Source organism: Ananas comosus, linkage group 19, assembly GCF_001540865.1.
Source record: "Ananas comosus cultivar F153 linkage group 19, ASM154086v1, whole genome shotgun sequence".
Classification (NCBI taxonomy): domain Eukaryota; kingdom Viridiplantae; phylum Streptophyta; class Magnoliopsida; order Poales; family Bromeliaceae; genus Ananas; species Ananas comosus.
Genome location: NC_033639.1, coordinates 8,068,884 through 8,140,154, shown reverse-complemented (window position 1 = coordinate 8,140,154; position 71,271 = coordinate 8,068,884). Strand labels below are relative to the sequence as shown.

Below are 71,271 nucleotides of genomic sequence, written 5' to 3'. Positions count from 1 at the left end.
TGACCAAATTACCCTCACCAAGACTCCATAATTACGTTTCCTACCTACCCGCTCCTCTTCTTTTCCTCGCTCCATTCATTGCACACCGCTCCGTCATCTCATCTTCGGATCTCACCGTTATTATTTTTTGGGCCCTATTATTTTTCGTTTTAAAATTTGTAATTATTATTATTTTAATCGAGAGTATTATCTCGAGTTGACTACTTTCGCACCGGGGGTATTTTCGTAATTACGCCGCGAGAGGCCCTACCCCTTTCTCCCTTCGGTGGTGGGGCTTTCCCCGCATCCCGCGAGCCCGATTTCTCCTCGCCCCCGAATTTCCGAAAATACCCCTCGATCGGTCCGCGCAGCGTGGAATTCAATAGGGGTGTTTTCGTCATTTCAGCTTTCTTTATCACCCGGTGCGGTTTCGCGTGAGCTTGAGCGGGTGGATGGGGCGAGCGAGGGGGGNTGGGAGTGTCTCCCTGGGCCCAACCATCAAATAATTAAAAATAAAAAATAAAAAAATTTAACTACGAGTTTTGGTATTTCCACGCTGGAATTTATTTATTACTCGGCGCTGAGTTTCTCCACCGCACGGTCAAACCGTGCGTGGAAATTACAAAAAGCGGGGTGAAAATAACAATAACAATATATTATATTATATTATTTTATATATATATATATATATATATATATATATATTAAAAAAATAATTTTTAATGATAAATAAGGGGGTTGGGGGTCTTGGGTGGTACTTTTCGCGTTAGGTCGGCGTTTGGTTCGCGGTCGTAAAATCCCCATCTCTTTATCCGATACCGGGAGGGAGTGGAAGCGAATCGCGGAATCGACCGTCCACGTGGCGAGCCGTGGTTGGCCGGAGTGGTCAGTAATCTGCCCTTTCTGCGTGTGCGATCTCGTCGCCGTATGTAAGTTCCAGCCAATGGGCGGCTGCCACGCAGGGAGTCGAGGGACGAAAGGAGTCCGCATACATTGAATTGTACGGGTACGTGGCACCGGCTCACGCGGTCCCGCAATGATGATGATGCAGCATATATTTCCGTAGTGTTGGGTTTTTTTTTTTTTACTTTTTTTTTTTTTCTGAAATACACTTTATAATAATAATAAGCGTCATAATTATCTCGGATCCAACTTGAACGGCCCTGATTGGGCCAGGTAGGGTTGGCGACACGTGGCGATCGCTGACGCGCTTTGTACGCGTGCGCTTGTGTTTCAGGTGGGGATGATCGGGCGGCAGCCGTTGATTCGAAGATTCCAGACGCCGCCGGCGAAAAACCCGCGGCCGGGGAAGAAGAAGGTGAGCTTCTCTCTCTCTATCTCTTTCTCTCTTCAACCCTCTCCGAGAGGATAAATTTGTCTGGATGCGGTGCACCACGTCAGCCGTAGACCGCCGTGTTCTTCAAATCCTCTGTTGATGCTGCTCTCTTTTGAATCCCGAGTTTTGGAACTTTTCTTCTTAAATGATGGATGCTACTTTTGCGGTCGACGACTGGTGCGATTGAACCGGGTCCACCAGGCAACCTATCTTCTCCCTCCCTATTAAAATCCCATTTGCCCAAGTTTTTTGCAAAATTATTGCCTGGACCTGGTCCACCACTGCTGCGAGAGAGTAGCCACGTAAAATTTTGTGAAATGGGTCTTAAAATTAGAAGGTATTGGAATTTTTAGGAGAAACTATCAAATTTCGACTCTGTTTTTCAGATATCATACTATAAAACAGATCACTTATTTTTCATATATAAGAATTTGGATTTTGTGAAATTTTTAATTTTTGGACATTCATTTATTATTATTTTATTTAAAGCAGCTAAAGCTGAGGCTGGGACGTGTTCTCTTTTTAAGGCTGGTTTAGTAAAAGTGCAAAATTGCAGCTGTTTCCTGGTTTGGGGAAAGAAGGCTCGGTACACGTATCACGTGGATTACCTGGTCCAGTTAATAATTTGCAGGTTTAAAAAAAGCACGGAGACCCCTCTACTGTATTCGAATCTGTAATTAGCCACCGCCACCTATATTTTTACCCAAATAAATCTTGGATCTTACCAACTAGTTAGAAATATCTACTTGAGCGCTAAAATTACATAAATTTTTTTAAAATTTAATTCACTACAAAATTTAAATTTAAAATTAAAAAATAAAAATTATATAAAAAAATTTTTTTATAAGAGAAAATAAAGTTTGAGGGAGATTTATTTTGGAATACGGTTTGTATGCCATTTCCTACCTAACTTGTATGGGACTGCTGCAGCACGGCAGCATCAGAGCTGAGCAAACAGATGCTCTGACCCGCTCGGAAAAAGAAGCGGTTTTAAATGGTCCAAAAAGGGCAACTCTGAGGCCGTCCGGGACTAATATCTCGTGGACCCTGTCCACCACGTTATCCGTGGACCGTAATGCATCCACCCTCCCTCCACTTTTTTTTTTTAAAAAAAAAAAGCTAAGTGGTCTGCGGTCCACCGCTCCCGCGGTGGACAGGTTCCAGGCAAATGAAGTTACGGTTGGTGGACGCATTTATTTGTTATTGTGTGTGCGTCTATTCGTGGTTTAGTTAAAATGTATTTATTTTACCCTTTTCCTTGTTACTAAAGCTGGTGTTTTCCGTCTCTTTTTTGTACCCCTTCCTCTCCACTATAATTAGTATTATGGGATTAATTAACGGTAGTATGTACTTACGTGGTGAGCAGGCGCTCCCCGATCTGCAGAAGGAGGTGAGATCTCTGGTCGAAGAGAACGAGATGCTTCGGAAGGTAAAAAAGCTCGTTGTTCATTTTGGTTTCAGTTGATCGGTGTTTATTGTGATTTTTAATCATGTTTAATACCCTCCTTTTTAACGAAACAGGAGGCTGAGGATTTGCACAGAGCCTGCGCCGCAGCGTCGGCAGAGAACCGTACGCTACAGGTGACCCCCCTCTCCCTCATCCATACCCAGTAATTTGCATTTTGCTCGGTCGCATGTATTTTTATAAATTTTAGTCAGTATATTTTATATAATTTATATAATTATAAATTTTTTAAAATAAGTAATTTAGTATAAGTTTTATGTCCGAAGAGTTGCCAAATTATTTAAATCAGCCAAATTAAAAGTTTGGGTGGTCGTATCAAAATAGTCTGTGATTCGGATAAGTTTTATATATATTTTAACCTTGTAAATAACTCGTTAGTTGCATGTAGTTGAGAAGTGTATTTTTAAAATTTTATTATTTTGTATATGCGGTAGTGGAGCTAACTCTAATGTAGAAAAAAATATATTTTTTTTATTAAAAAAGTGATTAAGGAGAGGTAATTTTTTTTTTTATTTAAAATTATTCTCTCAAGTTACTGCAGTTGGACCCACGGCCAGTTTGGGTGTAATTCTAGCTGCTGTACTTAAATTTCTATACATATTAAATTTGAATACGTATATAGTTATAAATATAGTGCAGTTATTACAACATGCAATCAAACAGTTCTTGAAGAACTCTTCAATAAGGCGGGCAGATGCGAACCGTCCGATTATACTTAATTTTGAGATTCGCATAAATTGCAACCAGATAGTTTACACCCATCCTCCGTGATGGAGAGCTCTTTAGTAAAATTTTCCTCTTGCTTGAACCCCATAGTGGATGGGTGAAAAATTTGTCGCGCTACAGCACTAGGGATTGGAGGTTGACCTAACAAAATCTCGATCGCGACATGTTATCTGCAAATCGGACAACAGAAAGCACGCACGTGTCAGCTTCGTTAGGGCTGATACGTGGGCCCTACACGTGCGGCTATGCGGGCATGTGTGGGGGCTTCTTCCCCCACGATTGTCTTGTTAATTTCTCGGTTGTTGGTTTTGTCTAATTGCAGAGTGGCACCTCCTAGAGCTCTCTATTGAGCCTGCTGAGAATATCCTTCATGCATTATTTGTCACGGAGTTTTTCTCTAGTCTAAGTCCACGTAAACTTGTCGGGTAGTATAGGCCAGCTGCACTTTTGGTCCTCAAAATATGAGGCTAATTTGGATCGACTATCTCTAGCGCAAATAGCCTAGTTATTTTATTTTTCAACTAAATTTATTTCTGAAGAAAAAAATAAACGAAGCGATAGCATACTCTGATTCTATTTGTAACATCACAATTCATGGGTCACTAAGTGGTGAGCTCGTCTGATCCATACAATTTGCCTATTCTATCCTTTGTCATGGTCACGGGTTGATAGGCTGTTTATTTCATGCTTTCAACGACTTCTGTCCTTTGGAAACCCTGTGATGTAGACAGATGGGCTGTGCTCAGGTGTCCGTCGGTATCTTTGCTCTGTTAGAATCTGCATTAACGGTTTCCTTTTGTGTGAAGCAATTAGTTTCATGATCTAAGTTTGTAGATTAAGTAATAATTTTGCACTTTTTTAGAATGTTTCATGTACATATTACTAATACGTATACATAGGTAATTTAGTGATTTCTGATTGGTGATGCATGTAGTCGGAAGTTTTGATAGGTTTGCATAAAAAAACTAATACATCAAAGCCTTATTGGAGAACATCTTGCTCAAACTGTTATTTGTTTTAACGGGCCGTTTGATGTGCTAATATATATATGAGATGTATAGTTTAAATTAGTTTATACTCAAAGCATATTACTAGTCTCTGAAGTATATCCTTCGGAGGACGCAAAGCATTTCCTTGTGGAAGTGGTCCTTTGTGCTTGGCCAGCAGGTGAGCTCACTAATTTTTATTTTATTTTTTTGGCCCTTTTCAATTAGTTAAACACTTAAAACTTTACAAGGGGCCCCTATGAGTTAATTATTGAAAGAGGAGTATCAGATAGAATGGGCGGTCCATAGCTGATTTGGTAATCTAGGTTTGGGCAAAAAATTCTCTACTGGCTTGTGACCAAGAAAAAGTCTTTAAGCTTTGTTTGGATACATAAATGCTTTTTTTGGGCATATATTTTTTTTGATTTACTTAAGAAGTATGTAGTATTGGGTAGATGGGAAGCGTGATTAATGTTTAAAATGAATAGCATTTAAGTACTTTAGTTTATTCTTTTGGAATAAAATAAATCATCTCGTAGGTAAAAGATGGTATCCTATCAGATTAGTTGTCAAAACCTTTGAATGAGTTAAAAACAATACTTCTAAATTTCAATCACACAAGAAAATCATCATACCGAATATATTATTATTAGATATCTTATTTAGACGTCCAAACATGATCTTATTGTAATTGTTGCGTCTTACTAGATGAGGATATCCAGGCAATCACATGCCTTTCTCTTTTCCCTTTTTACTTTTAAAGGAGGTAGGGAAAATCTCGCAAGTTTTAAATTTGCACTACCAAGTTAGCTGCTTGTATCCTACGTTCCTACCTAACCCTTTTGGTTGGTGCGACACTGTTGCAACCAACAGGTTTGACTCCCGAGCGCTTGGTTCTCTTTTTCTTCTTCTATTCTTTTCATCACCCCCTTTCTCTTTTTAGAAGGTGGTCCGTAGATTATCTCTTCTTTTAAGCTAGGTCCAATTTCAAAGTCACCTTACGTATTCTCCTTCTAAGATCATATTGAATTTTACGTTTGATTCTGCCATGCGGAAATTGACCCTCATCTACCTTAATCAATCACGGTACTTTGACCAAGTGTTTCTAAATTGCTGTTAAGTCTTATTTTTTGTAATCTTAAATAATACTTCTAAGCACATATAAGGTAGATATGTTGCAGATATTATTGGTTAGATTAAGTTCGAACATAATATTTTGAATTATTTGTATACTAATTTTCCTGCTTATTCATCATACAAATCACTGAACTCCTCTTCTATCTCCTTGAAATCAATGTATGAATGAATAAACTGCTTGTGCTCAGACTTTTCTTTCTAATGTTTCGCACTCCCCTTTCGGTTTCTCCAGCGACGTTTTATTTGCTAACACGCGCTTGCTTGTTCCATGCAGCTGAGGTTAGACCAGCGGAACACACCTATCAGAAGCGATTCGCCGGCGCCCCGAGCGAAGCAGGAGCCGGATGCTCCGCCCCGCGCTGCTCCGCCCCCTCTCGTACAATGCGACGACGGCGAAGGAGGCGGCTTCAGAATACCTGATCTCAATCTCCCCGCATCCGACGATCTCTAACCGACGCTGCTGCGATCCTTCGCTGACCCTTTTCTGATCCTTACGAAGTAAAAAAAAACAAACGAAATAACCCCAACATCCAAGTGTACATAGAAAAAAGGCGGGCCGCGGAGATCATCAAAGAGCAATGAATGTTGTTGCAGTTGCTGCTGTTGTTTAACGAAAATTAAAAAGAAAACGGAGAAAATCAAGGACGGCTCTGAATCGTTGATATTCTGATTAACGCTTAATTAGTCATTTACTAATAGTTGTATTTGTACATCTTATCCCATGCTCAATTCTTTAACCTGGGCGCATGAATTGTAATTATTTTTTATCGTTGACACGGATTCGTAAGCATGATGTGGGATTGTTATGAATTAAATGAAAAATAGATGAGTGTGTAGGCTGGCTCTATTAATTTCAATTTTATGTACACGAGCGTTTTTTTGTGGATCTAACCCTGTATATGTAAAATTTAAAATGAGTTTTAGTTGTGGGATTTTTTTAAAATATTTTTTGGAAGAAAAAACTACATTCCAAAAGAATTATACATTTTATATCTCATTCATACGTTCATCCAATAAATGAGATGATTTTACCAGTCATATTAAGGGGCAAAAATTTTATGGACACTATGTCCAAAAAAAAAACCAATTTGGGGACGCCCCCTATGGGCGCCGCGTGGCACTGGGGAGAAGCCGGATTTTTTTGGGTGCACATGGTGCATTATTTTTTATTTTAATGTTAACATATATATATATATATATATATATATATATATATATATATATATAGGTATATATATATATATTAGAGAGAGAGAGAGAGTTTTTGCTAGAATACTATCGGTAGCTAAACAAGCCGTTTACTACCGATTTGTATCGATGATAGAGCTTTCCAAATTGCGATCGGCTCGCTTGAACATGATTGATGTACCACTTGAAGTGTTTAGAAATTAAATTTCAAATTTTTCGACATATTTGTCTAATGATCAAAGGGTTTCAAAAATTGGTAATTTTAATGCTCGATAAGAGGCGTTTTCTCGTTTAACGCGCGTAAAGATATCCAACATCAATTGAATTTTTGTTAGAAAATTCTTTAACTATTTAAAATAAGATTTACTCTTGATTTTGATTACAAGACTCCTATCATCATTTTTTAAAGAGTATTCATTTTCAGCCATTCATTTTTCTGTTTCACTTGATGGATAAAAAACAATATCGAAAGTGCCCGTGAAATTTGATTTCTAGATAGTTTAAATGGTTTAGATTATATTTAACGGAGCCGATCGTTAATTTGGAAGCTGTATCATCGAAACACAAATCGGTAGTAAAACGGCTCGATTTACTATCGATAGTATTCTAGCTCAACTCTATATATAATATATATATAAAGTAAGGTTGCTGGTGCTCTTATAGGAGCACGGAGACCTCCGTGCTCCTCGAGCCGTTTTCGAATGATGGAGTTTTCGAATCGACGATCGGCTCCGGTTAGACTTGGAATCTAGAGCATTTGAAGTTTCTAGAAAATAATATTTTTGCGATTTTTTGATATAATTTACCTAGGTGATCGAAAGGATTCAAAAATCCATAATTTTAATGGTTGATATCTGCCGTTTTCAAGTTTAATGGTGTGAAATATTCAATTAGATGAAATTTTGATACAAAATTCTTTATACTATTATGACAAGATCAATATTTCTGATCGAATTTTAGTGCTATATCACCACTTTTTACTAGGATTTTTATTTCAGCCCATTAAAAATTATATGATTTTGAATCATTTCGATTGCTAGATAAATGATATCGAAAAATCGCAAAAATATTTTTTAGGAAACTTTAAATATGGCTAAATCAAGTTTAACGGAGCGATCGTCGACTTCCGGAACTCCATCATCGAAAAACGACTCAAGAGCACAGAGGCTTCCGTGCTCCTAAGAGCACAGCAGCCCTGCCTTAATATTATATATAGTATTATATATATAATATAGAGTCGGGCTCTATTGTATTAATAGCATGAAGACTTTGGTGTACCAATTTTCCACCGTTAGATCTACCCTTTTGATCATTTTCATCGTTAGATCATACTATTCAACCAACACCCACTCAACCTTAGGCGCGCGCACATTCATCCTTAACCCACATTTCTTAATCAATGGCCAAAAACTTGGTTAGCCACCAATAATTTGATGCTATTTAATATCATAGAGCTCTAGTTCTATATATATATATATATATATATACTCGAGGTTATATATTTATATATACTATATATATATATGAACTTATACAGTAGCGATAATGGTAGTAAACGAGCATTTTACTACCGATTTGTTTCGATGATAGAGTTCAAATTGACGATCAGCTCCTGTTAATATGATCTAAACCATTTTAAACTTCTAGAAATCAAATTTCACGCACTTTCGATATTGTTCTTTATCCATCAAGAAAAGAAAAAGAAATGCTGAAAATGAATACTCTTTAAAAATTAATGTTAGGAGTCTTATAATTCCAAAGATCAAGAGCTATAGATCTTGTTTTAAATAGCTTTTAAAAATTTTTATAAAATTCAATTGATTTGGATATCTTTACGCTGTTAACACGAGAAAACGTCTCTTATCGACCATTAAAATACAAATTTTTAAAACCCTTTGCATCATTAGGCAATGATGTCGCAAAGATTTGAAATTGTTTGATTTTCTAAATACTCTCAAGTGCGTATAGATGATGCTTCAACAAGAGTCCGGATCGTCAATTTGAAAGTTCTATCATCTGAAAACAAATCGATAGTAAACGGCTCGTTTACTACCAATAGTATTTCTAGTCATACTCTATATATATATATATATATATTATATATATATGGACATTGTTTTGGTTTTAAATTTATTTTGTATTTTTTAATTATAATTTAATAATATATATTATGATATTTTAAAAATATATGTAAAATAATTTAGAATTTAGGATTTAAAATTATTTTGTATATATTTTTTAAATATCATAAAATATATATCAATTATATTAAATTAAAATTAAACTTAAAATTAAAATTAAAATTTTAAAGTAAAAAAATGGTGCACCGGGTGCACTGAAAAAAAACCCGCTGCTCTCCCAAGAGGCAGAGCAGCGGGGACGGTAGCCCACATGGCTCGGGTGCCACGCGGCACCCATCCAGACAATCCTCAAAAAAAAATTTTGGACATGGTGTCCATAAAATTTTTGTCCCATATTAAGTAACTAGTGAATGGCTTTTACTCATTGAATGCAGTTCTGTTCCTTTTTTTGTGTGTATATGTAGTATTACTCATATTTTTTCGGTAAACAATGTATGGAGAAACCCTCACTTATAGGCGATTTTGGCATGGCTTCCTTACCTTCGACCATACTAATTTAAGTATAAAAAAAAGGCTAAATTACAAAAAATCTCTATGTCAAAATTCGATTTTTTATTTTTTCCCCTGTCATTTAATAAAACCTATACTTTGCTCCCTTATAAAATGAAAAATGTGCACTTCACCCCCTACCGTTAAGGTTCCGTTATAAAATATTTTTTTATACCAAAAATACTCCTCCGCTTTCTTTCATGTTGCTTCGCCTCCCTCTGGCTCGCCACCTCTCCGCCTCCTCGCCCTCCTCCACTGTCCCACCCTCGCCCACATCCTCTTGGCCGTCCTTCGCCACCTCGCCTTCGCCCTCGTTGCCCTTGCCTAGCTCTCCATTAACGCCTATCTCGATTTCTTCCCTACTGTCACCGAAATCAAGGGGTGGCGAGGGTGCAGGAGGAGAAGGGGAGCAGGTGGAGAAGAAAATGGAGAGAAATCGCAGCCGATTGAGGTATGAATCGCAGCCGATCGAGGCGGCGGTTGAGGAAGAGGATGGAGGCGACGAAAATGGTGAGGGGCAAAATGGTTATTTTACACACCGTACCCCCCTGTGAACATTTTTCATTTTACAAGGAGGCAAAATGCAGGTTTTTAAATGACAGGAGAGGAAAGTGAAAAATCAGATTTTGACAAGGGAGTTTTATGTAATTTAGCCTAAAAAAAAAATCATGTTTGGATGCAAGAAAAATCAGCATTTATAGGACTGATAATTTATGTTCAAGCACTTTGAAATTGTAGTTTGAATTATCTAATAAATACTATCCGTTTGGTTCGGGCATAAGTAAGACCTGTCTATTTCAGAGATAAGTATAAGTTCAGGTATAAGCAAGAATTAGATAAATTTTGCGTTTGTATGAAAATTAAGTTGTTTCCGAGAATAAAAAAAATAGCATTTGGATAGATAATATGAAATAAAAAGAATAGTAGGTAGTTATAAATAAAAAATAAAGCTAAATTGCATTGTTACCCTCTTAACTTTTGGCGAAATTTCACTTTACCCCTCGAACTCCTAAAATGGACATCTAACACCCTAAACTCTAATATTTCATTCATATTATCCCTTTTGTCAGTTTTCCGTCAAGCTCCGTTAAACAAATAAAATATTAGAGTTTAGGGTGTTAGATGTCTATTTTAAAAATTTGGGAGATTAAGTGAAACTCGCTAATAGTTCAGGAGGTAGCAGTGCAATTTACCCTGTAGGATTCTTGACTATAAATTATTTTACTATAATATGTTACTTATGGATTGACTATTAACCCTCAAGTTAGTGATCATTCTTGAATTTGAATATATATATATATAGGCTAAATTACAAAAAAATTTTCTGTCAAAATATGATTTTTCACTTTCCTCCTCTGTCATTTAAAAACCTACACTTTGCCCCCTTATAAAATGAAAAATGTACACTTCATCCCTACCGTTAGTGATCTGTTAGGGTTCCGTTATAAAATATTTTTTTAAGCCAAAAATATCCCTCCGCTCTCTTTCCTGATGCTTCGCCTCTTTCCGGCTCGCCGCTTCGCCGCCACCTCGCTGCCTCGCCCTCCCCACTACCTCGCCCTCGCCCTCGCCCACATCCCCTTTGCCCTCCTCCACCGCCTTGCCTTCGCCCTTGTTGCCCTTACCTACCTCTCCATCAGCGCCCACCTCGCTTTCCTCCCTACTGTCGCCAAAATCGATGGGCGGCGAGGGTGTAGGAGGAGAAGGGGAGCAAGTGGAGAAGAAAATGGAAAGAAATCGCGGCCAATCGAGATGTGAATCGTTGCCGATCGAGGCGGCGGTTGAGGAAGATGAGAGATGAGACGAAAATGGTGAGGGGCAAAATGGTCATTTTACACACCGTACCCCACCTGTGAACATTTTTCATTTTACAAGGGGGCAAAGTGTAGGTTTTAAATGACAGGGGGGAGTGAAAAATCGGGTTTTGACAGGGGAGTTTTATGTAATTTAACCTATTTTTTATTCTAAAATAAATTATACCATAATTTATCCTACATTTATTGTAATAAAAAAAAAGCGAAAGAAATGAATTAGAGTGGTTTAAAGATAAGAAAAGAGCGATACTAGCTACCAACGTTGCTCGAACACTCTACTGTCTCAATGTACTCGCTAATATGGTTGATTTACAATAGGTGTCCTCACTCGGATATAGAGATTTTAATTCTTAATTAATTTTCTGTAGTATTCGTTTGTCTATTTTATCTTTAAAAATATTGTTCTAAAATATTTACAATAAAATTACATTGCATAGTTTCGTAGGAAATAAGTGCATTTTCTAGAACAATACTTCTAAAGATAAAAGAGACAAACGAGTACTACAAAAAATTAACTGAGAATTAAAATCTTTATATCCAAGTGAGGACACATATTATAAATCAACCATATTAGCGAGTACACTAGGACAGTAGAGTATTCAAGCATCGTAAGTAGTTTTTTTATCTTTAAGCCACTATAATTTATTTCTTTGGCTTTTATTTTATTATAATAAAATGTATGATAAATTATGATATGATTTATTTTAGAATAAAAATATATATATAAATTCAAAATCAAGTATGATCACTAATTTGAGGGTTAGTAGTCAATCCATAAGTAACCTATCAGAGTAAATTGCACTGTTACCTTCTGAACTTTTGGCGAGTTTCACTTAACCCCCAAACTCCTAGAATAGACATCTAACACCCTAAACTCTAATATTTCATTTGTTTTACTCCTTCCGTCAATTTTCAGTTAATGTAGCTTGACGGAAAACTGACAAAAGTGGTAACATGACTGAAATATTAGAGTTTAATGTGTTAGATATCCATTTTAGGAGTTCGAAAGGTAAAGTGAAACTTCACCAAAAGCTCAGGGGTAACAATAAAATTTACACTAAAAAATAATGATATTGCTCTTTATATTATATTTAAATTTAAAATTTTAAATTTTATATCTAAAATTTTTAAATTTAAATNTTCTAAATTTTAAATTTAAGATTAAATCTAAATTTAAAATATAAAATATTATATTATAAATTTGAAAAAATTAAAATATCAATTTAAAATTTAAATTTACAATTACAAACTGTAAATTTTTAAAATTTAAAATTTAAAATTTAATTTAAATTTTAAATTTTAAATTTAAATTTTAAAAATTAAATGGGGTTCTACCCCTATTCCCCAAGGGGTGGGAACAACTATCCCACCCCTTAATGGGTTATCTTGGATAGCCCGTTAAGGGGTGGGATTGTTGTCCCACCTGCTTTTTTTTATCCCATATTCTTTTCATGTGTTTGAAACTGCAACAGTTGAAACTATGCTCAAACTGGTGACAATCCCAACTACAACAATTAGAGAGAATAAAATTTAATAAAAAAGATTTATTTCCTTAATTATTCTTTAAACAAAAAATATCTTCTTAATTTACATTGAAAGTAATCTCACCACCACAGTATTAAATGATACAATTTTTTAAATACACTATTCAATTATGGGCATGTTTAGTTGCTGGAAAGTGAGTGAAGTAAAAAAAAAAGTCACTTTTACAAATACAAAAATGACTTTACAGTTCGATTGTTTGATTGGCTATAAAGTAAAAAATTAAAACTACAATTTTGTTATTTTAATTATTAAATTATATATAAAGAGGTGAAAATACAAACAGATGACTTATACTCTCAATTTAAATTAAAATTTTAAATGCAAATTTATATTTAGAATTCAATATTATATTTTAAAATTTAAATTTAAACTTAAATCTGAGTTGAATTTATAATTAAAATTTAAGAGATAAATTTAATTTACAATTTGAATTTAAAATTTAAGTTATAACTTATAACTGGAATTAAATTTTAAAATAAAAGTTCAACACAAAAATTAGAACGTTTATTCAAATTTGAATTTATAATTTGAATTTATAATTTGAATCATATATTAATGTACTCTTTGATCATAAATTCTGAATTCAAATATGAATTCACAATTTGAATTAATATTTCAGTTTAAATTAAAATTTGAGTTTAAATCTCAATTCGAATTGAACATTTGAATTCAAATTCAAACTGAAACCCATTTTTGAAATTAAATGTAAATAACAAATTTAAATTTGAATTTGAATTTGAAGTTGAAAATTTAAATTTTAAATTCAAATTTCAGCCAATAATTTGAATTTATATTTGGAATAATTTGAATTCAAATTTCAAATTGAAGTTCTTAACTTAAAATTATTTGATTAAAATTTAAATTGAAATTCTAGAATTCAAACTGAAATAAAAATAAAATTTAAAAATTAAAATTTGAAAATAAAGTCGTAAATTTAAATTTAAAATTTTATTTTTAATTTTTATTTACAAATAATTTACAAGTAAAATTCAGAGTGTGATCATAATTTTAATTTAAATTTAATGTAAAATTGAACTTTAAAAATAAATGTAAATATTAAATTCAGACGAAATATAACCTCTTAATTAAGCTCTCATTTTCGGTAATTTTCGAATTTTTTGTGCTGAAGTCAAAAAAAGTGAGATTTAGTTATAATTCACTTTATCGGTCTATTTTCGTAAAGTGACTTTTTTTTTTTCACTTTCGCAAATCAAACAGTCGATAAAACGTCACTTACTAAAAATACCACTTTTCATACTGAGGTGTACAAGATACATCTCACCTATCCATAATAAAATATTATTCACCAGTCACATCACATGATGTGACTGGTGAAAATATTCCCATCCATAGATGGGTGGGACGTAAATGGTACATCCCGATCCAAGTGTATTACCAGCATTGTTCAAATTAAAAACTAGTGGTTATTATTTCATTAAAATGACTTCTAAGATCCAGTCAACTTCTAAACCAAACAAACGACCTCATACAAGAAAATCTTATTTTTATTTTTCTTTTAATACAAAAAATGGATTTGCATATTATAAAAAGGATAAATTATACTTTTTATCTCAAACTGCGGGACTTGAGACATTGATTTCTAAAACTTTAATCCATTATAATTTCTAACTCAATATTAATGTATTGCTAATTTAACTAAATTTTTTGACTCAATATTAATGTATTACTAATTTAACTAATTTTCTAACTCAAATCTCTCTTACAATCAAGTCCCTAAACCTAAATTTTTTGACTCAATATTATTGTATTGCTAATTTAAAAGTAATGAAAATTATGACGTGCTATCACTTCTGCAGTAGCAATTTATTAATATTTTATTAAAAAATTTAATTTATAAGATTTAATTATAATAATTCAAAAAAAAATATAGTGTCACGGCCCCATAGTTTGAGGACAAATACTGTGAGAATTATCCTTATAAAAATTTTAAATTTTTCAATAAGTAGTTACGGTCTAGCACAGTTGAATGGGACTTTGATCACTGATTTTCCACGTTAAGTCAAAGATGATTTAACCCCAACCTTTTAGAAAAAGAAAAAGAAAAAGAAAAAGCATGAATCTAGCTTTGGAGGGTTAATTAAAAAAAATTAAAAAAAAACTAAATTGCGCGTTTGATGTTCGTGCTATAAGACATGTGACAATTTAACTCTCAAACTTTAATTTATTATAATTTTTTAACTCAAACTTTTAGAATTATTGCAATCGAGTATTACAATCTAATTTAATTAATTAAATATAGATGAATCGATGATATTAGAGTGATGTAACATTCTAATTATTAGCGCAATATCAATCACAATACTGTTATATCATATCTAAATTGATGATTAATTAATAGTTAAGCAACTAAATTGAGTTATAAGATTTAATTACAATAATTCAAAAAGTTCGAGTCTTACAACGAATTAAAATTTTAAGTATTGAAATTTTACATGTATCATAGTTTGAGAACTAAATGTAAAATTTATCGAAAAAAAAGAAAAAATGCTGATTCCACAAGCTCTTATGAAAGAAAAAGTCTAAAATATAATAGTCACATAGACGACGTGATCTCTTCAACCAATCAATCATATTTGCCCTGTAAGATTCATCAATTTCATCATAATTTTAATAAAAATATATGTTTATTATATTTTTATCTCAAAGGAAGAGATGTGATGTATCTATTATATAATAGATTTTTTCTTTATAGAGATGTACATCTTACACTCTCAAATTTAAGAGTTCATAGAATTTTTATTAAACTTTATTGAAAAAAAAATGGCATTAAAGTAAAAAAAAATAAAAGCTACACAAAAGTTACGGGTGTAAACTTTACAGCTATACTATATAAATTTATGACTAGAGTGTAAGATGTAAAGGGTTAATTTCATACAGATTTCTATAAATACAGTGAATTATAAATATATCGCTATAAAATTTAATTTTTATATATTGTTTCTGCAAAGTCCTGATATTTCTAAATATGTCTCTACCGTTAGTATCCGTTAGGGAAAAATTAATTAACCATATATAAAATACTTAATTCTAGTTAGTTAATGACATGAATTGATATTTTTATCCCTCTTTAATTAATAGTTGAAAATTTTGGAGGGACATATTTGTGATGGCAAAAATATCATTTTATTGATAAAATAAATAGTATTTTAGCGGTAACAAATCAGAGAGATATATTTGAAATATTAGGATTTTTGCAGGAATAATATATGAAAGTTGAATTTTGTAGATATGTATTTGCAATTCACTATATTTGTAGGAATCTTTATGAAATTAATCCAAAAATAAAATAAATAGTATTTTAACAGTAACAAACTAGATGAATATATTTGAAAATATTAAGACTTTTGCAAGAATAATATATGAAAGTTGAATTTTGTAGATATATAGTTATAATTTAGTATGTTTTTAGAACATATATATAAAATTAACCCAAAAAAACTCTCTCTGTAAACAAAATTAAGAATTTAGTTGAAATATTCTAATAGTACATGGACTAGGGATGCAAACGGGGCCGATCTGGGGGCGGGAGCCCCGCCTCGCTTCCCGCCCCGTCTCCCGTCACGGTCTCCCGCCCGGGTTGAAAATAGTTATCGCATAATTCGCTCCGCCTTATAATCCGCCTTTCGCCGGCGCCCCGAATCCGCCCCGCCAAATAGTATTTGTTTTATAAATTATAATATTATTAATATTTTATAAATCTAAATCAACAAAATTTTTAATATTAATTGATAATATTATCAAGTTATATATAATTAATAATATCAACTATAAAAATAAAAAATATCAATCACAACTCGCAATAAAATTCAAAAATTTTAAATACATACATATGAAAAAATTTTAAAGATATACATTCGGGGCAGATTCGGGGCGGATCATGGCGGAGCGGATTCGGGGCGGATTCGAGGCGGATCAAAAATTTTTTCGTTTTCTGTCCCGAATCCGCCACGGATCATAAAAATTATCCCGTTTTCTGCCCCGAACCCGTTTATTTTCTCCCGTTTACTGCCCCAGGGCGGATCGGGGCGGGAGCTCCACCACCCCGGATCCATTTGCATCCCTAACATGGACTAACTAGACAACATTACATGCGATGGAGGGATTTAGGTAGCGGAGTGTGGGGAGCGAACGGCTTCGGACACTTCCGTCCGGCGATATTCGTCGCCTCCCACCCAACCCACCGCGAAGGGTTAAAAAAAGAAAAAAAAAAAAGAAAAAAGAAAAAAAGAAGAGTAAAAGTGCGAAGAGAGAGAGAGAGAGAGAGAGCGCCACCGCCCACCTCTCGCGCTTTCTCTCTCTTAGGGTTTCGCTCGCTCTGCTCTCGCCGATTGAGGTGCGAAATCCCCTGCATCCTACCTCTTATGCTCATCCTTTGTTCTTCGATTGTAGCTTGAATCATGGGTAGACTTTTTGGTTTTGTGTTTTTGTGTTTTTTGGTTTTCTTTTTTTGGGGGGGGGTGGGGGGTTTTTGGTGAAATGTTGGTGGCGGAGATAGAAATTTGGTGTTGTGATGTGAGTTTTGGTGGTGAGGGGCTAGTTTGATGTGAAATTCGTGGAAGAAGCGTGGATAAGATGTTGCTTATTCGGTGTGTGAGCAAAATGGGCAGTTCTTTTGTGGCGCTGCTTCTGCTTTTCGCTGCAGCGGCGGCTTTATTGGGGCATTTGGGAAAGAGCATAATTTGGAGTTTCCGCTGCTGCGGGGAAGCTGAAATGGGATTTGAGCCTCAAAAGCAGAAGCTCAGCACTTTATCGTACAGCACGACACCCTGCAGCGGTCCAGATTTTCTGCAGTAACATTATCGTGGACAACATAGGGGAAGATCGGATGAGATTGAGATTTACATACTGTGAATTTTCCCTGTAGTTTACTAGTTACGGTTTATATCAGTTGGAATGTCAGGGAACTAGGCAATAATAACATGTCGGGAGATTAAGTATGTTAGGAGTTATTGGCGGAGTTACTACAGAAAATACAGAGCTGTTTTTTCTTTTTTCGAACCTCTTTGTTTAGTATAGTTGAGTGTGGGATGTGAAAACATGGCTCTCAATCGTTCTGATTGTAGAAAGATCACAAATCGATTGTGTTAAGTTGTTCGAGAGAGCACCCTAACTGGGAAGAGAGGTTTAAGAATTATGTGGATGGAGAGAATGCATCGACAAGTCAGCCTAAAAGCAACAACTTGTTGTATTGCCAAAATAGAGCCCAATTCCAAGAAATTATAACATAATTGAGCTTTCGTGGGACATAATGGTTACTTTATTGCAATTTACAACCAATCGGCTTGGTCCAAGCCTAGAAGTGATCTAGGTGGAATGAACTTGTTGGGTATTCTGAATTTGTAATCAAAATCAAAATCTAGCACATGTGGTTTAGCTGCATGTTCTGTACTACACTCTGTGTTTGATATAAGTTTAGTCATAGTATGTTGTAACAAACACAGGAATCAATTGCACTTAGTTTTTCTTGTAGCTATCTGTTTGAAAACAAGGAAATAGTTGTATTGATTTTTAGATTGAACTGTTTATTTTCAGTTCAACTGCATTCTTTTGCCGGTGGCGTAGTACTAGTAACATTTTAATTCTCCAACTGATTAACCCTCCTTGAGTATGTTAACTAATAATCTTTCTTATTGTCTTAAGATCTGCTCCTTAAACTTGGTCTTTCTGTTGTAGCTATTTGCCTGTTAAGTTCTCTGGAGGAAGGTTTTTTTAATTTCCTGAATTTTTTGTAGAGTTTGGGCAGAAAATTCTCAGCTACTTTTATGAGGTTGCCCTTCCATTGGGACTAGCCATCTCTTGACATCAAAGTTAGAAAGGAGTGACCTTCCCTTTTCCAATGCCTTATGAAGTTATCAAAACCCAGGTCTTTTCCAAGTTACCAATTAACTACATTTGACAAAGTTTTTGCAAAGCGTGTGATCCTTGATGTTCCTCTGTTGTTAGCTTTACAGCATTGCATTTTACTGAAATATTCTAAACTCTGGCCATCTAAATGTGACAAAAAGTTAGTTGAACTATGTAGTTTAGCCGCATTTCTTAGGTAATTCAGAAATTTTTGTTACTAAAGTAGTCTCCATTGTCTCTGTTGTTTCTATGCCGTGATTCAAAATAATTTACTTGTTCATTGATTTCCATTTAAGTGCTAAAGCATATTTTATTGAGAGAACAGGAAATGTAATGATTGTGGTTCATTTTATTACTTACATGTATGTCGATGTACTTTAGAAGATGTATTTGTATAGTTCACAGGCTTATGCACATGTATGTCTTGAATCTATGCTCTGCTGCCGTGAGAATGGAACTTATATCAAGGCCTTGCGGCTTATTTGTTATTATTTATATATTGCTATAATGTGCTTTAATATTCCATGAAACTTTTGTCCTCATCAGGTAAGATATATGCCTTTTTTCCTGTGCTTGCAGCGACTCCAGATTGGGTTCTAGGTAGTCCTTTTCTCAATTTACTCTGATGTCTGCTATCCCATGTGGAGGTACGTCAGTACCTCAACTGGGAGCACAACCTCGGTCGGTATCCAGACATACACTTCGAGGAACAAAAGCATGCTATTTTAGTAACAATTTGCTGATGCTTCGGAATAGGTAGGAATATCCTTTTTCCAGAGTTGAAATTTTTATTATAATGGTACTTAGGTATAATTAAAGTATGGCTGAATTACACTTTTGGTCCTCAAACTATGAGGTGCGGGACACTGTGGTCTCTAAATTTTAATTTGTTGTAATTTTTGGCTCGAATTTTTTGAATTGTTGCAATGAAATCCCACAACCTAATTTAGTTGATTAAATATTGATATGTCGCTAATGTGAAAGTAATGTAGTAGTGTTATGATTGATGACGCGACAATAATTAAGAAGTCACATCACTTCCACATTAGCGATACGTCAATATGTAGTCAACTAAATTGGATTGTAAGACTTGATTGCAACAATTTACATAGTTCGAGCCAGAAATTGCAACAAATAAAAGTTTGAGGACCAAAGTGTCTTGCGCCTCATAGTTTGAGGACCAAATTATAATTTAGCCTTAAAGTATTTGGAGTTTCATATGAGACTTTTGCTAAGTAATTTTTATTTTCTTGCTAAGTTTTATTTTCTGGGTCACCTAACATTTTTTTTTTTGGTTCTTTTTTTTTTTCTTGAATATGGAAACAATATCCTTCTTTTTTCCTCAACTAGTTTTCTTATCTCACCAAGCTTTCTGGCTTTTCGTGTTGAGACTATATCTATTACTTAATTTATTGATGGGTGATAATTAAGTTTCCTTATGATTGGCTAGAATTTTGGATCAACTTGGAACATCCTATTTATACTCTTAGGATTCGTGTGTTTTCTCTAGGTCACTAAATGACATTCCTTTTACACTAGTTTTTTTGTCTTAAGAAAGCCATCTAGTGACACATTTCAGGCCATTCTTCTGATCCAAAATTAGATTTTTGCCATCATTTTTGCTGTCAAAATTTGCATTATTTTCACCGTAAATCTATGTGCATTAATGCCTCTCATTCGGTAGGATTCACGTAACTTGCGCAAAGGGATATTGTCCTATAAGTCCACTGATTGGTTCTATCTGATGGGTATTGTACATACAACATATTGAAACATTAACTTTGTGCTCTTCTTGCCTTTTCGATGTATTTAATTGTGTGCTACTCTGTCACAAAAATCACTTTCGTGGTTGTCAGAAATTTGGTTGCTAAGGAAATAGAGATTATTAACCGAGATCTTGTTTTCATTGTTTACTTAGTTCTAGGCTCTTTGATAATCTTGAGGCTTTGGATATTTGTAATTTATAAACTAATCTATTTGTGGTTGATTGTCTGTTATGGTCTCTTAGTTGTTAAATGAATACTCAAATAGATTTTTTTTTTGACAAGGGAAGTGTAAATTGGTTGGGAATGTTTGTTGACTTTTCTGTCTTTTATTGTCCTTGCCTGCTGAATTTTCGTCCGGACTGTTACTAAAATAACTATATGTTGACGATTGTGGCACAGTTAGCAATAAGTTTTAGGACTGTAATGAAGAAGCACAAAAATTGGTCATTGCTGCAATTTGCTTTATTAATCACTCAAATAATGGTTTCTTCATCCTCTCTCTCTTTTTATGCTTTTATTGGTTGACAATTTTAATAATGGAATTGTAGTAAGTCATAGAAAAATGAAATTATCATTGTAAATTTGGGAAATTTTGCTTATTCTTCCATTTCAAATCAATATACGAACTGATTTTTTGTATGCCTTTCGGAAACTGCTTTTTGTTACTCTAGTTGTTCTTGCAGTATTCTAAGCAAGGATAGGTTATTGGCTGCGTCCAGTGCAAGTTTCTTTGCTCATTTGCCATCATCTTTTCTACTTAATTGTCGAACTTCTCAAAATATACGGCACCAAAGGGGCTCTAGACTTGTTGTTAGTGCTGAATCTGTAAGTATTTCTTAAGTTATCTGTAATGATTATTGGAATCTATATAAGTTACATAGCTTATCATACAAATGGTGTGCAAATTTGCACATTATTGATGCCTGACTATTGTAATGAAGGGTACGTGTAATCTTTCTTACAGGACTATTACTCCGTACTCGGCGTGTCAAAAAATGCTAGTAAATCAGAAATAAAGAGCGGTGAGTACCATTCACCTGATTTGTTTACATGCCTGTAATTTATATAATCCTCTTTGGCAAGGTATTTCTCATGTTGATTCTGGTCTCTGATTGGCCAATTTGTTTGTGGTTATGTTTTAGGAAGTACTTCGAAGATTTTGGCCTTTAGTTTAAGAGTTTGATTCTTCCATAGGGAGATTTTGGTGCTTGGTCTAATGATTTTGGGTTAGGCTCAGTTGGGCTTTATGGCAAGTTACAGCCATTTCATTTTTATAAGAAGTGCTAATGGTGTGTAATTAACAGGATTATAGTTTGTGGGACTGGCTATTCGATACTTGGGAGTTTAAAAATATGTTAAACGAGTTAATTTATTTTGTATATGCATTTTATCATGTGATACATGCATGCATTTTCCTTTTGCCAGCTTATCGTAAACTTGCGAGGAGTTATCATCCAGATGTGAACAAGTAAGTATGTTACATTATTCCTTATGAGGGTGTACCACATAATACCTCTTATATTGTAAATATGGCGTTCATAGTCAAAAATGGTCCTTTTTTTTTACTTTATTTAATGTGGTTTGCTTTTTTTTCTTTGTGAGCGTTCAAAAATCAAATTCGAAGTGAGACTTTTCTTGGAAAAGGATTTCTTGCTCTCTGTAGTCCAGATTTGGCAAATTAAATAAGATCACTGATAGTCGATAACATTATTCAGTTGACATTATGTTAAGAATATCTCTTGTTTCATGCTAATAGTGTGGTAAGATTGTTGGAAGGGTTAGTGCACTGAGATAAATAAACTTGATTGCTGAACTCGTTATTATTGATGCCTAAACAAGCTGACACTCGGGAAGTATTATAAAGTTTTAAATTTTTGTTTTATGTATAACAATAGGGGCCTAGGTCTAGAGTATATCCATTTAACCGTGGTGTCAGTGCCTTCTAGTTTTGTCCTTGTAGTTTTACTCGACTGAGTTGAAGGTCTAAATGGTGCACAGTAATTCAAACATCTAGTGAAGTAATCATGACCATACACCAATGGGCAATTAGCATGCATACTCCTCTTTTAATTGTGCCTCAGCAAAAGGGACTCTCCTGCCACAGATAGTGCCATTAAAAGTTTCTCAATCTTTTTCTATTGATTTTCTTTTGTAGATAGAATCTTAAAGTGGAAGTTTCAGACATACTTTACTCATCTTGAACTACTAGGTTTAGCAATTCTGTGGCACTGGGCATTAGTGTCCATTATGGCCATGCATGCGTGCATTGCTGAGTAGAACAATGCTTACCCTGCAGAATCACACCGCTTCTTGTCCTTTCGTCGATGTGCTACTTTTGTGTTTCTACACACCATAACTTGTAGGAACTTGCTCCTCTTATTTGTTCTATGCTTTTAGGGAACCTGGAGCAGAACAGAAGTTTAAGGAGATAAGCAATGCGTACGAGGTTAGTCCCCATTAATTGGTTAGTGCTATTGGGTTTTGGTAAATTTTTCTTAAAATCATGTGCATTCCCAAATGCCCCTAACGGACGCTCTATTGCAGGTGTTATCCGATGATGAGAAGCGATCAATATATGACAGGTATGGAGAAGCTGGCCTTAAAGGTGCAGGCATGGGCATGGGGGTGAGTATCGTAATTAGTAACCTATTATTATGCTATTTATTTTGCTACTTTGATGATATCTTAGCACAAAAAATTTTGCCGCTTACCCTAATCCACAAACTCCCATTTATACCAGGACTTCAGCAACCCGTTCGATCTCTTTGAATCATTATTTGAAGGGTTCGGTGGAATGGGCGGTGGGATGGGTGGGATGCGAGCTGCTCGCAACCGTCCGATGCAAGGCGACGATGAGAGCTACAATCTGGTCCTCAACTTCAAGGAAGCGGTTTTCGGTGCAGAGAAGGAAATCGACATAACCCGACTAGAAAACTGCAGTACCTGTGACGGTTCGGGCGCCAAACCTGGCACAATTCCAACTAAATGCAGCACTTGTGGGGGCCAAGGCCAGGTCGTCTCCTCTGCGCGGACCCCGCTTGGCGTATTCCAGCAAGTTACCACTTGCTCTGCTTGCGGTGGGACCGGAGAGTTCTCGACCCCCTGTAATACTTGCGGAGGTGATGGGCGCGTCCGGAGAACTAAGCGAATCAGTCTCAAAGTTCCAGCCGGAGTGGATTCGGGTAGCCGACTTAGGGTTAGGTCGGAAGGAAATGCCGGAAGGAGAGGTGGCCCCCCCGGAGATCTTTATGTATTCATCGAGGTTCTCTCGGATCCCCAGCTCAAGAGGGACGGGACAAACATTCTCTACACTTGCAAGGTTTCCTACATCGACGCGATTCTTGGGACGACGATGAAAGTGCCGACGGTGGACGGGACAGTGGATTTGAAAATTCCGAGCGGGACCCAGCCGGGGACGACGCTGGTTATGGCAAAGAAGGGGGTCCCGTATCTTGGAAAGCCGAATGCTCGGGGAGATCAGTTGGTGCGGGTTCAGGTGGAGATTCCGAAGAGATTGAGCAAGGAAGAGAGGAAACTGATCGAGGAGCTTGCTAACCTCGACAAGTCGAAGACTGCCAACAGCAGGAGATAGTCGAGAATTCAGTTCTCTTTGTTCGGTAGCTGCAGACATTCCGTATCATCAGTCGTGCGAGAACTAGTCTTATTTTATTTGCTGACATGAAAACCATATTTTTTTAGACATTTAATACCAATGGCGAGGCAATGTTGTTTACATCAACTGGAAAAAAGCCGATGTGGAGAGTTGTTAATCCCCCCACATAAACTTTACATCTTTCAGAATCAGTAATTCAAAAATCAATTGCGCAATTATTTTCTGCTGAGAAAACAAGCTTACATTGCGAACATGTGCGAATGTGCAGATTTTCTGGGGGTTTGTTATGAGAAAATTATTGGCTTATGATACGCGATTTTGTCGTCTGACTACAAATGCTGAAAATGCAGCTGCAGCAAATAATTTTTTGCTTTCTTCATAGATGATCCGTTACTGTCTGTAGGGTGCAGCATTTTGATCACAAATTTTGGGCTTTGCTGCTATATGGAAATGTTATTAGCCGGTGAAAACAAGAAGTTTAGGGTTTCTGAGTGAGTGGAAGCTTAAAGCAGAATCTTCAATTAGATGCTTCTACTCAACAGCTTTGGGGGCGTCGGCACCGACAGCGGCGGCGGTGGATTTACAGGAATCTTACATAAGGTTGTACAAGGGAGGTTGGGAAACTTCTAAGTTCTTGTACCTAATCTACTGTTCATCATGTAAATTGCTCTAATCATAGAACAGTAGGAACAGTGGATTAAACTATCTTGTTATGGAGTGAGAAGAGTAATGATGTAACGATCTGATCCGCTAACAATAATAACTCATTGAGTCCAAACCATCGGTCCTAAATGTTTAAGCCCAGTTATTATATAGACCGTCCAAATTCAAATCACAGATATATAGATCAGAATTACCAGTAATGTGAGATTTTAAAGGTGATTCCTACAAGTTCAAGAGACCGCTCCTATCAAATCTATAGTGTAGCATTTTGTTCCGCATAGCACTTAACTCTTATATTTGCGACTGGTATTTCAGATTGATACTAATTGTAACGGTCTGATCCGACCTGCTAGTAATAATAACTCGTTTGGCCCAAACTATCGGCTTAAAATGTTTAAGTCTAATTATTATTATACAGACTGTTCAAACCCAGATTACAGAGCTATATAGATTAGAATCACCAACATATAGATAGATCAGAATTACCAGACGATGTGAGATTGTAAAGATGGTTTTTACAGGTTCAAGAGGTGACTCCCACCAAACCGTTGGTTAATTGTGATGTAAGAAAGGGATCTATACTCATAAGAGTATAGTAACTCTAGCCTAGCTCAAAATACTGCTATATATCTGCTATAATATTAACTTTATATATTATTAATGTACTGATATTGTGATGTAAGAGCTGATATTGTGATGTAAGAAAATTTTGATTAATTGATACAAATAACATAAAGATATTAGACAAAATTACAAACAAGTCAGGAATATATAAAAAAAAAAAAAATTTTGAAACACCTAAATTAGGAAATTTTCATTTCACAGAGAACGTCCTCGCCAACCTACGGAAGATCAAATACGCAAATAATAAGCAATGCTATCTGTACACTTATTACGTCATTGGTGTGAAATTTACAGCATACGCTCTCTATGGTGTAAATTTTTTCTTTTTTAAATTTTTTTTTACTAAAAATTTTATAGGATTTTTTAAGGTAAAAATGTATAGAATTCTTCTGAATTATGGACCATTTTGAATACGTTACCTAACCTTTTTAAAATTTTGATTTTACTATCTAATTTTTTAATTTGTTTGATTTGAGTCACTCAACGATAATTCAACTTCAAAACCTAAGTTCGATTACTTATTTGGATGAATTTGTAGTTATGAGAAGTGCACGTAGTAAACTAATTCAACCTATAAAGATAAATGACACACTTAAACTTTAAAGTTAAAGTTTTGTTGATTGACTCAAATCAAATAAATTGAAAAGTTGACAGTAAAGTCAAAATTTTGCAAAATTGAATAGCCAAATTGAAATGACCCATAGTGCAGTTAGGTTTATACGGTTTTGACTTTTATTTTAATTCTAGGATATAAAGCGTGTAAAATGTACACTCTATACTAGGGCGTACTGATAGCATTTTTCTAAAAAAAAAGAGATACAGAAACCAAATTGAGGTATTAAGATCTAGGGGTTATATCTAATAATGCCGTTAAAAACTTTAAAATATTTTATTTATCCCTAGTAGATCAAAATATCCTTGCTAATTTTTTAAAAATTCCTTCAAATATTTTTATTTTCTATTTTTAAGATATGTTTAAAAATTTTGAATTGTAGTAGGGAGTAATAAGCAAAAACCCCATCAGATAATCATGTTACTTTATTATAAAATAGGGACAATTTCTTATATATTCTTAAAAAACGACTTTTTTATTTATATCTCTTAGAGGGTTAATATTACGCTTCGTTTGGGATTGCGGTACGTTGGAAAAATACTATGTTTATTTCCGTACGTAATATTGCGTTCCGCATATCGCGATGAGTCGGTTACGATATATTTTCTGCGGTTCCACCGAAGAATGTAAAAGCATATATCTATATGTTTTTTTCCTCAACTCTATTTTATCTAATAGCGTTAGATAAGCCTCAATACCAAACTAAGCCTTAGAAATACTCTTTTAACACGGTTAGAAACAACGGTTATTTTCGTAAAATTATTATTTTATCCTTTCAAATATATCTTCTTATTTATTTATTTTTTTTTCAAATTTATCCTTCTCCCATCACAAATTTTTCTTATTTATCTTTAAATTAGAGGCAAAAAGGTATTTTTATTTTTTTAAAACTTCGGTAGAAATTTAACCCAAATTTAACCTGAGATTACTTAACGAATATGAAAAGCAGGGTTATTTTTGAATAACGGAGAAATAAACGATCGGTATATTTAAAACCAAAAAATAATTAGGATATATAAGATATTTTAAATTTTTTGAGGGGTATATTAAGATTGTTATCCCTATAAAGCAATAAAATTAATTAATTAATTTATTAATGAATTAAGGGTTTTTTTGCATTTGAACCCCTCAAAAATTTATTTTCACAAATAACCCTACTAAATTTATAATTATAATTTTGGCTCTATCCCTGCCACGTAAGCGTTACACAAGCAAGAAGAGGCGTTAAAATAAGTTAAACATGATAATCCATTCACCGTATCTAAACACGATGAATGGTTCACCGTGTCTGGAAAAAATAATGGAACACGATGAACCATTCACCGTATTTAAATAAGGTGAATAATTCATCGTGTTCAACTTAACGCCCCTTCGACTGACATGGTGCTGATGTGGCGCCTGCGTGGCGGAGATATGGTCAAATTTGTAATTATAAATTTGATAGAGTTATTTATAAATTTTTTTTTTTGAGAGCCATGAATTAAAAAAAGACTAAATTACATAAAACCCTCATGTCAAAACTCGATTTTTTACGTCCCCTATTATTTAAAAACTTACACTTTGCTTCCTTGTAAAATGAAAAATGTTCATAGAGAGGTACGGTGTGTACTGTGATGATAAAATGGCTATTTTGCCTCTCACTATTTTCCAAAGATGTCCGTGGACCGGGTCGGGTCTGGATAATTAATATACTGTACCCATACCCTAAAAAGAAATGGTTATAAAAAAATATATATACCCTACCCATTTAACTTCGGGTCGGGTCTGGATCTCGGTACTAAAGTTACTAATATACCCATCGGGTCTATTTGAGCGGGTCTAGGTAGTGACTACCCGTATACTACCCGTTCAAGACCGGAAATGGATCGGGTTTAGATCGGGTACGGATATCCGTATTAATATATTTTTTTTATAAACTTTATTAAATAGTCAATAGACAAACTATAAAGCCCACCATAAAAAAACTNTTTTTCTCAACTCTATTTTATCTAATAGCGTTAGATAAGCCTCAATACCAAACTAAGCTCTAGAAATACTCTTTTAACACAGTTAGAAACAACGGTTATTTTCGTAAAATTATTATTTTATCCTTTCAAATATATCTTCTTATTTATTTATTTTTTTTTCAAATTTATCCTTCTCCCATCACAAATTTTTCTTATTTATCTTTAAATTAGAGGCAAAAAGGTATTTTTATTTTTTTAAAACTTCGGTAGAAATTTAACCCAAATCTAACCTGAGATTACTTAACGGATATCAAAAGCAGGGTTATTTTTGAATAACGGAGAAATAAACGATCGGTATATTTAAAACAAAAAAAAAAGAGGATATTTTCAATTTTTTGAGGGGTATATTAAGATTGTTATCCCTATAAAGCAATAAAATTAATTAATTAATTTATTAATGAATTAAGGTTGTTTTTGCATTTGGTCCCCTCAAAAATTTTATTTTCACAAATAACCCTACTAAATTTATAATTATAATTTTGGCCCTATCCCTGTCACGTAAGCGTTACACAAGCAAGTAGAGGCGTTAAAATAAGTTGAACACGATAATCCATTCATCGTATCTAAACACGATGAATGGTTCACCGTGTCTGGAAAAAATAATGGAACACGATGAATCATTCACCGTATTTAAATAAGGTGAATGATTCATCGTGTTCAACTTAACGCCCCTTCGACTTGCATGGTGCTGATGTGGCGCTTGCGTGGCGGAGATATGGTCAAATTTGTAATTATAAATTTGATGAAGTTATTTATAAATTTTTTTTTGAGAGCCATGAATTAAAAAAAGACTAAATTACATAAAACACTCATGTCAAAACTCGATTTTTCACTTCCCCCTATTATTTAAAAATCTATACTTTGCCTCCTTGTAAAATGAAAAATGTTCACAGAGAGGAACGGTGTGTATTGTGATGATAAAATGACCATTTTGTCTCTCACTATTTTCGTCTCCTCCCTCATCTTCCTCAATCGCCGCCTCGATCGGCCACGGTTCACGTCTCGATCGGTCGCGGTTTCTCTCCATTTTCTTCTTCACATGCTTTCCTTCTCCTCCTGCACCCTCGCCGCCCCTCGATTTCGGTGACAGTAAGGAGGAAATCGAGGTGGGCGCAGATGGAAAGGTAGGCAAGGGCAACGAGGGCCAATGCGAGGCGGCGGAGGAGGTCGAAGGGGTGTTTGTGGGCGCGGACGGAGATGTAGGCTAGGGCGAGGGCGAGGCAGTTGAGGAGGGCGAGGTGGTGAGGCGGAGGAAGGCGAAGCAACAGAAAAAAAGGCGGAGGGACATTTTTAGCATAAAAAAATTTTTATAACGGAATCCTAACGGATCACTAACGGTAGGGAGTGAAGTGTAAATTTTTTATTTTATAAGGGACAAAGTGTAAGTTTTTAAATGACAGAAAATGTGAAAATTCGGATTTGGATGGGATTTTTCTGTAATTTAGCCAAAAAAATATAGTTAAACGACAAGAGTTACCAAACCAGCACTAACCAATGAGCTTCCTTCTCCTACCGCTCTCTCTCTCTCTCTCTCTCTCTCTCTCTCTCTCTCTCCCATCGNACTATTCCGGACCCTACCCCTTTAAAAGTTAGGTTCGGGTCGGGTCCAAATCGGGTATGGGTATAAAATATCCGGACCCATACCCGAAACTTTAATGGGTAATTTTTTTTATCCGTATACTATTCATTTTTTATCGGGTCCGGTTCGGATCCGGTTCGGGTCCGGATAGGGTCCGGATCGGGTATGGGATATCGGATATTTTGGACACCTTTACTATTTTCGTCTCCTCCCTCATCTTCCTCAATCGCCGCCTCGATCGGCCACGGTTCACGTCTCGATCGGCCGCGCTTTCTCTCCACTTTCTTCTTCACATGCTTCCCTTCTCCTCCTGCACCCTCGCCGCCCCTCGATTTCGGTGACAGTAAGGAGAAAATCGAGGTGGGCGCAGATGGAAAGGTAGGCAAGGGCAACGAGGGCCAATGCGAGGCGGCGGAGGAGGTCGAAGGGGTGTTTGTGGGCGCGGACGGAGATGTAGGCTAGGGCGAGGGCGAGGCAGTTGAGGAGGGCGAGATGGTGAGTCGGAGGAAGGCGAAGCAACAGAAAAAAAGGCGGAGGGATATTTTTAGCATAAATTTTTTTTTATAATGGAATCCTAACGGATCACTAACGGTAGGGAGTGAAGTGGATATTTTTTATTTTATAAGAGACAAAGTGTAAGTTTTTAAATGACAGGGAATGTGAAAATTCGTATTTGGATGGAATTTTTCTGTAATTTAGCCAAAAAAATGTTAAATATAGTTAAACGACAAGAGTTACCAAACCAGCACTAACCAATGAGCTTCCTTCTCCTACCACTCTCTCTCTCTCTCTCTCTCTCTCCCATCGCGTCTCCTATAAATACCGGAGTGCTTTTCGAATCCGTACCACCGTAGACTCCATGGCGTTCCACGCCGCCCCCGCCCCCGCCCCCATCCATGGCGGCGGCGACGACGACGACGAGGAGCTCGGATCCACCCCAGTCGAGGGCGGCGCCGCCCCCTCCTGGCTCCTCCGCCGCCGCCACGGCGTCGGCGTCGGAGAGGTGCAGGTGTCTATCGGCGGCGATCCCGAGGTCGTCGGGGGCGGAGGAGGGGGAGGGGGAGGAGGAGGAGGAGAGGGGGACGCGAGGAAGGGGGAGATCGCGGCGCACCCCTTGTTCGAGCAGCTGCTCTCGGCGCACGTGGGGTGCCTGCGGATCGCGACGCCGGTGGACCAGCTCCCGAGGATCGACGCGCAGCTCGCGCAGTCGCGGGGCGTCGCTGGCAAGCACGCGGTGGTGCTCGGCGGCGCCGGAGGAAGCGAGGGGCAGGCGATCGGGGACGAACTCGACCATTTCATGGTGAGAATCCCCAGTTTTGATTCCTTTTTGCTGAATAACTTCATGATCGGATTCGGTTTATCGATTCGCTGCATATAGAGTACTTAGCTGCTGTAATTTGGGATTTTTACAAGGAATGGTATATAATTTCAAAGTAATCAGGATTAGTCTTAAAGAGCTGTGCCTGTTATAGCCTCCTCTTATGTTTTGGCATGTAAATCATAGCTAGAACCTGTAATATACAGTTGTTTGTAGAGTTATATGGTTGGATGCAACAAGTATTGAATTGGGGGGATTCACATAGCTATTTTTATGAGTATTTATTCATTCATTGAATGATTCTGTTTATTGCGATGGTAGCTAGGATTTTTCATAATTTTATTTTCGCTTTTTCTCGTTCTCTTTATCGCGCTTGAATGGCTAATGAATATACTGCTACTGTAACGACCTAGCCCACTAGTACTAGCAACTTGTTGGGTCCAAACTATCGGCTCAAAATGGTTAAGCCCAAGATATTCGTACTAGAGTGCTTAGTCCTTGTACACCCTAACATATCCTCTCTATTCTATCCAATTATGGGACTTTTGGAATGTACAGCTACATAGCTGTATTATTCGTTGGATCTCCTTATTCTCTCTTTTTTCATCACTTGGGTCCTTCGAAAGGCAACCTAGGTCATCAAACCCCCTGGACTAGAATGTATCGTGCCTATCAATTTCGAAAACTTGATCTGAGGAAGGGATCTAACCCTCAGACTTTCCAATGCTTATCGTAGTAGCTTTCATTCCAAGTTCTATGCTGACTAGGTTAATTTCTGCAATGTGGGAGAAGTTAGCTTTATTAGGCAAGAATTCTACCCATGGTATACTTGGTAGGGCATTGCCGAACATATAAATTACTAGGATGGACTTGTATATGCTAATTGCTTGTCTTATGCGAAATGCTTCGAGTAAATTATGGGTGCTGAAATCCATTGATTTCTTTGACCAATAGTATTAGAGCTCACACTGAGGCTGCTTGAATCAGCCAATGCAAATTCACTTTGCTTGAGTCAACTTCTGGAGTGTGATTAAGATGGGATCGTGCTAAAAAATCTAACCCTTTAGGGAACCAATGACCTTTTCTTGAGCAGAAGATCCAATTACCTAAGTTCTGTTTTGCATGTAAACTCCAAATAGTCTCTGCCATCCTCAGTTTTATATTTTTCCTTAAGAAATTTTGGGATTCTAGCTTCCCGCCACCCCCCTCCCCAACCAAAAAAACAAAAATCTTTCTGCTTATTTTTCTACATAACATTTTGAATTTCTCATATCTTCTCTTTTGCAGACACACTATGTCTTGCTATTGTGTTCATTCAAGGAACAGCTACAACAGCATGTACGTGTTCATGCAATGGAAGCAGTGGTAGCGTGTTGGGAGCTTGAGCAATCTCTACAGAGCCTGACAGGTGATCTTAGTGTTTTCTCCCTTTCAGATCAAGGGTGATATGATAGCTATTCACAACTCTAACAGTGTATTGACAACTGTGTCACTCTTGTCCTTTTCTTCTGGCTTTTAAAAGTTGCTATACTTGTAGTTTAGTAGAACAATTACTTTGTTGCAGTTATTGTTGGTGTATTGAGTTTAATGGAGTCAATATCCTATGCATAGGATAACGAATCTACTAGCTATAGTATGGCCGAGTAATGTAGCAGCCAAGAAATAGTACTTCAAAACATTTTCACATGGAATTGCATTTTTATTTTTAAAAAATAGGATCATACTATCCTCTATTGTGTTTAATTTACTGTCTACAGGTTTCATTTTTTAGCTTCCAAATTAAATAGTTGATCTTTATCGAGTATCTCGTTCTTTAATTTCTTGGGCGAGGTTATAATGTGAGATTGATAGATTCATCCTGCCCAATGATATGGAAGATAAAAGTCTATATCTTTTTTCCTTCAGAATAGCTGTATATTAGTATCTAAATCATAGAGCCTAGTTGCTTATCGGATGACTCTCCACATGCAATCCTTCTAAATTTTCCTGGGTATTCGTAGCTTCACTTGTTTGTGTTATTCAAGGTGACTCTATATACTAAATACATTTTGTGTAAACTACAGGAGTCTCTCCTGGTGAAGGCACAGGTGCAACTATGTCTGATGATGACGATGACCAAGAAGATAGTGAAACCAATTTGTTCGATGGAACCCTTGACGGGCTGGATAGTATGGGCTTTGGCCCACTTGTACCTACTGAGAGTGAGCGGTCCTTGATGGAGCGGGTCCGACAGGAGCTCAAGCATGAGTTTAAACAGGTATAGAGGGTTTTTACTCTTCTTTTTTTTTTTTGGGTTTTTTTTTTTGTCCGGCGGGGCTTGTGGAGGGGTGATTATAAATAGTTCTACTTGGTAGGTTGCCAACTGAATTTTGTTCATATTCAAATTCAAGGGGTATAAAGAGAAGATTGTCGACATCAGAGAAGAGATTCTCCGCAAACGAAGAGCTGGAAAGCTCCCAGGTGACAGCACTTCTGCCCTAAAAGTTTGGTGGCAATCCCACTGCAACTGGCCATACCCAACTGTAAGTGAAGATATTCACCGATTTTTCCTTGTTGATTCTGTTTATAGTTTCTCTGGATTTATGTGCAATGCTTTTACTTGGCTAAATTTCAGTAAAACCCATTATATATATATATATATATATATATATATATATATATATATGAGTCCGGCTACTATACTTTTATGAGTATAGAGCCTATTGTACTCATAAGTTTTTGGCCGTTAGATCTACCCTTTAATCATTTTTACCCGTTAGATTATACNGGGACCGCAATCATCCCAACCATACAATTTTTAATCAAAGGGTCAAAAATTCGGAAATATCAAATTCTCTATATTTTCGATAGCATAGTAGTTCTACACTACATTTATAGAATAGTAGTTCTACACTATACATACATATATATATATATATATATATATATATATATATATATATATATATATATATATATATATATATTTCATGATTTTCTTCTTGAAATATTGAAATCCATCCGTTAACCCCTTAACTATTAGATTTCATTACTGCATCTCTTTCATCAATGTTTCCGTTGGGCTTGTTTTCTTAGGTCAATGGAGTAAAATGTAGGCCATAAAATTTCAAGGGGTAATCTGAAAGTTGCGATAGTTTATTGGTGTTTATCTGCATTTTAGTCTACTTTTCTTCCTTAAGGGGTTGTTTCCTTTCCTGGAAATATCCCAAGAAACAGTTTTTTAGCTAGAAAAGTATTTTCCTTCTGTTTGGTTCCTAGGAAAAGTAGATTTTCTAGAAAAGGTTTTTTTTTTGTCTAGATTTTATGAGAAAGTAGTGTTTTCGTTTTCTGAAATTTTTATCCGGAAAACAAAAACTGTGGAAAAGGATGTTTTCCATGAAATTTTTTTTTTGGAAAACTATTTTCGGCACTTTTTGGAGGAACCAAACACCCCCTATTCTTATGACTCTTTATCCATTTCTCCACCGCATAAGCTCTTTTATAACTAGAATTTTTCGGAGCTTACGCAGGAAGATGACAAAGCACAACTGGTCGAGGAAACAGGACTGCAACTAAAGCAGATAAATAACTGGTTTATCAATCAAAGAAAAAGAAATTGGCACACTAATCAGTCCTCATCCTCTTCATCAAAAAGCAAGAGGAAAAGGTATTTAACAACAAATTTCCTTATGATTAATTTTCTAAATCCTAATACATCTTATCAACATTATCGCCCTTCTTACATTTGAAAAAGATAAGTAATGCAGGTGACTGCAATGCCAAACTCTTGGGATAGACTGCTGGGCTGCAGATTGAAAGTCGGTGTGCAAAAAGTGCTTTTTCGCTCGGTGAGTTCTTCCGTAAATATTTAGTCAAACAAGGCCCAGAATGCTATTTTGAGAAAACAAGGAGGCGGCTGATTGGAGCATGAAACTAAACAGAGAAATTACTGTGAACCATTGAACAGAGAGTTCGTGTCGATAGATTATATTAAAGCTCATTTCTCTTACCCACCTGTTGGACTGAATTTAACTATGGCCGCATACCTGTGTTTGTATATGATATAGGTGTGAATTTACAGTGCAATAAATTGCTGGGGGTAACTGCTAAGTATCAGTGATAACGTATTTGTATATCTATGTGTATATTTATACATACATATTTGTGGTAGAATGGCAAAAATTTACAAGTGTGCTTACGAATTCATTTGTCGTTTTGTAGAAATTCTTATATTATGTGTTCTTTTGAATCTCTTCTCCCTTAAAATACGAACTTCACATTTTTGTTCCCCTTTATGCTGAAAACAATACATATGTTGAATGGCTGAAGATCAGACAATAGGCTTAGGAAAATTCTGATCTGTGTAATGATTTTTTTTTTTAATTCAAATGCATGGATGCATGTGAGAGTTACAACTAAATGCATGTTTATGAAGCTTTGATGTCCATTCCAGTTTCTCCCTAGTATTACTCCAGTCGCAGGCTAACATGTGCCTTTTTTTTATGCTCTAGTGTTGAAGGGCTTTTTTATAAAATGACCCTCCAAAAAACTGTAATTGGCAAAATGACCTTGCGAGAATTTTATTTGTAAAACTAATCCTTCTTTCGCCACGTGGGCGCCACGTCAGGATTTTCTTACAAAGACGGTGAATCGTTTTCCGTTTTCTCCTATTTCTTTTAAAGGCGGTGAATCGTTTTTCGCTTTTTTTTTTTCTTTTAAAAGCGGTGAATCGTTTCCCGCTTTCTTCTATTTCTTTTAAATGCGGTGAATCGTTCACCGTATTCATTAAAATTGTGCATGGATTATATAGGAAATAGAAAAAAAATGAGATTGTTGGAATTATATGTGAATCATTAGAATTTTTATTTGATTATTAGGATTGTATGGATAGATTATTAGGATTTTCAGGTTGTTAAGATTATATAAAATTATATAGATAAATTATTAGGATTTAAAGGTTGTTAAGATTATATGTGATTTGTTAAAATTTTTATGTGGTTGTTAGGATTATATATGGGATATAGAAAGAAACAGTAAATAAGTGAAAGGCGGTGAATGATTCACCGTCTTTAAAAGAAATGGGAGAAAGCGGGGAACGATTCACCACCTTTAAAAAAAAAATGGGAGAAAGCGGTGAATGATTCACCGCTTTTAAAAGAAATTTTGACGTGGCACCGACGTGGCGAAAGGAAGGTTAGTTTTCCAAATAAAATTTTAAGAGGGTTATTTCGCAAATTTTAAAATTTTAGAGGGTTGTTTTATAAAAAAGTCCAGTGTTGAACCCGCACTTTGCTGTGGGCAATTTTGACGTTAATATTTTGATGTAAATTTTAATATAATTTTGACGTTAATATTTTGATGTGAATTTTTATATATAATTATGAAAAAAAAGGCAAAAAAAGAGAGAAGGCAACAAAATATGTAATTTTTAGCTTTGAATGATTACTAATTATTTTAATATATATTTTAAAATACATGTTGAAGCCTTTTTTTTTAATTTCATAGTATATAATTCTGCAATAAGTCTACGAAAAAGAAAACAGTTGAGGATAATTTATTTGTAGTATTATTTATGAATTTTATAGGAAGAAATGAAAGTTAATAAATGATATCCGTACATGCCACCAATTGATTTACCAAAGAAGTGACACTTTTTTATATCAGTCATTAAAGTTTCTAATTTTATCTTGAAAACTCTACTAATAATATCAAGCCTATCTTCTGCTCTTTGACTTGGAATAAATTGTAAAGCATCGTGTATTTTCTGCCACTGTGCAATACACGTAAAAGTGATAAATAAATCTGGAGAACCACAATGTCTACATATGGCAATAGCATCTTGATAATTTTGAATCATATAGCGAGGGCCCGCCGTAAAACTCGAGGGTAATATAATTCTTTTCCTAATAGCATTTCCATCGACATCACCTTCGACAATAGCATCTTTAATGCCTTTGTACATTTCAGAGCGTAAATTTGTTTGGTTATTCCTAATATAACAAAGTCGTTCTTCTTCGACGCAAGAGAAAGCATTTATTATATATTGTTGGAACAACTTACCTCCTCATATCAGCGATTTTCCTTTGTGCTTCCTATTTTGTATCCTATATGCATAAAACTCGCGCATTGTAAGACATTGTCTGAAATTTATTTTTCTCCGTGAATTTAGACTAACATTTTATGCTTAATCTAAAACCATCTTCGTCATATAGAAACAGTATAGAATATTGCATAGCCATGAAGGAAGGGTGTAAATCACTAATACGTTTTAAACCTTCTGTTTTATGTTCGACAACAATATCACGCTGTCGATCTGCACTACCCAAATCACCAATTATAAGCTCATCAATTTCAGCACATGATGGTGGATTGTATTGCGTTGTACTTCCTCCGCGCGAACCAATCAATCTAAATTTGATAGGTAAGTAATCACTTTCTCCAAAACGATCCCTCGCCATCCTAAATGCTTTAACAATTTTATTTATTTCATCAAACAGTTAGATCAATTTTGTCACGGTATCCTTATCAATATTTGGCAAATTACTACTTGCTTCAAGTGCTTTGACCCTATTGTCAACCTCATTTTCAACGTCATAAATATATAGTTGAGCAAATTTAGGCTGTTGTCCATTAAGTGGAAGAAGAGAACCCATTATATGATGGTTTTGTCCACTAATCCCAAATATGTATGGTCTGAATTTTTTATTAATAGCCACGTCAACTTTTGCACCTATTGAGGTAAAGGCAAATATAGAATTGTACACCCTAATATTTTCCCGAAATTTTGTAGCTTGTCTGGAACCTTGGTAATCTAACAACGCATCCAACATGTTTGGGATTTGTTGAAGCAGTGGCAAAAAAATTCGACCTTCTTGGCACAAAGAGAGCCTTGGAACAACTTCATTTCGAGGCTTATATATATTTTCTATTTTTTATTATACCATAATTAAGCCCCAACATGATTGACATTCATATTCTGGCAAACCTAGATAGAGTTGCTGAACACTTTGAGACTGCATCTTAGAAGATCTGGAGTTTTCGATACATAAGAATCCATTGGTCTCTGTATGTGCGGCAACATTTTGGAGAGTATTATTAGAATGGACCCTCCAAACAATGTTATTTGCATGCTCTGTTCTATTTTTTTGAGCAAGGGTACAGTTCCTTTTTTTTCTATTTTGTCTACAAATTGATGTTATGTCCATTCAATCTGGAGGAAAGAAATTGGATCAAAAAAATGGAAGCGCGAAAAGTAAATTGGAAGGACAAATAAACTAACATCCATTATTTAAAGTATCGTTGATTAACTCAAATGTAATATACTGAAAGATTGGATAGTAATAGCAAGATTTCGAAAAGTAGTATACCAAATCAAAACAATCTATAGTTCAACTCTAAATATTTTTATATCCTTTTGAAAAAAATAATGTATTGTGAAATAGCGAGAAAGTTTATATTCATAGTACTTGTTTGCTATCACATCCATTTCTAGATCCCGAATTCTAGAAAAATTTATCTCAGAGGCTCTAAATATATATAAAAGCTTATGTTGCCTAACTAACTAAAAGAAAATTGCTAAATATATATAAAGGTGCTATTTGTATGTACAATTGGCAAAGCAATTAAAGATCCCCACTAATGCACAAAGTAGATATGAAGAAGTGTAAAAATAAAAAACACATGAAAATAATAAATTAGAAGGACAAACAATCTAACACCCATTAATTTGTTCGCATCTATAAAAGCAATAAATTTATGTGAAGAGTAAAGCAATATGTTTTATCAAATAGGCTAATAACAATAGAGTTGGAAAGGGTAATAATGTCATTCAACACATCATTCAACTCATCAAGTAATTAGCAAGTAAAATAGCAGTTGCTTGTACGGACTATTACTATTCCCCTTCGATCAAAAGAATATTGAAGTGCTTGCTGTACATGAGAATATTTGGGATCAAGAGGTGTGAAATAATCGTTGTATTCTAAAAGCTTAAGCTGTTAGAGAACGGTGTTTAAATATTTTTATATTTAACACTCCCCCTCAGGTCTGGGCTTGAAACTTTTTAGTCGGCCCATGACGTGGACTTGAATTAAATGGGAGGAAATTAATATGCTAGGAGCCTGACGTGACTCGAATTCAGGACCTCCTGCTCTGATACCATGTGAAATAACCGTTGTACTCTAAAAGCTTAAGCTGTTAGAGAACGATGTTTAAATATTTTTATATTTAACAAGAGGTGTTGTGCATATCATGCATACAGATTGGAAGGCACATTGAAGTATTGAGTCTAATAATAATAGTATTGTAGTAAAACTATAAACATAAATATAAACAAAGTTGGAACTAAAGAGAAGTAGTGTTTTGTACTTAAATAGGGCAGGCATAAAGCAAGATTTGAAGTAACAATAAACATAAACATAAACAAAGTGGGAACTTACGAGGAGTAGTGTTTTTTTTCTTTGAAGAGGGCAGCGATGAAGCAAGACTTGCAGTAACAAAAGCATTAATGGTACCGACCGTTTCTAGAGCAAGTGGCAAAGAGCTTGGTGGTTGGTATTCGAGATCCAAGTTCGAATCATAGTTGATTCACATTTTCAGCTAAGTTTATTTCTAAATGAAATAAATGAAGCGGGTAGCGTGGTACCTATCTCTCTCTCTCTTAAAAAAAAAAAAAGAAGCATTAATGGGAGAATATTGTGAGAAGAGTAAGTTAGACAACTTCAATGAATTTAGTGAGAAAGTTAGCTACTAAAAACCGGCAAGTAAAATCCCAAAAGAAACAATATAATTCATTGAATTACAAATAGAGCAATCAAGAAAGCAAAGTAAAGAAATTTTAAATATCAAGCCAGCACAGGTGGGCGAAACATATTAAAATATGAAAAAAAATAGTGGGAGAGAAAACCGGGTGAAAAAAAAAGCAATTATGATGAAAAGGAGCTAGAGAGTACACAATTTAGAAGAGAGTTGGAAATTAGGAGAAAAAGTAAATGAACTAAAGCTTGTTTTTAATAGCTTGTTTTTAAATGAACCAGGTTTTTACCTTTTTCATGGAGGAATTTGAAGGCTCAGGTAAGATGCAGATTGGTACAATCATATCATATCATAGCAAGCAAAACTCACTGGTTGCCTAAAAATATGCCATCCAAGTTTGTACTACAGTCAACAGACCGGTTACTGGAAGCCAAGCCTAGGCTGGATCCACTCCTCCCTTTACTGAAACTGCAACTATATCTACACCTAGAACTGTACCTCTTGTTGACCTTAATATGATCAACTACCATTGTTTAAATCGGATTCTTAGTATCCTATCTGACAAATTGTATGACATTGTTGGGCCAATAAGGCGCGGCCAAGTGGTACACCAGTACTCTGATTAACCCTGTTTCTTAAGGGTAGGAATTTTAATATGCACTGGGAGTATCGGAAGAAACATAAACCACCACCGCATATAACTGAGGGGAGTTACAGTAACCGCAAGCAGTTACAAGCGGTTTCGATCGGCTGGAAGTGGCCCGGAAAAATAGAGAGAGTAGCCGATCATGGATGAGAAATAGCTGATCAACATGGGCGAGCAATAAATAGGCAAACAACGCCCTGAAAAGGGGTCTTTTTTCCATGAACAGAAGACCACCTTAATTTTCTCTGCAATTTCTTCGCATTTTCTAGGATTAGTCTACTTGTAGTCTTTTATTTTCCCGCACTTACTACTTTTCCTAAAAGTAGAGTTAAGTTAGAGCAACCGAGTCTGTATGCCCTCAGGCACACTCGACCCTTTGTATTTCTTCACAAGTTGATTTCGATATATAAAGGCATTCGGCTCATTAGCCGACCCATATTTCAATATTTTCCGTACATTCGGCTCATCCAGCCGAACCGATTCTGTATTAAAGTTTTTTGAACTCGGCTGATCCGATCCCTCATCAGCCGAATCGTTTGATCCAGTCGAAAGGCGCTAACTTTGAGGGTCAGTAATCGTAGCCGTTCCAAATCCCGACACGCTTCCCCAGGAGGATCTTTGACCAGGTCAAAGATAAGAGAATTCGGCTCCTAACAGATATATACTGTAGTGCTAAAACAGTTAGGAAACTTTGGACTTCCTTAGAAAATAAATATGATCAAGTTGATCCTACCCAGAAGAGATACCGGGCGTCAGATCTAATTAAATTTAAGTTGGTAGATAATAAGTCTATGTCTGACCAGCTTCATAATTTTGAGCATATAGTTGAGCAGCTTAGATCCAGTAGTATAGATTTTGATGAGAGTTTCTTAGTTGCCCCCCTTAGCCCCTGTTTGGTTTGAGGTTAAAGGGCGGATAAGGGGGTTAACTTTAATCCCATCCCAATTCAATTCTATAATTTAAATTTTAAATTTTAAATTTAATTTTTAAATTTATATTTATATTTTAAATTTTTTAAATTTAAAAATTTTTGAGCTTAAAATTGAGAATATAATTTTAAATTATTATTTTAAGTTTTTAAATTTTAAATTATTATTTTTAATTTTTTAAATTTAAAATTTGATATTTGATATTTTAAATTTAAATTTAATATTTAGAACTTTAAAATTTTGAATTTGAGATTTAAAAAAGAATTTTTTAAGTTTTAAAGTTATATATTTAAATTTAAAATTTAAATTATGAAATTTAAATATTTAAATTCAAATATAAAATTATTTTCTATTTATAACTATCCACTATTCTTCTTATTCCACCTTATCTATCCAAACGCTATTTTTTTTATTCTCGGAAACAACCCAATTTTTATCCAAACGCAAAATTAGTCTATTCCAGGCTTAACCCCGGACTTATACCTATTCCTGGAATAACTAGTTCTTACTTAATCCCAAACCAAACGAAGCCTTATAGATAAGTTGCCACCCTCTTGGTCGAACTATGCAAACGATCTTAACCACAATCAGAGAGAGCTATCACTGAATTATGTCCTAAGATCCATTAGGATAGAAGAGTCGAACTGAGTTAGAGATAAAAAGTCCAGTGAACCTACAACCCAAGCCAACCTAGTAGAGCATTTTAAAAATAAGGGTAAAAACTTCCAACCTCACCGGAACTTTAAGAAGAAACCTTTCCACCGTAGGAAGTTTAACCCAAACTTTAAGAAACCTAAATATGAGGAAAGTGTAGGCAACTTTGGTTGCTTTGTGTGTGGGAAGACGAATCACTTTGCGAAAGATTGCTACTTCCGTAAGACTCGACCTTTAGTACCAAAGAAGAAGAAGGAGGCTTCACCTGAGCGCTAGATGAATATGCTGACTACTGGGTCTAACCCTTCTCGCTCTACTATCAGGTTAGAATCTAGTTTACCTAATATTAACTTTGCCTATAGTTTTCTGATTGGTGGATAAATACTGGAGCTAATGAATGTGAAGGATCGGTGAATATAGGGAATGCAGCCTTTTCTCACGTACTAGTGATAGGTCGAATGGACTTGAAGCTGACCTCCGGGAAGACCCTAACCTTGCACGGAGTCCACCGTGTTCCTGATTTTAGGAAGAATTTGATTAGTGGTTATTTTTTAGTTCAGTAGAGTTTTAAGTTAGTTTTTGAATGTAATAGGGTAGTTATAACAAAGGGAGTGAATTTCGTAGGAAAGGGATATTTGAGTGATGGTTTATTTAAATTATCTATATCTTCTTCTTCTATTAATGAAAGTGCTCTTGTTATGAATGTTATTTCTCCTAATATTTATTATGAAAGATTGAGACATGTGAATTTTAATACTATTAAAAGATTAATGCATCTTGATTTGATTTCTAAATCTGATTTATTTGATCATAGATGTGAAATATGTGTCCAAGCTAAGGAGCCTAAAAAACTATTTAAATCTGTGGATAAAGATTGTGATCTTTTGGAACTAGTGCACAGTGATCTTTGTGATGGAAGTAGACGTAGTAGAGGTAGAAATAAGTATTTTGTGACATTTATAGATGATCATTCAAAATATTATTATATTTACTTGATCAAATTTAAAGATGAGATTTTAAGCAGATTTAAGATTTATAAGACTGAAGTTAAAAATAAATTAAATAAGAAAATCAAAATTTTGAGGCCTGATTGAAATGGTGAATATACTTCAAATGAGATGACTGCTTTCTATCAAGAGTTTGGAATTATGCATCAAGTGACTACACCTTATACACCTCAATCTAATGGAGTTGCTGAACGTAAGAATAGGACTTTGATGGATATGGTGAACTCGATGATTATTAGTTCAGGCGCACCGGAGAACTTGTAGGGGGAAGTTTTGTTTTCTGCATGTATAATTTTAAATAGAATTCTCCACAAGAATTCTAATATATCTCCTTATGAGCTTTGAAAAGGTAAGAAGCCTAACTTGAACTATTTTAAAGTATGGGGGTGCCTATCTAAAGTGAAGATACCTGAGAATAAGAAGAGAAAGATTGGATCTAAGACTGTTGATACAGTTTTGGTGGGTTATGTACAAGATAGCAATGCAAATAGATTTTTGATGGTGAATTATGAAATTAGTGAGATTTCTAACAACACTATTATTGAGGCTAGAGATGCAGTATACTTTGAGAATGTTTTTTCTTTTAGGAGTAGAGTAGATAGACCTATTCCACCTTAGCCTATAAGTAGCTCTAGTAGGCCTAGAATTAGTGAACCTATAGGAGAGACTGAACCTAGGAGAAGTAATTAAGCATCCTAGAGTAGCGAAAACTTTTGGAGATGATTTTTATATCCTGCTAGTAGAAGATACTCCATCTACCTTTGACCAAACTATGAAGTCTATAGATGTATCATTTTGGAAAGAGGCTATTAATCTTGCGATGCAATCTATTCTAAAGAATTAATATGAATTAATTAAACTATCATTTATCTTAGTATATGTGACTAAGGTAAGAAAATAATAAATTAGGTTTCACCTAATCAAATTAATTTAATTGGATTCTAATTAATACACATACTTAGAGTTCAATTAAATCAATTTGACTCTAATATATATAATTAAAGTTTAATCTAAATCAAATTCGGCTAATTCTAATACATGTATTTAAGATTCAACCATCCTTCACCCTAGTGAACTCAAATATGGTTGGACTCTAATACACATACTTAGAGTTCTACTAAATCAATTAGACTCTAATATGTATAATTAGAGATAATTTAAATCAAATTTGGTTAATTCTAATACATATATTTAGAATTTAGCATCCTTCATCATAGGGTGAACTTAGAACTTAAACCTGATTGGGCTCTGATACATATAATTAGAGTCTAATCGATTCAAAGCCAGCTAAGTCCTAATACATACAGTTGGGATTTAGTTAATTCTACACCTTAAGGTGGGTATATTGAGCTCAAAAATATATACTTAGAGCCCAGTCAAATCTAATTGGATTAACCCCTAAAATGTATAACTAAGATGTAATCAAAATTAAATTCAATCGACTCTAAGAGTACAATGGTTATTTAATATGGTAACAGAGCAGGAGGTCCTAAGTTCGAGTCACACAAGGCTCATAGCATTATTAATTTCCTCCCATTTAATTTAAGTCCATGTCATGGGCCTTGCAAAAAAAGTTGCTTAAACTTTTAAAATATAATAGTTGTTTCACATACCGACATATCGTTAAATTCATCTTTTATTTGATTTTAGCCTATTTCAACATTTCAGAGGTCTCTTAATCGAAGGTGCCCACCACTTTCTCATCCTCTAAAACTTAAAGGCTTCTCTTCTATGCACATGTGTATACTCACGGTTAGGGATGTCAATGGGTCAGGCATGTATATACTCACGATTAGGGATGTCAACGGGTCAGATTCGAGGCGGATTTTCAAAAACCCGAATCCAAATCCGACTCCAAAACCGAAATCCAAACCCAAACCCGAACCCGACGGAATTTAAAAATCCATATCCAAACTCGAACCCGACCAAAAATTCGAAACCCGAATCCGAACCCGAACGCAAATTCCGAACCCGAAACAGTTATTTCTCTTTTCAATATTTCAAAATATATTACGTTAAATCTAAAATTCTAAAATATAAATTCAAATATAACATTAAATTCTTATATACATATTATATATAATGTAAAATAAATTCGGGTCGGGTTCGGATTCGAGTCGGGTATAGTCAAAATCTATATCTGAATTCATATTTGTCGGTTTTTTTTTTTTGATATCCATATCCGAAATTATATTCGTTTAGCATCAGATAAATTCGCTACGTTCAGGTTCGAATTCGGATAAAATTTTAGGTATACGTACCCATTGACATCCCTACTCACGGTAACAAAAACCGCCCGCACGCATTGATGACCAAACTTTAGGTTACTCGGCCTTTTTTACATCCCTCAAAGGGCTGTTTGGTTCCTAGAAAAGAATATGAAAAAAAGTTTTAGAGAAAAAGGATTTTGCATGATTTTTTTTAAAAATTTTTCCGCTCATTTGCTTTCAAGAAAAATTAGATTTTTTGAAAAATTTTATTTTTGAATTTTATGAAAAAAAAAAATATCGAATAAGATATTCATGCATCCAAATTGAGCCAAAGTTAGGACGGTATCATTCCAATTCATTCAATGAAACCACACCATACCTAATAAAATGCCTTTTATTAGAGAATTGCCAAAGAGGATGGACCAGGACCATTTCTCGTGGGCCTACTACTATGTAGGCGGTGAACCATGTCCATCCACAAGACCACCTAATAGTTTCTTTTAAAAAATATTTTTTAATAGAATAAAAACTTTTAAAAAATATTATTTATTTATTTATTAACATTAATGACTAGTTTTTTTAATATATTTTTTATATTTTTCATTATTGTAATATTTTTTTATTTTTTTTCCATTATTATAAATTTTTTTTTGATCGGTCTATAATTCCTTTCTTCATCTTATTATGTTACAATAAGAAAGCTACACTACTATTATATGAACACAACCCAATTAAGTATTGATGACCGACCGTTCCTAGCGCAAGTGGCAAAGCCCAATTAAGATATTGATGACCGATCATCCCTAATGCAAGCAAAAGGCTTGATGGTTGGTATCTGAGATCCTAAGTTTGAATCCTAGTTGATTTACATTTCTAGCTAAGTTCATTTCTAAATGAAATAAACGAAACGGGTAGCGTGCTACCTATCTCTCTCTCTCTCTCAAAAAAAAAAAAAAGAAGAAAAAAAAAGATATTGATGTGGCTAGCTTGGTCGAGTTAGTTTTAACGGCAAACCCTAATTTCCATCCTAGTGTACATGCATGCACAATTAGGCCCTGTTTGGATGCATAGTTAAAAAACTCCATGAAATTTTTATTCTATGGTTTTTGTCTAAATGAAATACGGAATCCTGTAACTACAAAAAAATTCCACAGCTTTATTTTTAAGCTGTTTGGATACATATCATACAATTCCCCAGTATTTATAACAATTAAATTTTTAAAATTTTAAAATTCAAAATTCAAAACTCAAAATTCAAAATTCAAAATTCAAAATTTAAAAATAAAATTTTAAAAATTAAAAATAAAAATTCAAAATATAAAATTAAAATTTAAAATTTAAAATTTAAAAAGTAAATTAGATTTTATGTTTTAAATTTGAAATTTGAAATTTGGAATTTGAAATTTCAAATTTGAAATTTGAAACTTTAAAATTTAAAACTTAAAGTATACCATTTAAACTTTAAATTTTGAAATTTAAAAAATCTATAATTAAAATTTTAAATTTCAAATTTAATAATTTATAAATTTACATATTTATAAATTTAAAATTTTAAATTTAAGTTTAAATTTAAATTTTGAAGATTGAAAATTAAAAATTAAAAATAAAATAAATTTGAAATTTGAAATCTGAAATTTGAACTTTTTGAAAATTTGAAACTTAAAATTTGAAACTTTTTGAAAATTTGAAATTGAAATATTGAAAGTTTGAAATTGAAATTTGAAATTTGAAATTTGGAAATTGAAATATTTGAATTGAAAATTAAAATATTAAATTTACACTTGAAATTGAAATTTTGAAACTTGAAATTTGAAAAGTGAAATTGCGAATTGAAATTTTGAAATTTGAAACTGAATGAAATTTGAACTTTTGAAATTTGTAAATTAAATTTGAAATTTGAAATTTGAAGTTTTTGAAATTTGAAATTTAAAATTTAAAATTTGAAGTTTTTGAAATTTGAAATTTGAAATTTAAAATTTGAAATTTAAAATCAAAATTAAATTTGAATTTTAAAATTTTAAAATTTGAAATCTAAAATTTTATGTTGAAATTTAAAATTTAAAAATTGATACATCTTTGGGAGCCCAAAATGGTAGAATTTTTTTTCCTTTGGTTAAAGTGGATTGTAAGTTTACTCTATTTTTTGGAGTATAGTATAACTATACTCCAAAAATTACGTCATTTTTTTTTCTTCCAAACGCTTCATAGGATTATTTTCCTACCAGCGTAGCATAGTTTAACTATGCTACGTTTTTAGAGGTATCCAAACGGGGCCTTATACATTGCATAAAGAGACACATCACACATGTTCCATTTTACAGTACTAAGCAACACCAGTTCACAATAATTAAGTAGTACTACTCAAATGTAGATATTCAAACTAACATACTCACTGGACACACCGAAACATAACAGAAACCACAATTAATGTCAAAGCAAACAGAACAATTGGATGCACATATACATCCTTATTTATATAAATTAAGCAAATAAGCTAGCAAACTGCAGTGCATTGCTAAATCATCGCTTCCAATCGACTTATACAGAGCTTCAAGTTTTAGAAACAATCTTAATAACTTCGGCGTTGGCCGCTGATCGTAGAGTGGGAAAGAGAGGAGCCATGGCGATTCCACATAACCCGGCTGACGATGACACATCTCTCGCCATACGGATGTACCCACCCTCACCCCATGACATACCCCATGAGTTCTTTACTATCCAATATTTTGTTCCGCTGATATCCTGCCCGTAGCCTATGATGGTGATGACATGATCGAGGCTAGTTCCACAAGGTCCGCTAAACACACCGCCTTGGTAAGATCGAAAGTTGTTTCCGCTGGCATCGATAAGAGCAGCTATTGGTTGATTCGATGCAGCGTACATCATGCTGCGTTCGTCGTTCCTTGGCACATATGAGTAACCAGTGATGTAAGCTGAATTGGGCACGCGATTGGCGGCACAAGTGCCTTGGTTTCCTTTATAAGGATAGAAAACTGTGGAGGTCACACCGTTGTTAGATATGATGAAATCGTAGGCCTTGTTCACCTGGCCGCCGTTGCACCCGTTGCTAACAGCACAATCGAGAACTTTTTGCTCCGATAGAGATAGTAAGAACCCCGTTTTGATCTTGTAGATTCCTTCCACCGTCGCAATTGCACTGAATGCCCAGCAAGAACCTATGCCAAAACAAATTAAGATGCGCTCTAGCATAACTACTGTGAGCAAAGTTATAAGGTATATATGAGATTGCTATGATATAAAAAAACATTCAAAACCGGCCGTCCCTAGCGCAAGTGGCAAAAGGCTTGGTGGTTAGTACCCGAGGTCCCAAGTTCGAATCCTAGTTGATTTATATATAGTTTCAGCTAAATTTATTCTAAATGAAATAAACAAAGCGAGTGGCATGTTACCTATCTCTCTCTCTCTCTCTCAAAAAAAAAAAAAAAAAAAAAAAAAAAAACATTAATTCAAACTAACATAATTAGATGTTATTTGCGAGTATGGGGCTGCTTTTAACTTGTTTTCAATAGTTGTCATGCATATGGATGTCCTGTTCTTTCTTACTAACATGTACTTTGCTTACTTTAGTAATATGATTATTGTAGTAACTTATTAGTTAATAGTAAGAGATCCAACAATAGACCTAGCTAACGTGACGCTGTGGTTGAGTTCTTAAATGCGACGGATGCGTCTTTGCTATCATCATGTATTTCTCGAATAATTGATTAACACTTACGATTCATATTCAATACTTAATTAAGTGGCAAAGGACTTTGTGGTTGGTACCTGAGGTATCAAGTTCAAATCCTATTTTATTCACATTGTCGGCTAAGTTTATTTCTAAATAAAATAAACGAAACGGGTAGCATGTTACCTGTGAAACAACCGTTGTACTCTAAAAGCTTATGCTTTTAGAGAACGGTGTTTAAACATTTTTATATTTAATACTCCCCCTCACGTCTGGGCTCGAGACTTTTTAGTCAGCCGATGACGTGGGCTTGAATTAAATGGGAGGAAATTAATATGCTAGGAGACTGGCGTGATTCGAACTCAGGATCTCCTGCTTTGATACCATGTGAAACAATCGTTGTACTTAAGCTTTTAGAGAACGGGGTTTAAACATTTTTATATCTAACACTACCTATCTCTAAAAAAAAAATTCAATACATGTTTAGACACTTTTTTTTTTGAGAGAGATAGGTAGCACGCTACCTACTTCGTTTATTTCATTTAAAAATAAACTTAGCTAGAAATGTGAATCAACTAGGATTCGAACTTGGATCTCGGGTACCAACCACCAAGCCCTTTGCCACTTGCTCTAGCGACGGTCGATATGTTTAGAGACTTTTAATCGCCCAAAGTAATGGACTTATTGAGTTTTAGTGGGTGGAAATTTCGCCCTTTCATCCAGAAACGGTAAAAGGCATTCGGTAGCGAGGCATATTTGATCTAAGCAATATGTTATAAAGTTAACTAAGAATAGATTTTTTTTTTTTTTCTAGCTGAAGAAATGAAGGTGCTTTGATAATTTATAGTCAATATTTCTTACCACAGCTGCCTTGGTCCTTGATGGGTGTTACGGCGCCGTAGTATCTCCAATCAATACTTTGAGGCACCGCGGAAATGTTTACATCATCAAACGACACCACTGGCTCTCTCTTGATATTTAGTGGGAGAGCACCAGTATGTTGAGCAATAAATTCGTTATTTGTTAGATCGGTAAACTGATTGGTACCAAGAGTGTACGAATTTCCACTGCCATTGTTAAAGGTTTCGATATAGTTCACGTTGTTCTTGAATATCTGAAACCGGCGCATCTTCTCATCGTCGTCGCTGTAAACTCGGCCGTACTGAGCCATCCATGCTTCAAACGTCTTCATCATGGGATCACTGGGTTTGCCACGAGAAGCTGCCGATGGCGAAGCCCACATCATACAGAGAAGCAAGAAAAGAAACACTAGTTGAAATTTGGAAGCCATGCATATAGTGCACTATATATCTATCTACTATTATATGTATGAGGAAATTGGAGATCGAGCTACAAGAGCTTTTGTTGCTGAGAATATGGTCTCAAGATCGACTTTATATAGAAGTTCATGCCTAGGAATGTAGTTGGAGTATTAATGGGTAAAGCCCAACAAGATTGTACAAATCGCCATCAAATTAAGATTAATTAGTTCTGAACTGCTTGCGACGTACCACGTCATGCGATCATGTGCTAATCACGAAAATATTTAAGTTTCTCCAATTGTCTCACATTTAAACTTTGTAATTTCTTTCAGTGGACATATAATGACTAAATAGATCTGGACCCTGTTAAATATAAAAATATATAAACACCGTTCTCTAAAAGATAGAGTTTGTAGAGTACTACGTTTCTCTATTTCTATCTTTTGAATCTCTAATCTTTTATGCACATATAGGCTGTATTCGTTCTTCTTGTCTATTATTCCATTGCGTAAGCACCTTAGTAAATTCGTAAATTTTTGCTGAATTATTCGCGAATTTTTGAAAAAACGAATTAAACAAGTATTTTCGTATTTTTTCAAAAAATTCGGAAAAAAACGCAATTTTTTAGAGAAAAATACTTATTCGCGAATTATTCGCGATTTGCGAATAATTCCTTCAAAAAACGGCCCGTAGGCCAGCGCCCCGGGCCGCGCTCGCGCTAGCGCGCGCTCGCTCCCGTGCGCTCGCTGCCGCACGCGAGGGTCGCGAGCCACGGGGCTCATGGGCCTCGCGGGCCTCGCCCAAAAAAAAAAAAGAAAAAAATCCTTTTGCGAAACGTCCGCCCTCCTCTTCCCTAAAAAAAAATAATAATAAGTCGACCAAAAAAGTTTAATCTCTTATAGACTATCTTAATCTCTTATTTACTTAATTATTTATTTATTTTGAGGCATAATATAGTTGCTATTTTTTTTTACTTAATTAGCTTCATTTTTTAGCTCTTTATTTTTATATTCATAAGAAATATAAGTATTTATGCTAATAACATAAATCTTGAGAGAAAAAAAAAACTTAATTTAATAGCCGAATTTTTGATCTCGAATTTTTAATTGATGAACGTATAATATCCGTATAAATCACGTATCTGAATAATTGACAAATCCGTTTTCTAGGCGTATTTTTCAACGAATTTAAAAATTAAAAAATAAATTTTATCCGAATTATATCCGTACCGAATTTTTGCCGAATTTGAATTAACTGACTATGGTAAGCACCAACGCAGGAAAAAAAAAAAAGAAAAAGAAAAAGAAAAAAAGAGACAAGTGGTTTAGCCCATTATAACTTTTAAAGTATAGAAGTTCAAGCCTACGAATATTGTAGTTGGAGTATTAATGGGTGTAGCCCAACAAGATGGTACAAATCGCCATGGGATTAAGATTAATTAAATAGTTTTGGACTGCTTGCAACGTACCACGTCATGCGATCATGTGCTAATCACGAAAATATTTTAGTTTCTCCACTTGTCTCACATTTAAACTTTGTAATTTCTTTCATAGGATATATAATGACTAAATAGATCTGGACCCTGTTAAATATAAAAATATATAAACACCGTTCTCTAAAAGGTTAAGTTTGTAGAGTACTACGTTTCTCTATTTCTATCTTTTGACTCTCTAAATTTAATCTTTCATGCACATACAGGCTATATTCGTTCTTCTTGTCTATTTTCCATTGCGTAAGCACCAACGCAGGAAGAAAAAAAAAAAAGAAAAGAGACAAGTGGTTTAGCCCATTATTATAACTTTAAAACTTGATCTGCAGTTTGAAAAGCTTCATTTTATTAATTCTCACTATCAAGTTTGGTGGTGTTTTATCATTTTATGTTTGTTCTAGTACTGTTGGCTAACTTTGAAATAGCTTAGTTGCAACTCGAGCAGGAATTAAAAGAAATAAATCGACTAAGAAGAGATCGCTGCAACTCTATCAACTACGTTCCAAAGTAATTTCAAGGTTCCATTTGGAATTGCAACCACATTAAAAATATTTCATTTATTTTTGTTAGTGATTTTTTAGAATTTGATTATTAAAAATACTGTTCTTTTGTACCATAAACTTTTCGAGATTAATAGTTTTTTCACATCTTTTTACTCTATATCAAAGTAAGGACTTTGGCTTTAAGTTCTGCCCATTAAAAATATTATATAATTTTATGTATATGAGCCTAGTACTATCACTCAAACTCAAGGCTACTTACTCTAATACTATGTCAAATAATATGGCACAGCTGTCGTTCTCCAAAATTTTGTTCTCCAAAATTTAAAGATGACACAGAGCATGAGGTACTAAGTGTAAATCTTAATTATCAAGCTAGTTTCGTCTTTCATTTAATTTAAATTAATTCAAATCCATATTTTTAGTCTATTGAAACATCTCGAGCCTAAACTTAAGGAAAAGTGTCAATTTTAAATATTAAAAATATTACTCTTTAACGACTTAAGGTTTTAGAGATAAATATTCCATATTTTTTATAGATTTCATTTTTTTTTTTCCCATAATCTAATTCCTACTGTCCTTTTTTTTTTTGAAAGGAATGTCTAGGGTATTTCGTATACATTTCATTGAATGTAATAAGAGTTACATGTAAACAAGTACGAATTATAATTGCTGGGACTGAGTAGGCCCGCAGCAATAATTGATCCTCCAAATTGAACCCCCAGTTACAAAAATTTGAACCACATTAGTGCATCATTGTGAGATACCCGAGCTAACTCTTCAGATGATCTATACAACCCATTGAAAATTCTATCGTTGCGCTCCTTCCATAAGTTCCAGCATATAGCAGCAAATGAGGAGTCAATTTTACGTTGCAGTTGAGCCGATACTTTTTCCCTCATTTGAATCCAAGTGGAAAGAAAAACACCATCTGACTGTAGTAGAGGCCAGTGGGTGTATCTTGAGAGTTTTTCGCATTCGGCCCAAGCGAGCTTGAAATAATTACAGTAATTAAAGAGATGTATCGCTGTTCCAGGTTCTCTGTTGCATAGCGGGCAGCTCGGTGGATGTGGCCATCCCCTACTATTTAGATTATCGGCCGTTAGTATATTCCCTCTAGAAGCCAACCAGATAAAGATTTTTTGCAGAGAGTGGGGTTTTGGTATTCCAGATGATGGATAGAGAAAAATCCTTGATACCGCCAAAACTTATGAAGCGCCCGAGTTAGAAGTTGGCAACTTAAGTTAATTTAATGCCTAAACTTCAATTCACCCTCCATGATTCAGTGGACTTTTATTTTATTTTATTTTTCTGTAGTTCAAAAGTTGCACTTAATTATCATGTAATTTTATTTTTATTTCACCGATAGAACTTGACATCATATAGCAAAGTGAATTTATTTTTAAAAAGAATTCATAAAGTGATATCCTATTTAACAATAAATTCTTACAATAAAATAAAAATAATATTATAAGACAGTTAAGTATAACTTTTCAAACCACGTAAAAAGTGAAAGAATATTAAACGACGATAAGAAAAATTAAAAATTACTTACCTAATTTAATTCATCGCACTAACCTCACTCTCTCGACAATATCTGAGTGCAAATTAAACATGTATTACACCAAAAATCAAATCATGCATTATAATTTTTTAATATATAAATGTTTTAAACTTTATAAAATTAATTATTTCAAATAAATTAAATTTTAGACGGAAAGATAATTAGTTATACGTTTTGTTCATTTTGAGATTTTTTTTTTTTTCTCGGTAAAACCTAGTAGTGCCAGCGTGCATGTGCGGCACCCATTAATTTCCCTCCCATCCTTTGTTTGGAAAGATGCAATCAAGAAGAGGAAGAGGACAATTTTCACGGCTGTACACAAGAGTTACTGCTGCTGAGTTTGCAACTCATGTGTTGTTTATTTTTTTTGAGAGACAGCACGTTACGCGTTTCGTTTATTTTATTTAGAAATAAACTTATCTAAAAATATGAATCAAGTAGGATTCAAATTTGGGTCTCCTCGTGTGTTGTTTATTAGAATTATCAAAGTATTGCTACAAAAAAAATTTAACTTTTAGCAATATTTAACTAGCAATATTTTACTAAATAACACATATTATAAAATTTAGTAATATTTCCTTATTCGTGTTGCTAAATATATTTATTTTCTAATATTTAGACACAAGTGTTGTTAAATATAAATAACACCAACAGGTCCAACACTAAGTATTAAAAATATTGCAACGTTCAGCAATGTTTTTGGTGATAAATAAAAATGAGATTTACAAATTTTAAAAAGCCCTCCAAATTTTTAAAATTTCATCTCTTCCCTCCTTTTAGTGAATTTTTCATCTATCTCTTTTCTTTTTTTTGTCTCTTCACTTTAAACTCTCAAGAAATTTTCTACTCTCATGATTTCTTCTATTTTTAATTCCACAAAATCTTTCTCACCAATTTTTTTTATTTTATAAGATTGGAGAAAAAAAATGTTAGTATCAGAATATCAATTATAGTTCTAAAAATAAGTAAGTATCCTTTCATCTAAGATAAAGTAATTTTATATTAATTTCTAATCAAAATTAATTATAGATTCAATTTTTTTTTATTTTTTTCTTAACTAATAATGCCTAGTATGACTAGAATAAGATTGCTCCTTCCACTTTATAATTCATTGTTGCATTAATTTATTGCATTATATGGTATGATATGAGATTTTTTTGTTTCTTAACTTTCATCAATTTTTCTTACATTTTACTTTTAGATATTAAATTTATGCTTATTACATTGCTATTATTTTAATTTGATACTTTTTTATTTTTTTTAGAAAATATCGTTAATTTTTGAAGATGTTAGAGCAAATATGGTGATCTCTTATTATTTGATAAGGGCAATATATTTTATCTTTTAGTAGTTCATAATATCCTATATAATAAACGAATAAGGATGGCTAGTTTCTTATTTTGTCATGATGAAATTTGTAATTATGAGGAAACTTAACTTTTTTTTATGTTCAAATGTGGTATTTGGTTTGCAATGATATTACAAATTTTGATTGTCTTATATTATACATAAGATTTTTTAGTGTTTATGGTTGTTGCCTACTTTGACTATCAATTGAGTAAAAAAATTGTTAGTGCCATATAGAACTAGTAGAATATTCTTATTATAGTTGTAATAATTTTTTATTAATTAATATAAATATACTCTTTTATTACCAATTAATCATAAATTTTTTTAAATAATAACTAATTAATGTTAATGTAGTGAATATTTTTACCAATAATTCAAAATACTATTATACATGATTGTTTAGTAATATTTGATTATTATTTGTTGTAATTATAATAATTAATCAAAAATTAATAATAATGTAATATAATTAATATCAAATTTTATAATTAATGAAATATTTTATTTAATTTAGAAAATAATAGCTAAACTAATACAAGAATTAAATAATATGCACCACCATTTAGTAAATGCCCTTTTAAATTTTTCATATAGCAACATTTGTTAATTATTGCTAATTCCTCAGGATTAGCAACACTCTCTCCATATGTTGTTAGGCAACACTAAAATTTAAGTATTGCTAAAAAAATTTAGTTATATTTTTTGCTCATTTAATAATATTTATAAATGCCACTAAATCTAAATTTTCTTATAGTGCATGAGTTGCACAACGTGAGTAGGAAGTTTCATAAATTAATAATACCATCCAATCTCTCATAAATGATCATAAATATTACAACTACCTCCAGTGATTAGTCTCTTCCAAAATAATCATCATAGTTACTAAATACTTATTTTATAATGCATTATCCATTATATATATCATTAATGTCGCCTAATAGCTGATATTTAAAACTTTTCGAAAATACCTTCTAAATATTTTATCAATAATTTTCATCATCATGCAAACAACACATGAAAATTTAAAATTTGAATTTGAATTTGAATTATCTAAATTTAAATTTTAAATTTGAATTCAAATTTTGAATTTAAAATTGCAAGTCAATTTTAATTCTAAATTTAAATTTTAAATTCAAATTCAAATTTATATTTTGAATTTGAATTTCAAAATAAGACATTGATATTAAATATAAAACTAATTAAAAATCTAGATTTGAAAGTAAAATTAGAATAAAATCTTAATTTGAATTCAATTGAATTTGAATTATATTCAAATCCAAAATTAAAATTTAAATTTTAAATTTATAATTAAAATTAGATTAAATTAATATTGAAATTCAAAATTAGAATGTAAATTTGAGTGGGTCTAAGATCAGAGTTTAAGTCGAAAAATTTAATTAAAAAAAAATCTAATCATATTAGACCCCAATAGTCCCACATCGGATAGTTCTGCCTAGATGTGGGTTTATATAGGTTTTGATTAAGCTGGACATAATAACTGAGCTTAAGCATTTGGGCCGGTGGCGTGGGCCCAACGTGTTCTTATTGCTGGCAAATTTTAAATACCCCTATAAACTATGTGACACTCCAAAAGTCCCACATCAGATAGTTATGGGTTAGACATAATAACTGGAGTTTTTATTGCTGGCAAAGTTTGAATACAACCATAAATTATAAGAATCGATTATGTACGGGCCTAATCTTCGCCTCATTTTTATTTTTAGCATTATGAATTAGCCCCTTATGAACCCAAAGCCCAAATACAGACTATATTATAGAAACCATGTGAACTCAATTCAAAGCCTTAGCTATACCATAAGTTGGAACTCTCAAAGATCTGTAATAGAGATTTTTTTTTAAAAAAAAAGGAAAAAATGCATATAAAATTCTTACAAAATCTAAAATTCCTATATAAAACCTATACAAAATCTAAAATCCCTATAAAATAAGAATANGAATCCAAAATTAAATTTTAAATTTTAAATTTATAATTAAAATTAGATTAAATTAATATTGAAATTCAAAATTAGAGTTTAAGTCGAAAAATTGAATTAAAGAAAAAATCTAATCATATTAGACCCCAATAGTCCCACATCGGATAGTTCTACCTAGATGTGGGTTTATATAGGTTTTGATTAAGCTGGACATAAAAACTGAGTTTAAGCTTTTGGGCCGGTGGCTTGGGCCCAACGAGTTCTTATTGTTAGCAAAGCTTAAATTACCCCATAAACTATAAGACGGGGGAGTCTTTGACACTTCAAAAGTCCCACATCAGATACTTATGGGTTAGACATAATAACTGGACTTAAATATTTTGGGCCGGTAGTTTGGGCCCAACGAGTTATTATTGCTGGCAAAGTTTGAATACAACCATAAATTATAAGAATCGATTTGTGCGGGCCTAATCTTCGCCTCATTTTTATTTTTAGCATTATGAATTAGCCACAAAATAGTTTGAGCCTTATGAACCCAAAGCCCAAATACAGACTATATAATAGAAACCATGTGAACTCAATTCAAAGCCTTAGCTATACCATAAGTTGGAACTCTCAAAGATCTGTAATAGAGATTAAAAAAAAAAAAGGAAAAAATGCATATAAAATTCTTACAAAATCTAAAATTCCTATATAAAACCCATACAAAATCTAAAATCCCTATAAAATAAGAATAACATAGGTTAAAAAAGGGGAAGAAACTTTCGAAACCCAAGAAATAGTAAGGTAGGTTGCTCATCACGATGGCCGCCGCCCAATGGACGGGCTCATCCCATACGCAGTCAAATAGAGCGGCGGAGCAATCCAGAAAGGCATCGAAATAGGGGATTGGGGAGGAGCGCCCGGATAGGTCGGTCGAATCAATCGGGCGATCCAGAGAGCAAGCACCCGATCTAGCTTACCTTGGTAGGTAGGGGAATAGGACAGTCATCAGGGCGAAAGAGGCAGGGAGAGGGCAGAGAGACACGTAAGAGGAGAGAGGCCTCGAAAAGAGGCATACAGGGAGGAAATGTAGGGAGAAAGTAGGGGCAGCATAAAGATAGAGAGAGAGAGGGAGAGNCTAAAATCCCTATAAAATAAGAATAACATAGGTTAAAAAAGGGGAAGAAACTTTCGAAACCCAAGAAATAGTAAGGTAGGTTGCTCATCACGATGGCCACCGCCCAATGGACGGGCTCATCCTATACACAGTCAAATGGAGCGGCGGAGCAATCCAGAGAGGCATCGAAGTACGGGATTGGGGAGGAGCGCCCGGATAGGTCGGTCGAATCAATCGGGCGATCCAAAGAGCAAGCGCCCGTTCTAGCTTACCTTGGTAGGTAGGGGAATAGGACAGTCATCAGGGCGAGAGAGGCAGGGATCGAGAGGGCAGAGAGACACGTAAGAGGAGAGAGGCCTCGAAAGAGACATACAGGGAGGAAAGGTAGGGAGAAAGTAGGGGCAGCATAAAGAGAGAGAGAGAGAGAGAAAGAGAGAGAGAGAGAGAGGGAATAGGGCAGTCATCAGGGGAGAGAGCAGGGAGAGGAGAGAGGTCTCGAAAGAGGCGTACAGGGAGGAAAGGTAGGGAGAAAGTAGGGGCAGCATAAAGAGAGAGAGAGAGATATAGCGAATAGAGCAGTCATCAGGGGAAAGAGGCAGGGAGAGGAGAGAGGCCTCGAAAGAGGCTTACAAGAAGGAGAATAGAGAGAGAGAGAGAGAGAGAGAGAGAGAGAGAGAGAGAGGATATGGCAGTCATCAGAGTGAGAGTAGGGGTAGATAGGGAGCAGGGGCAAAGAAATCCAGAGAGGAGAGACACATAAATGCAGACAAATAGATAGAGAGAAGAAGAAGGGGAAGAGAGCTTATATGACGTGGAGGCGGGAAATACCGCCATGTGGATTGAAGGAACTATCAATTTATGTATTTGTATGGATCGGAGAAAAGCACTCTTGCATTCCTTGGTTAGTATAACGAGGAATTGTGTCTACAGTAGGTTTCTTTGGCCCTTAAAAAAGTTTTGTATGGAATCTAGATGGTGTCCATTCTTGGCTGCTCTCTCTCTCTCTCTCTCTCTCTCTCTCTCTCTCTCTCTATATATATATATATAATATATATATAGAGAGAGAGAGAGAGAGTTGAGCTAGAATAATATCGATAGCAAACCGGCACTTTTGCCACCCATTTGTTTTCGATGATGGAGCCTCCAAATTGATAATCGGTATCGTTGAATATGATCTATACCATTTGAAGTATTTAGAAATTAAATTTTATACATTTTCGATATTGCTCTCTTATCCATTAAGTGGACACAAAAATGAACGGCTGAAAATGAATATTNCGTTGAATATGATCTATACCACTTGAAGTATCTAGAAACTAAATTTCAAATCTTTTTGATATCATTGACCTAATGATCAAAAGATTTCAAATTTTATAATTTTAGTGGTAGAAATGAAGTGTTTTTACGTTTAACAGTGTAAAGCTATCCAAATCAATTAAATTTTGGTTAAAAAATTCTTTAAACTATTTAGAACAAGATCTATACTCTCGATCATGATTATAAAATTTCTATCATCACTTTTTAGAGGATATTCGTTTTCAGCCGTTCATTTTTGCGCCCACTTGATGGACAAAAGAACAATATCGGAAAAGTATGAAATTTGATTTCTAGATACTTCACGTAGTATAGATTATATTTAACGGTGTTGATCGTCGATTTGGAGGCCCCATCATCGAAAATAAATGGGTGGCAACGGAGCCCATTTGCTACCGATAGTATTCTAGCTCAACTCTATATATATATATATATATATATATATATATAGAGAGAGAGAGAGAGAGAGAGAGAGAGAGAGAGAGAGAGAGAGTTGAGCTAGAATACTATCCATAGCAAACGGGCTTTGTTGCCATCCATTTATTTTTTATGATAGAGCCTCCAAATCGATAGTTGGCACCGTTGAACATGATCTATACCACTCGAAGTATTTAGAAATCAAATTTCAAATCTTTTCGACATCATTTGCCTAATGATCAAAAGGTTTCAAAATTTATAATTTTAATGGTCGATATGATACGTTTTCTCGTTTAATGGCGTAAAGGTATTCAAATCAATTGAATTTTTGTTAGAAAATTCTTTAAACTATTTAAAACAAGATCTATACTCTTGATCTTGATTACAAGACTCCTATCATCAGTTTTTAAAGAATGTTCATTTTCAACTGTTCATTTTTGTGTCCACTCGATGGATAAGAGAACAATATCGAAAATGTATGAAATTTGATTTCTAAACACTTCAAGTGGTATAGATCATGTTCAACGGTGTCGATCGTCGATTTGGATGCTCCATCATAAAAAATAAATGGATGGCAATGGAGCTCGTTTCCTATCAATAGTATTCTAGCTCAACTCTCTCTCTCTCTCTCTCTCTATATATATATATGTTGTTGATAAGATGATCTTGCTTACTCTGGCTCACAGGGTTCCTGTGAAACGCAGAACATTATGCAAAATGCACTAGCCCATTTTATTAGCAACTTCATGCAATAACTATTTAGCTACTTGGACTGAAATGCTCAACCCTGTGTGCATGTAATCCCCTGGAAAAGCATGGAGCTTTGCAATAATTAACTCCGGCTATTAACATGATTCACATATGAATCATAAACACTAAAATCTTAGACTCCGTTTGAGATTGTAGAAAGAATATTTACGTTCTATATATTATAATGAGTTAGTTATAATATAATTTTACGGTCCACTAAAAAATAGAGAAGTATATCTTTACATCTCTCAATATCAAACGAAACCTTTGCAGTTTTTTCGTAAAGACCCATGTTGAAAACGATATCAAAGTACTGTATTTTGTAAACCGTACTGTGGTAAAACATTGCACCTACCATCCCGTGATTTGCACTTCACTACCCTGCAGTTTATGCAGTAATAGGACTTGCCATGTTTCCTAATGGCTTGATAGTGGAACATCTGAACAGGTAAATGCACCACCTTCTCAACATCTGCCCCTTTCAGCAGTCAAGAAATGCTGACCACTGGCAAGCCTCAAAAAACTAATTGCAATTAGGCTTGCCAGACTGAAGCAGCTATGCTCACTCCTGCACATATAATGATAACAATAACAGCAGTATATATTTCCGAACAATTATAAGCATTTAAAAACAGAAAAAAAAAAAGCTGGCCTCAAGAGTTCCAAAAGCTTGCGATAACAAAAAAGTTGGATTTACACAAGATTCATCGATGTCAAAACTGAAAGTATCTTCAAATACACCAGGAAAACTCAACAGACTCCAGATCAAACCAAACTAGACACTTCGATACTGAAAACTACACGACTACTTTATTAGGCCTTCACAGACAGTTTAAACAAATGAATGAAACGAAACACACCCTCAGCGATAATACTTCAGTTCATGGGTAGCGAACCACAGTCGAAAGATATGAAACAATTGACAGTAATATTAACAAAAAAAAAAACTATGAACACGATTCCTTTGGTAACGAGAGGCTCTCTGTGAGAAGGCTAAGCTGGATTTACGATTGTCCTTTTTGAGGAGAAGCTGCCATGGAACGCAACCTGCTAGCAATCTCTGTGAAGCTCGGCCTCTCTGACGGCTCGGTGGACCAGCATTGCTCCATTAACGATCTCCACTCCGGGTCACAATATTCAGGCACTTGCGGACGCAGTTTGTTGCTCACAATCCCACCTTTAGAAAAGAAGCATAATAAGAATATAGAAAAAGTGATCATCTCTATGCTGGTAGATGAAAAAAAGTTTGCTTCAATTTTTGTTACATTATATAATAGTTCGCGAAGGAACTACATTTGGAAGCGGTAAGAGTGTTTTACAAGTCTAAGGAATAAATTTTTAGGCATCATATCAACATACAACAATGGATTCTTACCTATAATAACCCCATAATGTAAGTCGGCGTATGGCTCTTCTCCGGTTAGGAGCTCCCACAGCACAATACCAAATGAGAACACATCGACCTGGGGAAAGTTTTGAGAGATGAATAACAATATGAATATATCGAGAACATGCGGGTGTGAGATATCATAATACAAAAAAGGGAGAAGAAAAGCAACAGATGAGGTGAATTGAGATGACAATTAGCTGACCTTCTCGGATACAAGATTGCTGCTGCCATTAAGCAGCTCCGGAGCCATCCAAGGTAGAGTTCCTCGAACACCGCCTGAGATGAGTGTTTGGCATTTCACTCTTGAAAGACCGAGATCGCCAACCTGCAAGGTTAATGAAGCAAATTTGATTATCGAAGTTAAGGGCCTGTTTCGATGTCCAAACTAGTAATTCTGTAGTAACTTGTGCATCGAGGAGACTAATTTTGTGTGATTTCAAATTAGGAGCTTGATTTTTGTTCATCCAAAGATCCTAATATAACCACGATTTTTCTGGATACTGCATTCCACTGACAAGGTGATCTATCATTTTGCAAGAATAATGATCGAGAGAAGGTATACAATATGGGGCTATAAAATGTTTTCATGCTCTGATCAACAATCTACCTGTCCCTTGAGTAAACAAGGGAGATGTGCAGAGCAATACATTCACGAATCGGCCTGTTCAGATGACGGAACAAGTTATCCAGAGATAACTTGTGTGATGTAGGGAAATTTGTTTATGATTGGAAACTAGGACTTGGATGTTATTCCAATACAAGGCCTCTTAATCATGATTTTTAAGAATAATCTATTCCACCTATAATATGATTATTCCAAGAGAAATGACTTAAGAGGCCATGTACACTATACGGTGGTACACTTGCCTTCGTACTCCTCGTCAACCAATTACCACATGCTCTTTGAGTAAACAAAAGAGTAAAGCTGCTTGATAGGTTGTAATTTTGCAGTAATGCCACGAATTAAATGCTGATGGCTAGTTATTCGGAAGAGTATAATGCAGAAAAATGATTATGAAAAGAGACATCCTGAAAAAGTTTTAATCGCATATCTTTAAAAAAAATTAGGACTTCGATATCATAACCTGTTGGCTCCTAGATCCTCATAACAGGTAAGAAATATAGTATGCGAACCAGTGTGTCCGTACCATTTGGCAGATGCTAGCATGGGGCACAACACAGCACTGTAAGGTATCATCAAGGTCCATGACCAGCATGATCTCGGCACCTTAAAAACCTTAATAGTTGATTATAGCTACCATTTCTTAGAGTACATATGCGTGAAAGAACATAAATGGCTTGTCATTTTTTCAAGATAATCCCTGCTATGATATATTGTTCTTTCAAGATTTCAGATATCAGCATCTTTATCAATTATATACATTCAGGCAACTACTCACCAGTTTTTACAAATTGAAGTGCTATAAAAGCAATCGACACTAAAGCGACTGAAATTAGCATCATACAACTTATTCTGATATCCACAAACTGACCACCATCAACTGTATATTGGAAACATGTAATGAACCATTTTATGCATGAAAGAAGGCATCATTGTAAATAAAACTGAATGAACAAGGGGCAGATCTACAGTTGATTATCTCATAACAATCATGTGAACAAAGGATGGGGTGAAGGGATCTGGGGTGGGACCTAATAATTATTGTCCTACAAACTAACTGATGATATAAAGAGCCCTTCTAAATTGTCATAAATAGCACAATATATCTCTGAAATACCCATTTTGCCCCTTTCTTCCCCAGCCATCCTCCCTCCACCTATCTATGGCTGCCCCGAACCTAACACCAGCCTCTGTTGGGAAACGACAAAAAAGAGAAAACAGGGTCAAATGCCTCATCCTCGTACTCTAACTATAGCGATTCCCCAACCTAAAGTAGCTTCAGCTAGTGAATCTCATTGCACATATGGCCACCCAATGACAATTAGAGTTTCATTGTTTGCGCAGAAGCCCATAAAATAATCATACCTTACTAGTTAGGGGATCTCATGGTGTATATGGACACCCAATGAGAATTCTAGTTTCCATGTTTGAACAGAAGTCAATATGAAAATCATACCACACTAAAAATACAATTGGCTTTCTAATTTATTGCCACCAACTCACCATTACTTTTTTGCTGATTTCTGGCAACTTATGAAACAGACTACTAATAGATGCAATTCCTTCAATAATTTTTCCTAGTTCACACAACTCTTTAAATTTCATTAGTTAAGTTGTATGTGTTACTTACTACTGATACTTCATGCTACCCCCATGATTACAGAAAAATTCTAGAAAGCAACGGGTATATTGGTGACGTGGCATAACAAACCAATCAAAAAATTTCTTTTAAAGATACATGTCCCATCATGATTATAAAAAAGTATTTTTATTGTACTTTTGTTTGAAAAGAAGAAAGGTGATTGGCTTGTTATTGATGATGTGGTGCAAGTGTGATAGTGTAGAATTCCTCCATGATTACAATGTCCTGCGAGGTGTCAAACTGTCAGACTCTTGGGGTCGCCAATCAAGCTCTCAAATGATGCACGAGAAGCATTTAAAACATAGTTTATTTAGTTTCTCCATATTTCAGACGATCTAATTTGTCCTATTCCAGTGAACTTCAATTCAGATGATCTAATAGCAACAAATATTACATTGCAGGCTAGCAGCATAACAACAAACTTGTACCTTGCATATTGGACGCTGAGGGTCCCTTAAATTCACGAGCAAATTATCACTTTTCAAGTCGAAGTGTACAATGTTTTTGCTATGCAAGTATTCCATTCCAAAGGCGGCATCCATAGCAATAATTAAGCGTTTACGTCGATCAAGTGTCCTGTTGCAAAAATGCAAAGAGTTAAATACTTCATTGCAGTAATCGTCTTAGATTTATAAAAGAATAATACTTGACTACTGTTATAAGAATACAGAACAGATTCCACAAAGGGCGCAGAGTTGAAGAAATACTTGTCAGTCTTCTGTAAAGCATGCCGAAGAGAACCATTAACCATGTATTCTGTTACCGTAGCAATGTCTCCCCCAGGTCCATCCAGCACAACACCATAGAATGCCACAACATTTGGGTGGTGCAAATCGGCAAGTTTGCTGGCTTCATTCCAAAAATCAGATATCTGAGAAAAAACACAAAGTGTTGGCGTCAGGGTCTAAAATCATAATAACTAACGAAAGGAATCCTCCCAGCATATGAGCATGTACCATTCGTTCCTGCTCTGATGGCTTCCCAGCAAAGCACCTGTTATTAACTCTCTTTATAGCAACATCAGAACCCCTCCATTTTCCATGGAACACAGTACCAAAAGTTCCAGAACCCAGTTCTTGCAACTGTTCGATGTCACTGTTCTTTATTATCTGAAAAAATAATCAAAAGTAAAAGGACAGCAACTAACAAATGTATAAGAAGGTTTTTAACTAAAAGGAACTCCAAATCCTAACCTGAAGACGTCCAATGTCCTCTGTTATTGGAATAGCAATTTTAATCTTCTCTGGCAGTAAGCTATTTATGACCTGAAGTAAGGATCGTTCAGTATCAAATTATACCAGGAACATAAGATATCTAAGGGATATTCTTCTCACCTCAGCACCCTTGTTCTCTCTTTCTAAATTATTTTTGGTAGCTCCACTTCCTTCATAGCAGAAAGCAACAGAGTCCTTTGCTTCGCGGGCAGCAGAAACAGGCTGTGGAGGTTCAGATAACTGCAGAACAGATGCCATTAAACCTTGTTCAATGGCCTGCATATCTTGCTTAACTTGCTCTTCTCCTGAGATTTTAAACAGTCAAGGCCAGGAATTTTTAAGAAAGCACTTACCACGATCCAAATCATAATGCAAAAATAGGTAATAAACGGATACAACTTGAAATAAACAAAAAATTAACCTCTGATGTGTCGAATGGGCTCCGTAAATGGTTCCTTGCTCAAAACATTATTTATATTGTGAAAATCACCTTCATTTGATGGCACAGTTGCATCCTTTGTTCCTGCAGACTCTTTGACGGCCACCTTCCTAGGTTTAGGTGGCAGTGCATGAGTGTTTTCTAATACTTTCCAAGGATCCTCACTGGGGAAAAGCGAGTCAGGCAATAAAGACTCCTTAGGTTGTTCCACATTCCCACTGTCAGCAGTAGCGGTTGCCGAAGATGATTGAGCATTACCGCCAAGAGGGGCAGCTATCTCACTTAGAACTTGCTCATGGTGGATTTGAGGAGCCACATCTTTCCACTCCCTTATAGTGTTCATGTTATTACTAGCATAGGCCATGCCAATACCATAATTGGACATGGGGATTCCAGCAGCTCCTGCTCCTGTTTCGTAGTAATAATGGTAAAGTCCGTTGTTACCTATGATGTGCGGCAAGTGGCTTGCATTGACAGGTTGCAGATTTTGCAAGTGGGTAGTGACCGGAGAGAGCGAAATCAATGGCTCAATCAGCATATCCGGTTTCTGCTCGGGAACGACATTAAAGAAGGGATTACTGTGATGCATCTCATTCCCCCTAACATCAAGTCTCGCCGCATAACTATTCTCTACTCTCGGCTGTGATTGCTCGGTTCCTAGATCATTTGGGACACCAATATCAATATTAGGCAATACACTGGGCTTCTGCGGTTCATTTCCATTTCCACTTGGATTACCATCTGCAAGAAACATATTTTTCTCAGCCATAGGCTGCTTAACCGGAACGTGAGGTGGTGCAAAATTCAGTAGCACCTGCTGCGGAGTATCAATAGGATCGACGAAAGCTGCATTCGTACCTTGTGAGTTGGCGGGCAAACCCGTAGGACCAGGCGGAGGATTTTCCGCATTTTGAGCAAAGAATCCGCCTTGCGGAAAAAATACTCCCGCTTTTCCGCCATGCGGCTCCATTTTACTATTACTATCTAAGGCGGCTCCGGCGGGCGTAACTAGTCTCTCAGGGGCCATCATCCTCGCCACGTCCTCAGGGCGGAGGCTGTGGAACACCGGGCTCGGCTCCGGAGCAACACTCGCGGGGCCAGTGCGCCGGTCGGCGTAATCATTGATCAGGGTGTCGGAATGCGCGTGCGGCAAAGCCTTGAGGCACAGGTTGCAATCCTCGAATCTCACACCGCAGACATATAGGGGATTCAACAAGGAAGGGGGCAAAGGCGGGAGCTGGGAGAGAGGCTGCCTGTACTTCGTCTCCGCAGGAGGCTGAGCGACCACTTTCGCCGCCGCCGCCGCCGCCGCCTCGCTAGGGTTTTCCTCGGAGAGGGGATTCACTCTGGTTCCGGCGGGCGGAATCTGGGGGTTTGTGGGGATTGGCAGGGACGCACCAGGCACATTGGCAATTCCCACAGATTGGAAGCTCACAATATGGGAATGGTGCAATTCGGAGCTACTAGGGTTCGCAATGTGGGCGTAGCCGCCGCCGCCGCCGCCGCCGCAGCCGATCATCGCGGAGATGTCGGGTAGAGAGGAGGAGGGCGGCGGCGCTGGCGCTCCGAAGATCGATTGCGAGGTGTCGTTCGAGGCGGGGGAGAGGATGGAGGGGGACGCACCGGCGTCGCCGCCGGCGGGGCCGTCGATCGTGGAGGGCGCCGGGGGGCCGTCGGAGTTGGGGATCGACGACGAGAGGCTCGCGGCGCTCTCGCGCCTCCGGATGCCGTTGACGGCGTCGAGGTAGCGCTGCTCGGCGCCGTGGGGATCGGGATCGGGATCGGGGTCGGGATCGGGATCGGGATCGGGGTCGTAGAGGAGGGGGAAGAGGAAGACGCGGAGCTTGGGGGAGGGACCGGATGCGGCGGCGGCGAGCTTGTCGTACTCCTCCATCATGTTCTCGAGATCCTCCGGGGTGGAGACGGAGATGAGGGCGTCGAGGTCCTCGTCGGGGAGCTGGTACCGCATGGCGAGCGGGGCGGGGAGCGGGGCGTAGGCGTCGGCGATCTTGGCGAGGACGACGGGGAGCGGCGCGGAGCGGAGGACGGAGACGATGCGGGTGTCGCCGCCGACGCACCGGAGCGCGCCGTCGCTGGGCCGGGGCAGGATGCGCCCCCCGAGGCAGCAGAGCAGCTTCACGCGCTCCCCGCCTCCCTCCTCGGCGCCGCCGTCGCCGGCGCCTGAGGAGGCGGCGGCGGCGGCCATGGCGGAGAGGGTAGGGCCGCTCCGCTAGGGTTTTGTCCTCGGAGAAGAAGCTCCGCGTGGGGTTCTAGTTTTTCTTTTTCTTTTCCTTTTTTTTTGAACTTTTAGGAATACGATGGAGAAGGAAATGGTGTGTTATTATTATATTATTATTATTATATATATATATATTATAATAGTTGCTGAGAATGAATCGAACGAGAGAAATGCGGCTTAGTATTGTACTGTAATAAAGAAGGTTAATTGAAAATGGACTCTTCCAACTTGATCGTGGACTCGTTCGGCAAAACTTTTTACTTTTTATGATCGTAATTTAAAAAATAAAAAATTTAAATATTTTTTTTGTGATTTCGCACTTTCTCACATTAGTATCCTATGGTTTAAAATATATCAAGTTAGTATCATGTGATTTCGTACGTTCTCACTTTAGTACCATGTGGTTTAAAGTGTATCAAGTTAGTACTTTATTGTTTCATCTTTATATCAAGTTAGTACCATGTGTTTTTATTTTTCTCTTTTTTTTATTTATTTCGGGATATTTTTTTGTTAAATCAGTAATAAAGTTAAAACTAAAGAGTATTAAAATGAATATTCGATAAATCTAGGTAGGATATCTGAAGTTTTTTTGTATATAATTTAATGAAATATTAAACCACAGGATACTAAAGTAAGAAAGTGCAAAACCATAGGGTACTAACTTGATACACTTTAACCGACAGAGTACTAAAGTGAGAAAGTGCAAAACCACACCTATCTTAACATGATCAACTATCTTTATCCGAGAAAAATTCTTAGCACACTATCTGACAAAATTTTAGAGAGTTTTGAACTTTTTTAGAACGGAAGTGTGGCCGGATCGACCTAACCCAGAAGAAATATCAGGGTTTAGACCAGATTAAATTTTGTTTTTGCCTGCACCAGATGTGTTCATGCACCATGGATAAACTTCAATTTGCCCCCTGTGGTTTTGTTCGCTTTTTTTTTTATTTTTATTTTTAACGTTGTCACGCTCTAATTCAAAAAATTGCGCTTAATGATTTCATTTTTATTTTACTGAAAAAAATATGCCGTCAAATAGGTTAACAAAGAAAAAGTTTTTGAAAATCATAGGCTAGTATTTTGTTTAAGAATAGCTCCTTATAGTCCGACAGATATAAAATCGGATAGCCAAGTGTAATCTTTTGAATAGCGTGATGGTAAAGTAAAAACACACTAAACACTTAGCTACCATTTGGTTCGAGGTTAAGTAAAAGCTAATTATTTCAGGAATAGGGTTAAGTTCAGGATTAAGATGAGATTAGAGTAATTTTGTGTTTGGTTGAGAATTGGGTTTAGTCCAGGTATAAGAAAAATAGCGTTTGGTTGGAGTAGATGGAATAAGAAGGATAGTGGGTTGTTATAAATAGAAAATATTGATTTTGCCCTAATTTTTGTATTTGAATTTAATTTTTTTATTTTATATTTCAAATTTCAAATTTAAATAGATAACTTTCAAAATTACATAATTCAAAATTAAAATTTATTTTTAAATCTCGAATTTAAAAATTTAAAATTTTAATTAAAAAATATTAAATTTTAAATTTAAATAATTAAAAATAATAATTTAAATTTTAAATTTTTAAATTTTAAACAATAAATATTATTTTTAAGATTGCAAATTATACATTTTTAAAATTTCAAATATAAAATGTTAAATTTAAAATTTAAACAATTAAAAATAAATTTTAAATTTTAAATTTTAAATTTAAAAAATATTAATTTTAATTTTAAGATTACAAATTATAAATTTTTAAAATTTATAAATTAAAATTATAATTATAAATTTGTATTTAAAAATTAAATTGGGGTGGGATTAACTTAATCCCACCCCAATTCTAGGGGGGGTGGGATAACCCATTAAGGGTGGGGTTAAGGGGTTAACAAACCCCACCCTCAAAAATAGCATTTGGGGATAAAAAGGGGGTTAAGCCTCTAATCCCCTTTTATTTCCGAACCAAACGCTAGCTTAGTGGTTAAATATAATCTTTTGAAAGTAAAAATATGGAAAACCATGTGAGGGTAAATTATAGTTTACCTCTTTTTTTTCTTTAATTCATGGTAATATACTTTTGAGGGTATTGTCTCATCCTTAAAAATTTCTGTGCATGAATCTGAATAATGGACCCAAACTCTGCCTTACGTAAAGTTGCCAGAGTACGATTAACCTCTGGATTTGAAATCACTGCTTATATACCTGGTATTGGCCATAATTTACAAGAACATTCTGTAGTATTAGTAAGAGGAGGAAGGGTTAAGAAATTACCCGGTGTGAGACTATTACTTCTTTAGGTTAATTCAACATTAAGGAGGTGTTTGGTTTTCGAAAAAACATAAAAAATTATATCTAGAAAAATATATTTTATAATAAATGTTTTTTTTTCCCTAACTTTTGCTCCTCTGAATAATAAATTTGAAAAACGTAATAACTACTTTTGCATAACATGTGAAAAAAAAAAAAAATTCAAGAATACTTTTCTAGAAGCTGTTGGCTTAAATGGATAAGCATCCTGCTCTGTGACCAGAGGTCATGTTGGGTCGAGTCATATTCGAAATGGAGTGAGGCTGGATGGGCCGAGTCATGTTCGAAGTGGCATGAGGTTGGTTGAGCCGAGTCACAATCATGACCCGTGGACGATGTATCTGTATGCTTTAAATGAATTAGTTGCGTATTTCTAACCGCTCGAGTTTTTATAATTAATGGTTAGCACCAATGATCCGACAAGTAGTATTAGAGCCAGTGGTCACATTCTCACTTTATGGTTTCATACTTTCTCACTTTAGTATCATGTGGTTTAAAGTGTATCAAGTTAGCCTCTGTGGTTTCGCACTTTCTCACTTTAAAACTTTGTGGTTTAAAGTGTATCAAATTAGTACCATTTGGTTTCATTTTTCTCTTTTTATTATTCATTTCACTAATTTCTTTTGTTAAATTAGTGACAAAGTTAAAATTAAAGTATACTAAAGTTAATATTGGACAAAGCTAGGTAGGGTATCTGAAGTTTTTTGTATATAATTTAACGAAATATTAATGGAGGAAAAAAAATCAGTGACAAAGTTAAAACTAAAGGATAGTAAAGTAAATATTCAATAAACCTAGATAGGATATCTAAAATTTTTTGTATATAATTTAACAAAATATTAACAGAGGAGCCGACAAAAAGAAAAAAATAAAACCACAGCGTACTAAATTGATGCACTTTAAACCACAGGTACTAGAGTAAGAAAGTACGAAACCACAGAGTACTAAATTAATACACTTTAAACTATAGAGTACTAAAGTGAAAAAATACGAAATCACAAAAGTGGTATTTGAAGTTTTTGCT

The 71,271-nt window shown here is 35.1% G+C and overlaps 5 protein-coding genes across 11 annotated transcripts in view; 3 read left to right on the top strand and 2 right to left on the bottom strand.

Moving 5' to 3' along the window:
* The window catches only part of LOC109724784 (translation initiation factor IF-2-like), a 7,242-nt gene extending 758 nt beyond the window's left edge, over positions 1 to 6,484 (top strand). Inside the window, exons 3-6 of the mRNA XM_020253714.1 lie at positions 1,217 to 1,297; positions 2,682 to 2,744; positions 2,837 to 2,896; positions 5,904 to 6,484. Coding sequence (XP_020109303.1) covers positions 1,217 to 1,297; positions 2,682 to 2,744; positions 2,837 to 2,896; positions 5,904 to 6,080 — 381 coding nt within the window. The 3' untranslated portion in view covers positions 6,081 to 6,484. The remainder of the gene's footprint in view (positions 1 to 1,216; positions 1,298 to 2,681; positions 2,745 to 2,836; positions 2,897 to 5,903) is intronic.
* Positions 16,930 to 24,303, top strand: LOC109724864 (chaperone protein dnaJ A6, chloroplastic-like). 5 transcript variants are annotated; one of them, XM_020253807.1, is made up of 9 exons: positions 16,930 to 17,160; positions 18,560 to 18,690; positions 19,251 to 19,427; positions 21,109 to 21,262; positions 21,402 to 21,459; positions 21,863 to 21,905; positions 22,835 to 22,883; positions 22,982 to 23,062; positions 23,178 to 24,303. In XM_020253807.1, the coding sequence occupies exons 3-9, from the start codon at positions 19,297 to 19,299 to the stop codon at positions 24,027 to 24,029; spliced, it is 1,368 nt and encodes a 455-aa protein (XP_020109396.1). In that variant the 5' UTR covers positions 16,930 to 17,160; positions 18,560 to 18,690; positions 19,251 to 19,296; the 3' UTR covers positions 24,030 to 24,303. The 5 variants fall into 5 exon arrangements, with proteins under 5 accessions (XP_020109396.1, XP_020109398.1, XP_020109397.1 ...); XM_020253809.1 differs by having other exon boundaries at positions 19,218 to 19,427; XM_020253811.1 differs by having other exon boundaries at positions 16,931 to 17,160; positions 21,121 to 21,262.
* Positions 30,290 to 35,067, top strand: LOC109725202 (homeobox protein knotted-1-like 2). 2 transcript variants are annotated; one of them, XM_020254304.1, is made up of 6 exons: positions 30,290 to 30,835; positions 32,141 to 32,261; positions 32,917 to 33,110; positions 33,244 to 33,375; positions 34,363 to 34,499; positions 34,587 to 35,067. In XM_020254304.1, exons 1-6 carry the CDS (start codon positions 30,395 to 30,397, stop codon positions 34,588 to 34,590), a joined length of 1,029 nt encoding a protein of 342 aa, XP_020109893.1. In that variant the 5' UTR covers positions 30,290 to 30,394; the 3' UTR covers positions 34,591 to 35,067. The 2 variants fall into 2 exon arrangements, with proteins under 2 accessions (XP_020109893.1, XP_020109892.1); XM_020254303.1 differs by having other exon boundaries at positions 30,291 to 30,835; positions 34,600 to 35,067.
* Positions 47,370 to 50,076, bottom strand: LOC109725002 (fruit bromelain-like). Its single transcript, XM_020254037.1, has 2 exons — positions 49,582 to 50,076; positions 47,370 to 48,208 (listed from the first exon to the last, which is right to left on the bottom strand). The coding sequence occupies exons 1-2, from the start codon at positions 50,009 to 50,011 to the stop codon at positions 47,583 to 47,585; spliced, it is 1,056 nt and encodes a 351-aa protein (XP_020109626.1). The 5' UTR covers positions 50,012 to 50,076; the 3' UTR covers positions 47,370 to 47,582.
* On the bottom strand, positions 61,048 to 68,037 carry LOC109724734 (serine/threonine-protein kinase EDR1-like). Of its 2 annotated transcripts, XM_020253658.1 has the most exons (10): positions 66,565 to 68,037; positions 65,689 to 66,447; positions 65,388 to 65,572; positions 65,247 to 65,318; positions 65,010 to 65,162; positions 64,761 to 64,924; positions 64,482 to 64,629; positions 61,992 to 62,114; positions 61,775 to 61,862; positions 61,048 to 61,576 (listed from the first exon to the last, which is right to left on the bottom strand). In XM_020253658.1, the coding sequence occupies exons 1-10, from the start codon at positions 67,910 to 67,912 to the stop codon at positions 61,404 to 61,406; spliced, it is 3,213 nt and encodes a 1,070-aa protein (XP_020109247.1). In that variant the 5' UTR covers positions 67,913 to 68,037; the 3' UTR covers positions 61,048 to 61,403. The 2 variants fall into 2 exon arrangements, with proteins under 2 accessions (XP_020109247.1, XP_020109246.1); XM_020253657.1 differs by having other exon boundaries at positions 65,689 to 68,037.

What these genes read in the sequence shown, in the direction of transcription:
- LOC109724864 (XM_020253808.1), top strand. Translation starts at nt 19,297, where the DNA reads ATGTCTGCTATCCCATGTGGAGGTACGTCAGTACCTCAACTGGGAGCA. An exon ending in TAAATCAGAAATAAAGAGCG is followed by an intron (nt 21,460 to 21,862) that starts GTGAGTACCATT and finishes TCCTTTTGCCAG; the next exon opens with CTTATCGTAAACTTGCGAGG. An exon ending in TATCATCCAGATGTGAACAA is followed by an intron (nt 21,906 to 22,834) that starts GTAAGTATGTTA and finishes CTATGCTTTTAG; the next exon opens with GGAACCTGGAGCAGAACAGA.
- LOC109725202 (XM_020254304.1), top strand. Translation starts at nt 30,395, where the DNA reads ATGGCGTTCCACGCCGCCCCCGCCCCCGCCCCCATCCATGGCGGCGGC. An exon ending in ACGAACTCGACCATTTCATG is followed by an intron (nt 30,836 to 32,140) that starts GTGAGAATCCCC and finishes TCTCTTTTGCAG; the next exon opens with ACACACTATGTCTTGCTATT. An exon ending in GCAACTGGCCATACCCAACT is followed by an intron (nt 33,376 to 34,362) that starts GTAAGTGAAGAT and finishes GAGCTTACGCAG; the next exon opens with GAAGATGACAAAGCACAACT.
- LOC109725002 (XM_020254037.1), bottom strand. Translation starts at nt 50,011, where the DNA reads ATGGCTTCCAAATTTCAACTAGTGTTTCTTTTCTTGCTTCTCTGTATG. An exon ending in CAAGGACCAAGGCAGCTGTG is followed by an intron (nt 48,209 to 49,581) that starts GTAAGAAATATT and finishes GTTTTGGCATAG; the next exon opens with GTTCTTGCTGGGCATTCAGT.
- LOC109724734 (XM_020253657.1), bottom strand. Translation starts at nt 67,912, where the DNA reads ATGGCCGCCGCCGCCGCCTCCTCAGGCGCCGGCGACGGCGGCGCCGAG. An exon ending in GCCCATTCGACACATCAGAG is followed by an intron (nt 65,573 to 65,688) that starts GTTAATTTTTTG and finishes TTAAAATCTCAG; the next exon opens with GAGAAGAGCAAGTTAAGCAA. An exon ending in GCAATCTTGTATCCGAGAAG is followed by an intron (nt 61,863 to 61,991) that starts GTCAGCTAATTG and finishes AACTTTCCCCAG; the next exon opens with GTCGATGTGTTCTCATTTGG.